This window comes from Elaeis guineensis, chromosome 8 (genome assembly GCF_000442705.2).
Source record: "Elaeis guineensis isolate ETL-2024a chromosome 8, EG11, whole genome shotgun sequence".
Lineage (NCBI taxonomy): Eukaryota > Viridiplantae > Streptophyta > Magnoliopsida > Arecales > Arecaceae > Elaeis > Elaeis guineensis.
In genome coordinates, this window is record NC_026000.2 from 124,430,308 (window position 1) to 124,500,012 (window position 69,705).

The window sequence follows — 69,705 nt, forward strand, 5'->3', positions numbered from 1 at the left end:
TATATAAGGATTTTCATGTGATTGAGCTAATATTTTAGTATTAGGAGTTTTATCATTCTCATTAAGTAACTTTTTCTTTTCTTTGATTGTTCAAATATTGTATTAATTTATTAGTATTTCTAGTGTTAATTTGTTCTTCTAAAAATCTAGCATCCCTCCTTTTAATAACACTTATAGATCCATCACCATGGTGAATGACAAAACTATAGATTTTTGAATTTTCAGGATTTCCAATAAAAGTAGCTTTAATAGTTTTACTATCTAACTTATTTCTTATATGTGAAGGAATTAAATATGGGCAGAAGAACCCCAAATTCTCAAATTGTCTAAATTTGATTTTCTTCCTATCCATAATTTATATGGGGTTCTATTATATATTTTAGTAAGAACTAAGTTTAATAAATATTATGCAGTAACAATAGCTTCATCCTAGAATTGTGAACTAAGAGAAGAATGGCTTAACATAGATCTTACTATATCAAGCAATATTCTATTTCGCATTTCAATGACCCCATTTTGTTGTAGAATATAGCTAATAGTATATTGATGTATGATAACATTTTTCTTTAAAAAAATTATTAAATAAGTCTAATATGTATTCTCAACTATGATCTGATTGTAGAATTTTAATATTTCTATCTAATTGATTTTCAATTTTTTTATATATTTTTGAAATTCGTCAAAAAAGTTTTGATTTTTGGTGCATCAAATATATATAGCCATAATGAGAATAATCATCGATAAATGTAATATAATATTCCATACCTCTATGAGTCTTAACATTCAAAGGACCACATGCAACAAAATAAATAATAGCTAAAGGTTTATTAGATCCATCCTTTAGGAAATGGAAGCCTAGTCATTTTACTAGAAATACATGGTTTACAAGCACCAAAATCTATATTTTATTTGAATTAATGTGTTCCAATCTCATATGCCAAATATAAAGATTATCAATACATAAATAAGCATCAATATAAGAAGAATCAATAGTCATCCATATGAGTAAAATGACCAACTAGTGCACTTTTATTATTAGTGGAAGAAATACTAAGACGGTATAAGTCATCAATCAGATTTCCCCATAAGAATACTACTAAGCTTTCCAATAGAAACATTTTCAGAATGAAAACGCACTTTGAATCACTTTTCATCCAAACAAGAGACTGAAAGGAGGTTGCATTTCATGATGGATGCAAAAAGTACACCAGTTAGATAGATGTTACTCTCTCTAATTTTACGATCTTCACGGTTCTAATGTCCAAAATATCATAGTAAGCAATATCACAATAAGTATTATTTCTCATGTACATATGATGATCGTCAGATTTCATCTCTTTTATTTCAACAAAACAGGTCCTCATCTTCACCACATGACGAGATGATGCAGAATCTATCCACCAAACGGCATCATCAACATCAGCCAAAAGTTGCTCTAATACCATACAAATTATATCTTTGGAGCCTTTAAAATTACTTCTGTTATCATTTTTTTTTCACAATAATTTGCTTGATAGTGACCAAATTTTTCATAATTAAAGTATTTTTCTTTTCCTCTTTTATTATTATTTTTAAAATTCTTTCCTTTTCCCTTAAAATTTTTTGAAAAAATTTCTTCTCATTTTTAGGTGGCTTAATTTTTTATGGTGCACCATCGGAATCAACTGTTATAAAAGATTTAGTTGTGATTTTCTTAGTCCTTTTCTCAGCTTCAATTCCTAATAATGTTGACAAATTTTCATTCTAATTAGTTGAGCTAAATAATTAAAAAAAATTACAACAAGCTCTCAAGAATCAGACAAACTATGCAAAATAGTGGATACTTGCATCTTATTAGAAATAAGATTTCTTAAATTAGCTAGTTCTTTTGTAATAATAGCTAATTTATTAACATGCTCAATAATATTATCAGCCTCTTTCATCTATGTTTCATTAAATTTCTCAATTAAAAGTTGAATATGAGTTACAGATGAAGAACTATATGCATCAGAAACTGTAACAAATATATTTTTAACATATTTATATTCTTCAAATAAAATTTCAATGTCAGATTTCATAAAAATCGACATGATATTTCTAGCGGTTCTATTATCCTCTCTATATTTTTTATATGATCTTTTAATACTAGAACTAGGATTTTCAGGAGGTGGAAGAGTTACATCGATGTCAATCGCATACTCAACCTTATCTTAAAAGAGTATGTGATGGATATGATGCTTCCAAACATGAAATTTAATACCATTCAATTTTTTTTTGCTTAATTCCTGACTAATAGCCCTACTAGTCATGATCAGATATATGAGAAATTAAAAGAGTTTTGTTTAGATAACTGACTAAAATAGAGAGTCTAAATATTTTATGTACCAATCACTTTAAGCTAAGATTGCAATACTTTGGCATGCTTCAATCGTTTGCATAGAAGTCAACGTCCATTGAGAAGTCATCGTCAATTCCAATTAGGGGTCAATTCCTATTAGGGCTCCTCTGGATTTTCTTTGATCACAGGACAACACATGGCAAGAGTCCAAACATGACTCATCTTTTTCTCTCACAATAATGCACAAAAGCTAAGGAGAATGGTAGACTTCAAACATACAAAAGCACTCTCCTTTCTCCTTGCTTGGATTGTGAGGATAAGGCACCAAGAGATACATCTCCTTTAAAATTAATCAAATCAATGGCTAGGATTGCAGCAATCAAGCAAAAGAAGTGGAAAAATAAAATATGAAATAGAGAACAAAAATAAAACAGAAGAGAGAGAATGTAAAATTTGTAATTGGATGGATTTGGGTTTTTTTTTCGATAGAAATTTCAGTTATGGATTCGATAAGTTTTAGAGGGTTTTAGATGGATATTTAAAACTATCTATTGTAGATACTTCATGTCTTCAGGAGTGTAACATTTAATAAAACATCCGAACGTTACTTTTTTACATCTTCACGTATCCACTCTCTCATGTCCCATAAAGCCTCAGTCACCAACATTCTTATACGTCAAGTGTAACCACTTAATGATTTATATGACCATGTTTAACCTTACAAAACCATCGTAATTAAACAAATACTTTTGATTTTATTTAACACCTTGAATAATGAAAACTTTATGCAACTAAAAAAAAAAATAAAAAAAATATATATCTTGTAAGATTATTTGACCACTGTATCAATGGCTATTTGGCCACTCAATTCCACATGGCCGACTTCTACCATCTTACTTCATGTCTTGGAAGGATGCAGCTTTCCCAAACCACGTAGTGGAGCAAGCAATCGCAAAGTTCTCATCTTCTAGCAGCAAAATCCATGGAACAAGCAACCGCAAAGTCCTTATCTTACTAGCAGCAAAATCCATCATCGATGCAATATTAGAATATTTTCAAGGATAAACAAAATCGCCAGCTTTAAATACTCATCTTGATTTCCAAGGGTGCATGGTTAGGACAGAAGCATGCAGCAAGGCACGTGCGCAACAACCCAAGATTATAAACAAGACTAGAAAAGAACTCGCAGATCTGTAAGCCCCAAAACTTGTTCAGCCAAGACATATGATGCATAGCGATGTCCCACAACAGGTTTTCTAATCACTTCATGCGTCAGATTTTATGTCCAAGTATTGTAGGTCCTTAGAAGACGCAAAGTTGAGCAGTGCCTAAAAGGTTTCGGCTTCAAAGCCGGCCACACATCATGCTTTCAAGTAGCTTAAAGTTGTGCTAGTAACAGCAGTTGTGAAGGTCATTATCACAGCGTAAAGTTTTTCCAGCAATCCTCTTGTTCTATTTTATCACTGTGGTCATGAGATCATGTTCTTGATTGTGTATTCTTTGATTTAGTGTCGTAATCAACTAAAGCATAAGACAAATATTGTAGAAATGCTAAAGTTATTGTTTCATGTATGAAGGTTCAGACTCCTTGATCATAAGTATGCATTGTTCCATCATTTAATTTAAAAGGTAATGTTTACATAAACCATGTTCTATTTAGATCTTAACATTCACAAAAAAACATCATTTATACACACCAAAAGTTTAGCAGAACATTGATTTCTTCCATTATATATCTTTTCTCTTTCATGTCTCCGTCTGGTTGAGCAGGTAAAACATTATCTTTTCTCTGCAGACAATCTTCTCCATTTCTATAGCTATATATTTCTATCCTGCTTAATTATTTAGACAGTCACCCATATTCATTAATTTATAACCAGAATAATAAATGAACCGGATTTTAAAGGCAATATTGTTGCCACTACAAGACTGGTAGACTGTCAATCATACGAGAACAGTTATAGGAGGAAAGGAGATGTCATAATCTCCAGAAGAGTTAGCTGGAACTGGAATTGCAAGGACTGTACTGAAATTGACCATACAGCAGAAAAATGATCATCATTTGTTCATTGATAACGTATAAAATAAGTCTGGTGAAAAGCTAAATCTCTAGGACGGCGATAGGACGGTGATAGGATGACATTGATCAACTATATCTTTTCTTTGCCACTCTTAACAGTTTTCATTATTATCGTCATTTCTCCAAGAAAAGTGGTCAAAGGTTATTTTCCAACAGGCTTTGCTTGACTAAAACAGAGTTCAAGGCATGTAGGCAAATGGGCAATTTGATATTCTACAGGTCACTGAACCTGAAAATCAACAGTTGCTCTCTTTTGTACATAATAGATTTTGCCATCATTATAAAAATATGTTAACATTGCACTTGTGCTTATTTTGCAATTTTTGTTACCAGTGGCTAGCAAAGGTTGCCAAGGCCACAAATACATGATGCTTTTTCACTGTAACTGTCAGCTTATTACTCAAAATCGCATTTACACCCCATAATCAGGATTGCTAAAAATTTTTATTTTTTAGTTAGGAAGGGTTTTACATGTTTATGAGCTTTTTAAGTTTGTTCTCATAGACATTAATTGCATTATCTTTAAATAATGGAAATTAACAAACAAATCCATACATAATTGTTGCCCTCTGAAATCAATCATCTTATATGGCATGGTCAAAGAACATTACCAAACAAAGTAACATCTCATAAATTGTGTAAAGGTTCTGGGACTTGTAACAGAGAATATCAGGGAACAGAAGAAATTGACATTCCTATGGAATAGATCATAACCCCAGAAGGAATATTAAGATTTTGTGGGAGATGAAAGCTTCTATGATCATCAAGGGAAAAGAAAAAGCCCTGCTAGAGAATCTGTCCCCTTGGGATTTGGATAAAGACATCTGGCAAATGTATAATTTTGCTATCATACTTGGAGTTCTTCAGTTTTCAAGGAAATGACTGAGGATGGATGAATAGAGATGAAGAAAAGATGGAATACAAAGCTTATAGTGAACATCAACTAATGAACTATCAAGGAGAAAGTGTACATGAAGAAGCCAGTTTTGATTAACCAAAAGTTGAAAATTGGAAAATTTATTCTCGAACGAATCTTTGACAAAATCTCACAGACTCTAAACAGCTGAGCAGGACTCGATAACTAGGTCATAATGTCAATTACAGGAAAACCTTCAGTGTCATGTTGGTTTCCGAGCAATCAATGCTTGCTGACAAGTCCATAAATAAAAGATCACTGATGAAAAGAAATAAAAATGAGAATATACTATTTGTTACACAAGAACCAGGATCTCAACCCTCAGCAATGATCATTCTTGGCATCATCTTTAGATAACTATGTCCAGATCAAAGCTTCTCATCTTTGAAGCTTTATATTACTTAACCATACTGTAACTTAAAATGTTTTCAAGCTGTGCCATTCATACTTGCAATGTTCAAGCCGTTACTTCTAAATGATGTTTTCTGGGTCTATATTCTTGTAATTGGTGTTCCCAGATTCACAGATAGAATTATTTTTTGATTTGTGTTCTGGCCTTGTCAATTGAGTTTCAATGTTATCTCTTACTGGGTTCTCCTCCTACCTTTTCTCAAAAACATTCTGTAGAATAACCTGTAAATAGACCCTCTTGAAAATTAACATTACCATAGAAAACTTCTTCCACTTAAACTTAGAGAATTCATGCAAGGTTCACCATATCGGTTGGTACTGTATAGGACATACCGTACCATACCAGTATTAAACTGGTATGCAGCCTCGTATCATACAAACACTTGGTCACCTTGCCATCTTGTACTGTACCGTATCCTTACACTATAATAGGATGGTACCGATATAGGGTCTGGTACCAAGACAGCGAATGTTGAATTCATGAGTACTTGGTATGCTCCACATTTACGGCAATCTCATATCCCTAGACAACTCCTTGCAAATGCTACTATAGTTAAATCAGTGTATGGTGTGCAGCATTGACGCTAGTAGACAAAATCCATAACAAGAAGTCAGGTCTAAGGTCAAGGGACCACTTTCTTTTATACAGCAAAATCAATAATTTCCTCCAAAAGCAGTTTTTTGAGATAGTTTGATATAGAGCACAACCAAATGTCTATATGAGGATGATTTAAGGAAAAGATAAACTAGATGATTTAAGGAAAAGATAAACTAGTAACTAGCATTAGCAAAGGTGACCAAAACCTTTAACTGGACTTAACTTGGGCTGGCTCATTTAACCAACCCATTCCTTACATAGGTCAAATTTCAGGTTATGAAATGCTAACCTACTAGCTGGTCAGATTCAGCTTGAGCCAATTTGGCTCCATTGGGTCAGCATACATCATCTTTATACACATAATATACAACAAAAACCCTAATGCATAATTGGACAAGCCTTTTTCCTGTTTCTTCTCTCTATTGATCTCCCCTCTCTACCTCCACTCCTCTCCTCTTCACATTTCTCTCTTCCACTTCTTCTCCCTCCTTTCCTTTCCTCCTCTCCCTCCTCCCGTCCTTACCCTCTCCCATTCCATTAACACCCGATAATCAGCCGCAGGCCCATCACCTCCATAATCCTGCCACCACTATAACCCTACCACAGTCATCTGCACTGCAGCTACAATCACTTCATGACCACCCATCACATCCCTATGCTGTAGCTATCCATTTACTGTTTCTGAGTCACTCATATCCCTACTGCAACCTAACAAACTACGTCAGGCTGCGACTTTTCATCATCCACATTCTCTTCTCTTTCCTCCTCTTCACCTCTTCTCTTCCCATCCTTGATACTGAGTCAAGTCCTATTTGTTCAACTATTCATCAGTGGGTTTAGGATAAAAGATTGTGACTGCTAGCAGATCTATCCACGTTCAGGTCAAGCCAATTATGCCTTGAAAGTATACGTTGACCCAACTCATTGCCTCCCCTACCAACAAACTAGAAGCTATGCACCATGACAGCCATATGAGTTGTGATACCTAACCCCACCCTTCACTTGGAACAAATCCTGCTTGTTAGAATAACCCTAAAATCACAAGAAGCTAAACACTTGGTGATTGGGCCAATGATGTCTAGAAGCTGTTACAATAACTTTTAAGAAATGTGCAATTATTTAATCCAAGATTCACCGTTTCGGCATCAGACCCTGTAGCGGGATTATCCTATTACAGTGTTGGTATACGATACGGTAAGAGACGGCGAGGTGTACTAAATGTCAATATAATATAAGACTGCATACCGGTTCAATATCCATACGATACAGTATGCTTGGCACCATACAATACTGATCAGTATGACAAACTTTGTTCACCACATATTGCTACATGTACCACAACCATCAGAGACAAACACCTTTTGTCACTTATTAAATTAATAAATCATTGCTTTTGTCATAACACATTATTCATACCTTTCAACTTCTCTAACAAAAATCAAATGTTCATTATCTCATGTTCTATAGCCACCTTGGGCTATAACATCAATTACTGAAAGACTACACTCATCCAATATCATGATCACATTATGTAGAACATGTACCCTTGAGGTGGCAAGTTATGATAAGACTTAAACTACAAAACCTAGGTGGTTTAAAGAGCATTCTCATTCAATATTATGATCACACTAACGTATTATGTATACACTTGAGGTGGCAAATTATGATAAGTTGTGGTGCAAAACCCAACCCGACATTTTGTCTAAGTCAACTTTTGAATGAGGTCGACGACTTGAACATTAAATAGGCTAGGACAAGATAAATCTTTAACATGAAGTGGCTCATTAGTGTATAATACTGACTCAAGTCATGTCAATTCAGATTGTATGGATCAAATATATCAATTTGAACAATGTGGAAATATGAAATAATAATCATGAACCAGCCAATAGTCTAAAGAAAATCAAATTAACCTCATAATGACAACCATCCCTCCCAACTTAAACACACAAACAACCACTTCCAGACAATGGTGGTGGGGCCACCACACCAAGATTCAAACCATAGACCTCTACCAAGTGGAGAGATTTACCAACCCACTGAGCTAAGGCTGATTGGCCACCAGAAAATAATCATAAAAATAGGATATTTTTTTCACAAAGAGATAAGGTTTGCTGGAATATAAATTAGGGTTTTGTCCAGATAAATTAGGGTTTCTTATATTTTTTTTCCCCTTCATTGCAACCTCCACTCTAAAAAGTTAGAAGTCACAATACTTCTATTTGATATTTTATATCGCATGCACTGTGAAATTAATAAAAGTAGAAATTCCACTTGAGGATGAGCAGAAGCAGCACTTTTCCATGTAATTACTATGATGAGATTGCGAATGAGTTTTTATCATATGTCATGATTTCTACTTAATTGAACATGCTTTCTAGGTATCCTTGGAAATTTAATTATTGATACGAATCTATAATAGTGAGAATAATATATGAGTTGAATGAATAATGACAACTAAATTTTACCAAGACATTAATCTTTAGGCTTCAGATTTCTAGAGACATAAGAAATAGAACACCCCTCAACTCCTAAGACTTAGCTGGTCAGGTTTGGACTTCCACAAGAGAGGAGCAGAAAAGAAAGGGAAAAATGCAACAGCCTAACATCAGACTGACCACCCTTAATGAAGATAAGGGATCATTGCTTCTCCAAAGCTGGAGAACAACCCTTCACTCTCTTAAGGAGTAGGTGGGTTGAACCTCCTAAATAGAGGAAAAGAAATTAATAATGAAAAGGCAGCAGTTTGACATCAAACTGACTATTCTTACATGGTCAATAGTATTCTTCTCATCAAGCTTTCCTAAACTATAGTAGATGGATATATAGATGGAGGAAAAATTTTGTGTGTAAAATGGAAAGAAAAGCCTAAAATGAAGAGGTGATTGATTGTTTTCAGCTATATAACATAAACATAATGCATCCAAATGAATATTCTCACTGCATCCTCTTTGAACTTGAGATTGTTCATGCCCCAATTATCTCATTAGTGTGTTACTTATATTTTCCTTCATACTATAACATCCACCACATTACCTCTCATGGGAGGGGACTATAACAAATGCTCTCTGAGTCGACAATATTATATAGCAGTTCCCTCTTCTCTAGATTTGTTTTGATCAATCACCTAAGCAAGGTTCAAAACTTGATTAAGACTTCAACCAATCCCATGAAGTTTCATTTTAGGTAGTTTTAGTCAGAGTTTCAGTCTAAGAAATTAGAAATCATTGGGTGTATGGTTTTGTGGGTTCAGATGCAAAGTGTAAAATTATAAAGAATTTTATGTTCTATCAAAAACCAGTGAAAATTCTAGAAAATAATGTTAGACATCAATTTAAAATATTATATGTTCCCCAATTGTTTAACAAATCTACTTACCTGATAAATAAGTATGTATACATCTACAAGAATAAAATCCACAAGTATAAAACTGCATATGGATATCAACTTAATATGGCATTAATGATCATATCAATACCAAGTTTTAACAATTATATTGCAATTTATGGAGTTTGAAAATAAGACTACAATTACATATGGCACACCTAATTGTAATTTGATCTCAGATGCTCCACAGGAGGGGTATGGGGAGGGGGGAGGGGGGGACCTAGATCAACTCTGTCTGACTCATTTCTCTTCTTTCTGCTGAGTGCTGACAAGGTCTCTCAACCCTAAAAAACTCTTGAACATGAAAAACATTAATTTTCACTTGAGTCCCTTGGAAGTTAACTCCTCATTGCTTCCAATATTCTCAAAAATTATTACAAATCTATGCTCAAACTTAAGAATCATTCTTGAAGGCTAGATTTATAATCACAGGTCAATAGTAGCAATTCTGGGCAACTGATTGTCTAAATCTTGAATAGAACTAAAACATTTCAATCTCATACTCAGAATTCACAAGGAAACTAATTATATGTGGAAATCATGATTTTCTTCTCTGTTCTAATTTATGATATGATATTTTTATTAATTGGTAAATAAAATTTAGTTCAGCCTTTTTTTCTCTATCTATTTATATACTTTTGAGAATCAGGAGAATGTAACTATTTTCTTATTTAAAAAATATTTATGAATATAATGGATAAACAAAAATTACCAGCAAAAGTAATGCATATAGATGAGAAATCCTAGTCAGACCCCTTCTTATAACTCAAAAATAAATGAAGAAACAATATTACCCAGAATTGACACTAATTAAAAAAATATACTTAAAGAAATAAAGAAATAATCCTAAATGGTCTTGGTGAGTTCTAGCTGAAGGATGACCAAAACTAATCAGTTTCAACTAAAACACTTTGTACCTCAGCAAGAGATTAACTAATAGAGAACATGAACTACTACAGCAAAAAATCCAACTAAGGGGAGTCCAGCTCATGTAGAAACAGTATTACCCAGAATGGACACTAATTAAACAAATATACTTAAAGAAATAAAGAAATAATCTTCAAAGGTTTCAGTGAGTTCTAGCCGAAGCATGACCAAAACTAATCAGTTTCAAGGAAAAAACTTTGTACCTAAGCAAGAGGGTAACAAATAGAGAACATGAACTACTAGAGCACAAAATCCAACTAAGGGGTATCCAGTTCATGTTGAAAGGACCTAACTATTCATTTACATGACTGTTGATTATATCATGAAATTTCCAGCATTTCCAATTCACAAACAAATTGATATTTATTTATATAGGGGAAAATTGAATAACATCGAAGAGGACTACAAACAGAATCATGACAATGGGCTATGAAAAGAATCATATTATACAACCAAAAGCATTTCAGGTTTCAGGATTTGGCAATTACCAGAACTTCAAGTTTCTGCAGGTGTCCATGATGAAGATGGTGAAGATAGCATAACCACTATATCTTAACAAAAGAAAGTGCCTAATGTTTTCACTACATAGATCATAGTTATCCAGAGATGAATTTGCTGAAAGATTTTTTTTTTCTCGACATTATGATCAAGTGCCCAGAAAGCATACTCAGAAATCAAAAGATCAATTCTGTGCACATCAAGATAGGAACTAATATAACAGAGATAAGGTCATTCATAGGCAAAGAGACCAGACTCTGGTAGTGTTGCTCAAAAAGCAGGGCATCTTCAAAGAAAAGAAGTACTCTCTTCATATCAAGCAGAGAATCTCACAAATGAATATATGAAATGCCAATATTTATTTGTCACAAAACAAGCCAATCACAAGTCCATCAATACCTAACAGCAAAAATTACCGAAGATGGCTAGAACTCTTATCTACACACCTCGAGAAAAGCAAGATATTCAGTTCCATCCAATCTATTCAGCTCCGTTAATATACACCTGCAAGTTCCAAACCCAAAACTAAAATATTACACCCCAAGGGTGGTAAAAGAGAACCAACTGAAATATTCTAACAGAAGGAAAAGTACCCGAATTTGGAGACTCGGGTGAGATCGCGGAGAAAGAAGAAGCAGGCAGACCCAATAACTCAATACACAATGCCATCAATGACTGGATCCTCTCATCTCACTTTCTCTGAATTGCTGTCGAAGTCACACACAGAAGAAAACCAACCAACCAACCGAAAAAAGAAAAAAGATCAAATTTTGCTACTCTCTTCGGCTAAAGATTGTAAATTTCTCTCTCTCGATCTCCAAGTTTTCCTTCAAAACTCTTCAACCACCCACGTATCCATCTACTGTCCGGACCCTTGCGAATCATTCTCCGCCGACCGAGCCTGCTGCTGCTGCTGCTGGTTCTGCTGCAATTGACCACTTCCAGCCCCACTCACTCCCCTCCCCTGCCCCATCTGCTGATAGAACTGACTTAAGGCCTGCTGGCTGAGCACCCCAATATGCCCGTCCTGCGACAGCCCAAGCTCCAGCCCCGGCAGCTGCTGCCCGTGCCCCCCAAGCATCGACGCGAAGCTCATCGCTCCGAGGTTCCCTCCAGGCAGCTCCAGCCCGTGCAGGCCCATCCTCTGCATGAAGCTCCCGACCGATGCGTCCCCACCGCTACCGAGATTCGAGGTGGAGGGGGCGTAGCCGGAATTGAACCCGCTGACGGGCGGCGGCCAGACTGGGTGGGAGCGGGCGAGGTTGGCCCCGAGCATGGCCCAATTAGGCCGGGGACTGGCAGCGGCGCCCTGGCCGAGGTCGTCGAGCTTCTGGTGGAGGCCGGCGGGGGCAGCGACGGTGGGGTGGGACATAGGGGCGGCGGCGGCGGCGGCGAGGGCGGAGGCGGGGATGGTGCCGCTACCGGTGGCGGCGATGATGGCGGGCTCGGCCTGCTGGAGGAGCCACTGGATGGTCTCGCCGTCGGACTTGTGACCGAGCTCGCGGGTGAGCTGGAAGATGCGGGCGGCGCAGAGGGCGGGCATGCGGATCCTGCGGCCGCGGCCGTCGACCTTGGTGTGGCGGTCCTTGTTGGAGCTCCGCTTGGGGGCAAGCTGCCGCCTTTGCTCCTCCTTCTCGGCGGCGGTCACTATCTGGAGCTCTCTCTCGGGAGCTATGCCGAGGTCTCTAACTTCGGAGCCTGTGGAGGCTGTGGTGGCGGTGGGCTCCCTCTTGTCAGACTGGGGGAGGCCCAGGGCCTGATGGAACTTGGGCACCTCTTGGGGCAGCTTGGAGGAGCCCTTGGGATCCATGGCAGAGGGAAAGGTGGGATTTTTAGTCAAGAAACAAGAAAAGGTGGGATTTTGGGGAGTTCGCGTGATGGGTGGGGCGGGGTGGAGAAGAAGGGAGTTGAAACAAAGGGCTAGGCTATCATAGGTCTTCCCTTCTCTTCACTGGGTTTGGACAAGGGGAGGGGATTGGAGTTGAAAGGGCAGAGAGAGAGAGAGAGGGAGAGAGAGATAATAAATGCGGACCAAGATACCAACTTTTTAAATTTACTGCCTGTTTTCAAGGATTTTTGACAGTCTACTGTCTTTTTCCAGCCTTTACCTGGTATTGGGATCCATGAGAGAAGGGGAGGAAAAAGGTGGGAGTTCTGGGGTCTTGGGTTCTCAAATACAAATGGAAGAGAGGAGAATGTTGGAACTTTGAAGGAATGGTAAAAAGGGCTAGAAATCCCTGAATCTTTTCTGGTTTTGAGAGTGAATGACTGGAGTTGAGAAGGGCTTGGAAGGAGAGAGGGATAAGCAAACATAAATATCTTACCAAAAAGAAAACATAACATCATCTCTTCATCATCACCATCATTATGATTATTATAATAATATTATTTACACTACAGTTGTTGAATAGACTTGCCGCAGGGTAAAAATTAAAATAAAAAGTCCAAGATATTGATGTGCACAAATTTACTGTCTGATTTGAGGTTTTTTTAACTGTCTAGTGGTTTTCATGTCCAAATTTTCCCTATTTTAAGGTGGTGGTTTCTTTTCATCCTTGGTTGGGGGGGACTGTCCTTGCCTCCTCTGGCTGTTCATCAGATCATGTAAAAGCCTTTTCCCACATTCCATGGATTGGATTCCTTTCTCTCTCTTCCTACGCCCTGTGAGCTATCATTGCTCACAGTTGCATCACTTGCAAGGAACTCAAATGCCAGGTGGCACCACAACAAGCCCACACTTGGCAGCTTATTAGTTGCTCACAGGCTTCCTTACTAACCACTGTAGACCCATTAATCAGAGGGCAGGGAGAGTTAGAGGGAGGGAGGGAGGGGGTGTCAAAAGGGAATACTGAGGCCAACAACCACATGAAAATGAGGACAAGGGGTTGTTGCAGTTAGCAAAGTGGTTTTAATAGTTTTGATTGGAGCTCTTTTTAAGAGGTGGGCCTGTTTTATTTTCCCTTGCTGGGGTGAGTGTCTTTTTAGTTGCTCTGTTTTTTTGTTTTCCATATTTCATGTGGGGCTTGGGAGTGCACTGGAAGTGGTGGATAACTGGCTTTCACGTAGGTTGGATGGAGTAGTAGAAAGATACTAACAGATGGCCAGTTTCCTGTTTGCTTTTCTGGAGCAAGCCCATGGCTCTTTTACTTAGTCCCCAAAACCAGCTTCAAGAAAATGACATCAAATCAACCCATGATAAAGATACATCATTCCCATGTGAAGCTTGGAAAATGTTTTTGTTTCTTTATTTCTTTATTTATTTATTTTTCCTTTTCTCCAGGTCTCATCAGGCATGCCCATCTCTCTAAGAAAAATTGTAAAGCATGCAAGAGTGGAAAAAGAAAATGGTCATCTAAACTTAAGTAGAGGATTTTGGTAGAGATGATAATTGCCTTATTATGCATCTACTTGGTAGGGATCGCCAAGGTAAATTGGTAAGTCTGTCATATATCCTGATTGCAAGGGGTTCATCATGGTTGTGGTTGTTTTCTCCTTTAATGATAAAGTGACAAGTCAAGGAAACTAAATTGGACGTTTTCTCTTAAATCATGGATCTGGATTTTTGTTTACATTTTATACTTATATAATATTTGATATGATCCCTTGGATATTGGATCATTGGGGTCCGAATTGTGGAAGACAAGAATTGAATCTAATTTTGTAAGATTTAGGATTCTTTCCTCAACCGGTACCGACCTTTTGGAATTATGGATCCAATCCAATCTCCGGTTCCAAATAAAACGGCACAAATCATATATTCTGATTTGGTCATTAGCCACCTTTACAAATTAACCATCCTCGAAAGAAACTTTTGTCTTATTTATTTAGGATTTACATCTAAAATAAGAAATTATATGGTGAACATGGTCCACCGTGGATGTAGAATGAAATCATCCTAAAGTGAAATGATAGGTTGATTTATTTCACCCTAAGTCCACGGACTTAATAATTTAGAGAATTTATGTACCGCAAGTCCCTAGTAACTCCTAAGAAATACCTAGTCATAATTGAGTAAATATTCGGTGATACCACGTCAAACTTGTAACAAGCGAATCAAAAGTTGGGAATCGGTGGGGCAGTGTGGGGTGTCGTCATGGGAATTGGTGAAATACACAGCAATCGATGAAATGCATGTGTTTTTATTGATTTGTTACAAGTTTAACGTGGTATCACTGTTGCAACGAATATTTACTCATCATAATTCACTGGGATTAGATAAGCATTGAATTTATGTTCCAATGAGAATGTTGGAAACATAGCTGCCTAAATGGAAGGCATGAACAGTGTACTGTTTCTAAGAAGATTTTCTGCCTCTAAACACTGCATTTATTAATGGCTCAGCCTGCTCAAAGAGTCCAGAGAAAGGTAATAAAGAGAGAGTATTGACCAAAGCTTTTGCATCTCCTTTGCCCTTTGTGACCAAGCAAGCGAGCTACAGGCATCAGTATTAATGCCTCTCTCTCTCTCTCTCTCTCTCACTGTGGAGCAGCTTTTGCTGTGGAGAAGTCCGATTTGAGACGTTTGATAATTATGGTGAGAATGGGCTACGTGTTAAAGGATACTTGGACTGGTTGGCACAAGTGCTTCCCATGGTGGAGACAAGTGAGGGTCTCCTTCTTGAGAGTCTCAAGTGTAGCTGTTGACATATCATTCGAGTTCACATGAAATCGAGGCATGAACCAAAGAATCTCACTTTATATGTTTTGGATGGCATCCCGTGGTTGGCTTTTCCATATCTATATGAATTATTTGAGTCTCCTAGCCCACCTTTCTTTTCTAAAGAGATTTGAAACAAAAGGTGGCGCCAATGAGAGCCTGTACACTATTTAAGCATTAACAACTTGAGAGCTAATTAATAAAAAAATGTAGGTGTTCTTCAGCATCACTTTTATTTTTTTATTTTTAAAAAATCAAAAGCATTTTTTAAATTTTTTTAAAATATAAAAATTTTAGGTGTAATTAATTCTTTGGAAAACATAAATATGGATTCGTTGGAAGTGTGTCACTGAAAAAAACCGAGAGATTTTCTATTTTCACTTATTAAATATTCTTTTTTATTACTTTTTGTTATGAAAAATAAAATAATAGTGAGTAATAAATAGGTTCTTTATCAGAAATTTAGAAAAAAATGAAAGTAGAATTCCTAGTTGTATTTTTTTAAAATTAAAAACTGAAAGTGACAGTGATGCTCAGCACAATCTCAAAATTCCTTAACTTTATTTTTAAAAAATAGAAAGCAAGAAATAAAAATGATGCCAAATAGTTTTCTTTTAGTTGTTTTTATTTATAATTCTTGCACTTTGAGTACTCTTACTGTTGGGATACTATAAATAAAACTTATATTGGATGACTTTTTTTTCTGGTTAATATGAGGTGGCATTGGAAAAAGTTTGTCTCACAAATATGGAACTGGAGCCAGCACTTGCCATCCATGTGCACATGCGAAGCTTTTCCCTCTCTTCTTCTTCTTGCTTTTTTTTCTTTTTCCCCCCTTTGGCCTTAAGAAATGTCATCCTAGGCTTTAGGAGTCTAGCACATGTTGGTCTATTACACTTGCTGGACTCCCAATCCTATACGTATAGAAGGCTCTGAAGTCGACCATGCATGCTTGACTCCATAATTTTCCCATTATATATATATATATATATATATATATATATATGACTAGAAGAGTAGATATTTAAAGGGATCAGTATGAAACTAACATCTCTCATATATTGGAAACAAAAGAAATCACAAAACTTGTCAACTTAAAAATGATGCCAAATAATTTCGGCAGTCTATCCCTTTAGTAATTAGTAACCAGAAATTATAGTAATTATACTAGAATTTAGTAATTATACCGCATAGCTTCCATCTATTTTTTTCTGAAAAACAAAAGACGCTAAATACTTGAAGGCCATTGAAGCTCACATTTATAAGTTTTGTTAAAACATGTTACATGTTACATGTTATCGAAGAACTTGAATCATCGATTTCATTGTGGAAAGCCATAGGCTTTAAAGCTATATGGTTTGGAAATGTAAAAATGTGAATGATTGGATTGATGCAACAACTTAGGGTCTCATCTAAATTACTTAGGGGATATTATTTAGTTTCTTGGTTATAAATAAGTAACCAAGATTTATTTAGTGCATAGTAGATATTAGACTAAATACGTATCGATACAAATTCTCACGTACTTATTTCGTTTAAGTTTTGTTATCTACGTCAAATTAAGGATCTAAATCCATTCAAATCTAATTATAAATATCACATTCAGCTCATGATTAACTCAAATATATCAATACTGTAATATCCTATAATCCATATAGGTTATGGGCCTCATCACATTATGTATAGATATATCACCGGTGTTGACATTGCATGGTAAAATAGATATTGAAAATATATCGTACAGCTCCATGATACAAAGTCAGGCGCACTTTGGAAGGTTGATGCCATGCACCACCCAAGCATGTACCAAAATATTCTCCCTCCTGAAGAGCTTACAACTGACGTGCAAGTTGCAAACAAGAGCCCTAACAGATCATTTTCTAAAACAATCCTCAGAGTGCATGCTTGTTGCCCCCGCGGTGGTTTTGTTGAAGGTCATAGGGGTTGAGGCCATGGGTTTGGCCATCTAGTACAGGGTGTTTGATTTCAACTAGATTGCATCCATCCTATCAAGATATTTGTGACAAGACAGCTCATCAAGAAACGACATGCCTCTTTTTTGGAGGGGATCATTGCAAATGGTTTCATTCACTACGATGAATTGAACCAAATTTGTCATCTTTCGTGAATAGCAAGTAAAAAATTGCAACTATTTGCTACCGACATGAACTGATTAGGATGCACTGTTTGATTGGCGTAAAGCTGATTAAACCTACATAATATGAACTATTATGAGGCAGATTATCTTATCCAATTTGTACTAAAATATTGCTACCTATCTATTAATGAGGCACCCTAATAGCCCCCCCACCTCCTCTCTTTCTTTTTTTTTTTTTTTTCCTTGATGGAGAATAATTTAGCTTTTGATAAAGGAAGAAAAGCAAATGAAGCCTATTAGCCATACTTGGGGGTTTATTTACTAGATAGGGATCATTGCTGTTGGGGCAATTAATAACTGGCATGATGTGATGGATTGGGATTCGTCCAATTCATGGCCCACACGATGATCCCAACGCACCTCCATTTCTTCTAAGATACCCCTATCTGACTTCCTCGGGTATGCATGGCTGATTAGAGGAGAAGTGTTCGACCTTGGAGGTCGATACTTTCCAGCTCAACTTAGCGACCTCAACTGTAGAGTCATGATGAAGACAGCTCTTCTGCAGGAAAAGCAGCTCGACCCTCCACCACTTAAAAGCCGCAGCCAACTCTGTCGCATTCTAGATTATTACAGCAAGTCCTAAGTTTTTCACACCGGGTCAGTAGTATGTTGTGGCATGACTCCTAGTTAGGATGCAATCCTAAAAAATTTAGGGTTACAGCTAAGGGCACAATTGAGCCAAACTACATAAAATAGCTAAAAAGTTCGAGCTTGATTAGGTTCAAAATTTTCGACTCGAAACTCGATTCGAGATTAATTAAATCTTAATATCTCAAGTTCGAATTTAGCATGATGAAAAAATATAAAACTCAAATTCTATTTAATTCAATTTGAATATCAAATGAGTCATACTTGAACTTGAATTCGAATCTTAGTTTACTATTTTATTTAATATATATATATATATATATATTAAATAAAAATAATATTATTAGAAATATATAAATTCGAATAGATTTAAGAGTTTTTGAGCCGAGCATCTTACTACTCGAGCATGATTATAGTCAAGTTGAGTCGAATTTAGACTGGAGTCGCGCTCAAATAGCTCAACTTATTTGTACTCTCAGTTACAGCCATAAATAGGTCCAAATGCCCTTGGCAAAGTTAATTTAAACTCAAGAGGAGACTGTCTTTTTTATCTCTTTTTTTTTATTTTTTTATCAAAAATTTTTTATTGACTTAAGCATCAAAAAGCTCGGTCAAGGTCAATCCAACGAGTCTTCATCCTTTGTTTGTTGTCTCACAGTTTATGGAGGCAGTCCATATCAGCATTCCAGGATCAGGTGCAAAATTGCTATCAATCTTTTCCCTTATTTAATCATAGTTATTCATGTGCTTCCCCATGCATCTTACGTACTCAATTTTATTTAGCAAAAGTAAGAGGCTTGAGGCCCTTGAAGGGAAATTTGGCTGCCATGTAACAAAACTGGCAATTTCATTCGCACCCCAAGATTTCAATAGCTATTTATTTTTTCAGGTAATTATAGCCAGTCACTGTTTAGTGCTCGGTCCCGCACGCATTTAGACGTAACTCTATGCAAAATAGATATAGCACAGAAATATGTGCAAGTATGTCAAACAAATATAAGTGTCTACAAAACACAACAAAAGCCAATATATCCAAACATTGGCCTAACTATGTCCAGCACCAAATATAAAATACGACATATATGAAATCATGGTCAACGGAAAGATTGGATGCTTGAATTCTACTTCTGAGTTAGGTTTATTGGTATGAATTTAGGTATGTTGGTAATTCTTGGACCTACATGCTATCTCAAATTGATGCTTAGCTACAAGTTTCCAGAAAAAAATCAAGTTACGTCGAATGCTTTTTGTTTGTAAAAAATAAAAAGATTTAGGAAGTCTGGTAAGACCAACAAAGGCTTGAACAATAACTGTTAGAATTGATTTCAGAAAACTTGCAATAAGAACAAAGGTATCATGTGACAAAAATAAATGGGAAATAAGAATTAAGAATTTGCAAAGCCAAAAGCTAGATTTAAGGCAAAAAGACATGATTATGGATTTCGTGATCTCAGATTTATCATTTTTCATAAATTAGATTGATTGTGATTATGGATAAATGACATGGAAGTATGTGAATGAAGTTAAAAAGAGAAAAATTTTTTTTCTCAAAAAATAGAAATAGTTGATTGTGATTATGCACCATTTCACCATCAACTAGAAGTCATGACTCATCAACTAGACCCTTATCCACATACGATTAACATTAAAAGAAGATTTAAATCCTTCTCGGACTGAGTGCTCTTTGGCAATAAGGAATCTTTCATCATCTCTTAGATTGTTTCCTCCTCTTTATGCATAATAATATATATATATATTTGTCTATATTATCTTTTTCATGAAACAAAAAACACATGCTAAAGTGCTTTCCTTGTTTTTCACCTATCCAAAGTCAACAAGCTAAATGTAAAAAAATTAGATTCCTAGCTAGAAGGCAAGTTCTAGCAATTTCAAAGAAGTCTTGGCTTACAAATACACACACACACACACACACCATCATTAATTCCATGATCCAATTAAGTTCACAAATACAAATTAGTTCACTTCTAAATGATTAGCATTAATGTTTGGGGCCTTCAACAATAACTAGCTTCTATGTTAATTCTTCTGTTAGTTATTTTGATCTGGTCAACATCCAACCGATCATTATTTTTTAAACAGAATCCTAAAAGGACTCTTTCTTTCTCTGCCTAGGGTTCAGTATTTTTTTTTCACGCCACTTCAAGAGGACGTGAAACAGTTCACATCTTTTAACTTCTCAAGCGGTGGTTCATGTCCCAGGCTCCCAGCGATTCACGATCTTGCAGCACTGTGCCTCCTTTCATATTTTTCTTTCTCTATTTTGCAAAAAGACATATATTGAGAGAAAAATTGTTGGTGTACAGGCCTCTTAAAAAATTTTTAAAAATTTTGTGAGTGCTTCTCCATTATAATCTTGATAGTGGAATTGCTCATCTTCGCTCGTGGACGTAGGCACATTGTCGAACCACATTAAATCCTGATGTGCTTTTTTCTTTCTTTTTTTTTTTACATTTTTTTCTTTTGGATCTATTTTTCGTCAATTTATTCCAACAAACTGGTATTAGAGCCATTCTATTCTTTTGACAGTTTAAGATGACGATGAAATTCGAGATCCAAAAATTTGACAGGACTAACAGCTGATGTATGCTGTACTGATGCAGCAGGGATTGCAGAAGGCACTATTGGGAAAGAAAAAGATATCTGATTCATTACTGCTAGAGCAGAAGGAGGAGATTGATGAGAAAACTCTTACAGGAATATAGTTGTGCTTATCCAATGAGGTATTGTGCGAGATCCTGGATGAAAGGAATGCTGCAGGACTATGGCTTAAGTTGAAATCTCTCTACATAACAAAGTTCCTCACCAACAAGTTGTATTTAAAGCAACATCTCTTCATGTTGCGTATGGTGGAAGGTACCTCTATTAAATTATATTTAGATGAATTTAGTTCTATTATTATAGATCTCCGCTTGATAGGTGTTAAAATCGAAGAGGAGGATGAGGCCCTTTACTATTGTGTTCTTTACCATCCTCTTATAAGAATTTTTGTGAGACCTTCTTGTTTGGATAAGATACATTATGTCTTAATGATGTTAAGTCCTCTCTATTTTCAAAAGAAAGGATTGACATGTAGATAAGCAATGAGATAGGTAGAGCTTCAGGAGAAGGTTTGATTGCTAGAGGGAGGTCTCAGAAAAAAGATTTAGGCAATAAAGGTACATCCAGGTCAAAGTCAAAGCATAGGAATCTGATTAATTTATAGTTATTGTAGGAAGAAGGGTCACATAAAAGCTGATTGTTTCAAGTTAAAAATTAAAGAACAGTGGAAGAAGAATGATGACAAGCATCAAGATCAAAAAACCAATAATACTGAGGCAGAAGCAAGTGTTGCAGTAGAAGAATCAGATGGTAGCGACATTGTTTTCACAGTTACGGATAAGATACATGGACAAGATGAGCGGCTTATGGACTCTGGATACTCCTATCATATCTGTACTCTTAGAGAGTGGTTCTCGACATACAAGCCTATTCAAAATGGAGTTATAATGATGGAAAATAATATTAGGTGTACAGTTATTGGTATTGGCACTATTCACATGAGAATGTTTGATGGAGTGGTGAGGACTTTATCGGAGGTTCGGTATGTTCCGAATGTGAAGAAAAATCTAATCTTATTAGGCACTCTTGATGCTAAGGGCTTCAGGTATTCTTCGGCTAATGGATCTATGAAGATTACTAAAAAAAATCTTATAGTAATGAAGGTCAAGTTATCTGACTCATTGTATGTTCTTCAAGGTTCCATGGTGACAGATTTAGCGACGGTGACTTCTTCCTCTATGTCAGATTCAGATAGCATCAGACTATGACATGTATGACTGAGCCATATGAGTAAGCATGATATGACAGAACTGACCAAAAGAGGTCTACTTGGTGGTCAGAATTTTGAAAAATTAGACTTCTATGAGCACTTTGTTCTTGGCAAACAAAAGAATCAATTTTAAAGCTACAATCCATCGGACAAAAGATACATTGGACTATATTCATTCAGATCTTTGAGGATCCTCTCGTACTCCTACTCTCGCTGGTGCCAGATATATATTGATTTTTATCGATGATTTTTCTCGCAAAGTATGGGTGCTCTTTCTGAAAAGTAAGAATTAGGTATTCAGTTATTTTAAGTAGTGGAAGGCTATGATTGAGAAGCAAACTGAAAAGAAGATCAAGATATTAAGAACCAATAATGATTTAAAATTCTGCTTATTAGAGTTTGAGAAATTCTATAAGAAGGGATCGTCAAACATAAGACCATTAGGCAAACTCCACAGTAGAACAGGATAGCCGAACGGATGAACATCACTCTTCTAGAAAGAGCTCGATGCATGCTCTCTAATGCTAGCTTGACATAAAGCTTTTGGGTAGAGGTGATCTCTATGGCAAGTTACCTGATAAATCGATCTCCACGTTTGGCACTTGATTACAAAACTCCAGAGAAGGTATGTTCTGGTAGTTCTTCTGATTATTCTAATTTACGACTATTTGGCTGTTCTACTTATGCTTATGTAAATGAAGGCAAGTTAGAACCCAAAACTAAAAAGTACATTTTTGTTGGTTATGCATTGAGGGATAAGGGATATAGACTGTAGTGTCTTGAATCATCTAAGTTACTTATTACTAGGGATGTCACATTTGATGAGTCTGTTATGTTATCCTAACTATATTTCTTCTGATAAGACCTCGAGTGCTAGTGAGCAAATGGAGGTAGAGACCAATGGTACAGTTTACTTGTAGAATTCTTCTCAGTTTGAATAAGTTCAGTCATTAGATGCCTCAATTAGAGAAATTTCACAAGTTGAAAAGTAAAGTATTGCTACAAATAAAATGAGAAGACAGATCAAACCACCACAGAGATATGGCTATGAGGATTTGGTTGCTGATGCTCTTTCAGTGGCACATGATACAGAAGAAGATGGTGAGCTTTTCACATACAATCAAGCTATTTCTAGTACTAGTTCTGCAAAGTGGTTGTGGCGATGAATAAAGAGATAGATTCTCTTCATAAGAATTGTCCATAGGAGTTGGTACAACCGCCTACAAGCCAGAGAATTATTGGTTGTAAGTGGGTCTTCAAGAAAAGAGACGGAATCCTCGATGTGGAAGATACAAAGTATAAAGCTCATTTAGTTGTTAAAGGCTACAGTCAGATAGAAGGTGTTGACTTTAATGATATTTTCTCATCCATCGTTAAGTATACTTCTATTCGTATTCTTTTATCATTGGTAGCCATGCATGGTCTATATCTTGAGCAGCTTGATGTTAAAATAGCTTTTCTACATGGAGAACTTAAGGAGAAAGTTTATATGAAACAGTCGGAGAGATTCATTGTTGAAGGAAAGGAGGACCATATTTGCCTGTTAAAGAAACAGTCTCCTCGGCAATGGTATAAACGGTTCGACTCTTTTGTGTCAGGTTATAGATATTCCAGAAGCAAGCGTGACAGTTGTGTATACTTTAGAAAACTTGCTAACAAATCTTTCATATATTTGTTGCTCTATGTCGATGATATGTTAATTGCTTCCAGCGACATAGTTGAGATAAATAAGTTGAAGGCATTACTAAAAGGTGAGTTTGAAATAAAAGATCTAGGTGCTGCTAAGAAGATCCTCGGAATAAAAATTAAGAGAGACAGAAAAGCAGGACTATTGTATTTGACATAGGAGAAATACATAGAAAAGATTCTTCGATGTTTTGGGATGACAGATGCAAAGCCGATGAGCACTCTCCTTGCGGTGCACTTCAGACTTTCAGCCGTGTTGTCACCACAATCTGATGATGAATTGGAATACATGTCACATGTTCCTTATTCCAGTGCTATTGAGGGCATTATGTAGGCCATGATTTATATATGATCAAACATCTCCTATGCAGTGAGTATGGTTAGCAGATATATGATCAACCCTAGCAAAACTCATTGGCAGGCTATTAAGTGGATTCTGAGATACCTACGAGGTACCACTAACACTTGTCTGGAGTTTGAGAGGTGTAAGGATGGTGTGGTTGGATATGTTGATTCGGATTTTGCAGGTGATCTGAATTTGAGGAGATCACTTTCAAGTTATGTTTTCTCCATTGGTGGATGTGCAGTTAGTTGGAAAGCTTCATTGCAACCCATTGTGGCCTTGTCTACGATCGAGACGGAGTATGTCACTATGACAGAGGATGTGAAAGGAAGCTATGTGGCTACGAGGCTTATTTGAAGAGTTTACTTCTAGTCAGGAGTCGATGGTTGTGTATTCAGATAGTCAAAGTGCTATTCATTTGTCTAAAGATCAGATGTTTTATGAAAGGACAAAGCACATCATTGTGAAGTTTCACTTCATTCGAGATGTGATTGAAAAATGCACAGTAATTGTTAAGAAAATTAGTACTGCTGATAATCCAGCTGACATAATGACAAAGCTTATTTCAGTTGCTAAGTTCAAACATTGCTGAGACTTAGTTGGTGTCTACAGCACTTGAAGATACCCTTTGAGGTATTTTGATGGAGATGAGTATTTTCTACTATTTTACACTTACGAGTATTTTACTTTGAGGAGTGCATCTGTGCTGTCTAAGTCAAAAAGTGAAGATTTGTTAGTTATTTTGACCTGGTCAACACCCAACCGATCATTACTTTTTAAACTGAGTCCTAAAATGACTTTCTTTCGCCACCTAGGGTTCATCATTTTTTTTTTTTACGCCACTTCAAGAGGACGTGAAGCGGTTCACGTCTTTTAACTTCTCAAGCATCGGTTCACGTCCCAGGCTCCCAGCAGTTCACGACCTTATAGTGTGGTGCCTTCTTTTATATTTTTTTTCTCTATTTTGCAGAAATACATATATTGAGAGAAAACTTTCTGGGTATACGGTGTTCTTGAAAAAATTTGTGAGTGCTTCTTCTTTATTATAATCTTGATAGTAGAACTGCTCGTCTTCACCGGTAGACGTAGGCACATTTTCGAACCATGTTAAATCCCAGTGTACCCTTTCCCTTTCTTTTTCTTTATATTTTTTTCTTTTGGATCTATTTTTCATCAATTTATTTCAACATCTTCTTCTCTAGATCAGTTATACAAGATAATCAGCACATATCGTTGGATGCACCACACCATGATAATAATAACAATTATTTGAAAAAAAAAATAAAAAGCCAAAAAGCTATACTAAAAACTATTATAAGTTGCCATAATTAATCTTACAAGTTGTTATTGTCAGTGCAATGATGAATTAGTATACGACGACAATTCAAATATAAGTTACATGCATTGCTATACAACAATGGTTATTATTAGTCATTACTGGTGCATATATGGTTCCAAAAATATTGTACTAGCATTTTGCAAGTACCATGCATATAAGGTCGCGATGCAACGATGGCAAGAGAAGGAGAATAGGATAGGACGCTGCAGCGTTTCCAGGGGGGGAGGAGGGGACCAAAGGGGATAGAGTCCATGGCTTTTAAGAAACACTATTCTACATATGCTAAGAAAAGAGGGAAAATAAAAGCACCATGCTGCAGGAATTATCCTTAAAGTATTAGAAATAAATAAAGTCGAATCACAAAATGAAGTCTAAATACGAGATTTCCTATTATAATAATAAGAAGACACAAACTCCAAAATAGTTAGAGACCATTAGGGAGGATCATTATTTATCCACGTTTGTCTTCATTAACATTATTTGGAGATGAAATAAAAACTTAATATCTATTACAATGACTACTACTAGCTGTAATTAAATCTTATATTACTTCAAGGGAAAAAATATCTTTTCTCGTTGGATTCTCCTTTCGCCGTTGGATTCACTTCCCATGTGATAAACTATAGAGGCCCCTATAAAATTTTTACTCCTAATAGATTATTTTCGCTTTTGGACATGGTTCGGCTTGTATCTTTCATGAAAAAAAATAATTTACTTATTTTTATAATGTCAATCGTTGGATTGTACAATGATCATTTTGAAATTCACATTAAAAAAAAAAATTCAAATTACTTTGAGACCTGTACAAGATGTGATTCAATAATTGATGTCACGAAAGATACAACCCAAACCTGCTGCATGGGACAACAGTCACGATAGCAGCTGTGGTCTGTCTCAATCTCCAAAAGCTAATAGAATCACATAGTATTTTCTTTTTCAAACATAAAAGTAAAAGAAAACAACATAGCCAAAAGAACAAGAATTGCACTGACCAATCACGGGGCTCTCAAATAAATGGCATCATCCCGGCGTGGGAGGGGATAAGAAGGACGTCGCCATTATCCTCCCTCTCATGTCACATCTCACCTTTGCTTCGCTTCTCCTCCAGCTTTTTGATCCAAAGGCTACAACTCTTTCTGCCACTAGTGATTCCATTCCATTCCTCGCCTCAAGCTTCTGTGGACGCGCGTGGATTTTGTCCTGCTCCGAGGAACCTTCTAAAGTGTTAATGAATCGGATCAGTGACATTTGTGCACGTCAAAGCTGGATAAGTTTTTTTTTTTCCTTCTTCTTTTTTAAAAAAAAGTAAGACTAGCAATGAGTTACACCTAAAACATCTTGAACTGGTTCTCATGCCAGCATGTCTAGAAGTTTAAGAATCTCGACGTACTGATTTTTCTCCTGAATTACTTTGATTCAAGGACAATTAGCTGCAGTCACCAAAAAGAAAAAAAAAAAAAAAAAAAAAAAGGAAATTTAAGCAAGAAAAAAAGCTCAATCACGTAGAACCATTCATCTCTTGCAATGTATCTGAAAGGGAGGATTAGTAAAAATAATTGATCTACCTTGACAAGAAATGTTTTGGTCTGGAATTCCCGCAACTTTTGTTCGAAAGTAACCCTCACAACATTACCTAATGCATGCCTAGCAGCCTCATCGAAAGTGTATTTTATGAAATTTGTTAGTTATTCATGTAAAATCTAAGCATTTTAAAAGATGACTTCCACTTGGATGAGTAGTTCCAGATGTAGCATGCTGCTATTCCTTTTGTTTGCGACTTGATGTTCCTGTATTGATTTTGATTACTGACGCATGTCCCTTGAAATTAAGAAGTTGGCTACTAAATTTTTCCTCGGTTATAGCACACATGTTTTGTATGGTCAAGACTGATCTGATACAAGGACAACTAGCTGCAATTTGCAAAAGGCACGTTAATTGCATAACATTCCTTTTAGTAAGAAAAATAGGGTTACCTAGTACCAAATATTCTAGTCAATAACTATTAGAACCTTTGTCCAATAAATCTCTCTCACAACTTCCACATCCAATAAGAAGCTATGGCTGTCTTGCCAACAAAGCATGTCATTTATTTCTAAATTGGTAAGTTATGGGGTATATAGCTAGCTAGAATTTATGCCACTATGATACTGGTCTTTCAAATTTTTTTCCCAAAAACCTGCAATGCCGATCAAATTTAAATATTTGCAACATTATATTATGAAGGAAAGAAATTCAGATAGTGTCAAAATGTGTTACATTGTTGGAAATGCAATTTTTAAAACTAACACTTACTATGCAATCTTTGGTGGAAGGGGCCAGCATGATGTTCTATTTCCATTATTCAGTTTATTTTCTTATTTTTGTTGTCCCTATTACTGCAAGGCTCCAAAGAGGTGCTAATGTCGTTGGAGCTGGACATCGTTCAAGATGTATAATGCCAAAGAGTATCTACAAAAGAAATCTCCACTCACTGGAGGTGTTCCAATGGAGACCCTCCAATGCTTAGGTTAGTTGAAGCTTTGGGAACAGTAGAGAGAAAAGATAGTAAGAGCCGGGAGAGTAAAGAGAGTTCTCCTTCCTCCTCTCTTTAGAGTTTGCCCCTCTCAAGTTACTTGTATTTGCTTATGTGAGGGTCTCCTTTATACCTCTTTTGTATGGAGGTTGAGCTCGTAGATTGCTAGTCGAAATTTATGAGTTTGTTAGGCCTAACTTTATAGACGGTTAGGCTATGTTTTAGTCTTTTATTGAGAGAAGAATCTTTTTCACTTCATCGAAATTAAGATTGTTAGTCGTGGATGTCAAGTGCAAGCTTCACTTGTGCGACTAGTCGAATTGGCAATCCTGGGTCTACACATGATGCGATATTACCATGTCATCTTGGGTGCACTTCAATAGAGGATTAGTCCTGGTCAGCGGATCTCTCCCACAACATATGCCCCCACTTCTGAGTTCAAAGTACTCTTTGGACTTCGAGTGGAGGGAGTAGTTGCCTTAGTAGTTTAACCACTAACTTGGTTCCCTCTTGGATGCATTCGCATTACTACTCCTGAAAAAAACTTCTGAGGATTAATGATGCATCATTCCATGACTTGCACTATTTTTATTAGGGAGAGAGCTCGAGGGGTTGCAGGATGACGCTTTTGAGAAAAAAAAATTCGAAGATTACCCCTAGACTCATCGAGACCTACCATGTAGCAAGATCTGATGATTCGATGACTGAATCCATACCATCGATGGTCTGTATAAATACGCCATCTATTTGATGGGATTTTCTGCCAGTCGCTCTTTTTGTCATTGTAGTCTTCAAAGGTATATTCTTCTTTTCTTATCTTGTAGCCGTGAAGCCATCATTGTCCTCCATAAATTTGGTAGTAAAGAAGAAAATGAGCTCCTCGAGTAGGGAGTCCTTATCCAAGAGGGTGAGGAGCACTCAACCGAAGCTTCCTGGTATCGATCCATCGCTATCCCTAGTGGGGACTAAGTCAGCTGCATCGGAGTCACTTCAGACTCTTTTTCTGTCGGGTTGGACCCCACCTCCCTTAGGAGGGTCGACAAGTCTTAGAGTGAACCTTTCTTTGCCTAAGGGCAGAGGGGGTTTCGCCAAGACGAGAGTGGAGGTTGCCACTGATGTTAGGTTTAGGTGCTTTTAGGAGTACAAATTCTTGATAGATTTTGAGAATGTACTCATCAAGGAGTCTTTAGTCATGTTCATCTAGGGTTTTGAGGATTGCAAGGTGTGTTTGTGTCAGATAGCCTGGAAGCTAGATCTAAGGTGCCTCCATCATGAGAACAGCAATGATGAGGTCTGGGAGTTTTCCTCGGATGAAGACTGGTTCTTCCTCCCCCCTCTTTTGTTGGTATTTGCTTTTGGTGTCTTTTTTTTGATGCAATTCTATAAATAAAATTTTGATTAATAAAAAACATATTTTTATTGTGTTTACCTTTCATATGAAGCCCTTTGCTTCTTTGTGATATTTGTGTTGGTTGGCTCCTTGCCTCGATCATCTTCCACAATATCATAGTGGTGCTGCCTTATCCAATATTGAAGGATCGTCAGTGCTCTTGTCCATCTTGGGAGATATCTTTTTCCTTCGATTACTCACAAGATGCTTCTAGAGAATGTTTCAGTAAGTATCCCGCTTTAGTATGGGAGGTGTTGGAAAGTCCTACTGCTTCGATCATAGGACCATAGTAGCAGCCATCTGGGGGTTTCTAATGCATTATCCTCCATAGAAAAGTCTTAGGCCTTTCTAAAGAACTTGTCTCTTGTCTCCCTTAGTGTAACCTTTTAGCCCTCTTTGAAGGAATATCCAGGAGGTGGATGGATTTTCACAAAAAAAATAGTCATTCCTTCCCCAATATCTTTTTGTAGAGATCGGTGCCTGTCGCAAAATGGGAAGTTTTGTGCTCTCCATCAAGGGTTGCACCAGCTAGGGCTCAGCTTATGCTCTGACACGCCAACCGAGCCTGAGCTTTATGCTCTTTTGTTGTAATGAGTCTCGCTCGACTGAAACTAACTTATAATGAATTTCTTTAGAATACATGAGCCTTTTGAATGAAGTGCTATTTTTATTGAAGTTTTCTTTGATGCATCGTCTGATGCTTCTTCTTCTTTCTTCAGGTGGAGTCTTTGGATGTGTTACCCCTTCTTCCATCATCATCGCCAGCTTTTGCTAATAGTATGGGGTCCATGGAGGGTTAGCTCACATTGGTCTTCAATTGGCCATGCAGCTTCAGTGGGCCTTGTGGCTTCAATGGGTCAGGTTGGCTTTAGTGGGCCACGTCAAATAGTGGGTCATGACTAGTTTCAGTTGGTTAGGTTGGCTTTAATAGACCATATCAACTATAGTGGACCGAGGCTAGTTTCAATGGGCTATGTTGGTCATAATGGATCATGGTTGGCTTCAATGGATCAGGTTGGCTATAGTGGATCTGACTGCCTTTAATGGGCTATGTCAGCTATAGTAGGTCATGTCAACTATAGTAGACTGTGGTTGACTTCAATGGGTCGTGTCGGCAATAGTGGGCTGTGTCGGCTATAGTAGACCGTAGCTGGCTTCAGTAGGCTGTGTTGGCTATAGTGGACTGTGACTGGCCATAGCTGACTTTAGTAGGCCATGTCGACTATAGTGGACCATGGTTGGCTTTAGTGGGTCAGATTGGCCATGACCGGCTTCAATGGGCTATATCAGCTACAGTGAGCTATGTTTGGCTTCAATGGACCATGTCAGCTATAATAAGCCATGTCGGCTATAGTGGGCTATTGCCGGCTTTAGTGGGCCAAGTTTGCTTCAGTGGGCCAAATCAGTTACAGTGGGCTATGGCTGACTTCAATGGGCTGTGTTGGCTGCAATAGATCGTGTGGGGCCTTCAGAGAATTAGTCCCTACATCTCTATTATCGTGGCCTTCACTTCGACCCATCTATACGCAAAGAGCACCACGTTGCCTGACGGGATAAGATGTCGGCTCAGTTGTGCTCGGATCTTCATGCTAGTAGAACCTCCATGTTTTAGGAAGCCCTAAAGAACTTTTCACTGTTTCTCAAATATCCAGCCACCTTCAGCCCTTGAGCCTCGGAGAATTTGAGGTCTCACCCACATGGAGGATCTAGTAGGGGACCTAGTTCCCTTGATTGGGTCATTATGAGCCTTATGAGCTTTTTAAGGTTGTCCCGAAGATATTGTCATTTGGATCGAGCCTCGTTCAATATAGCCTCGGCTCTGTCCTCGCCTCCTTTAGGTCGGCTGGCAATTGTATCCTTCAAAGAGCATTATGAAACAAAATGTCAGTTAAATTTTTATTATAAATTGAAATTGTATTTACACTATGGTTAGCTATCATTAGTAGTGCGATGATGACACCATTGACTTCCCTCAAAAATTAGGAAGAAAAATGATGCCCCCCAAATGTCGTCTCTTTTTCTTTCTTAGTTTGGTCTCCTACCCCCCACGCTACTAGCTGGGGTGGAGATGATGTTGATAATGTCAGCCATCAATCGGTTGTCATTGTTCTTCTCATTGGTCGCTTGATTTCATTAATCCCAAACATACTTATCGAAGTAGCCCCTCTAGATCAAAGCCTTAGTTTTATTCTTGAGATGGTGGCATTCCTCGATATCGTGATCGTGATTGCGGTGGAAATGGCAATACTTTTTTTTTGCTTCTCTTGTTCGAAGAAAACTTCATCGGCTCAAATTGCCGCAGATACCTTTGACCCTCGATCTCCATCAAGATCTGCAATTGAGAAGCGGACAGAGAAGTGTAGCTATCGAACCATTGGGGCAAACTCCTAGGTCGATATCTCTTTTGTGGTAGGAAAGATTCTCTTTCAGCCTGGGTTGCTCGAGGATCTTTCAGATCTTCTTTTTTGTCGGAGATCTTCTTTCCTTCCATCTGCTTGTATAACTTCTAGGCTTCTTTTGCTTGAGTATACTTTCGAGCTTGGCCAAGTAGGTCAGCATAGTCCCTTAGGAATATTTTATCTAGAGAGAAGGTGCAGTGCTCATTCCACAGCCCTCACTTGAGCGCTAACATTGCCACTGATCCATCAAAGCTTTGCACCTTAAGTAGGCGGCATTGAAATACACAATGTAGTCACGTAGTGACTTATCCTCTTCTTGTTGGAAGAAAAAGAGGCTATTAGAGTTCCTTGGTTGAGATCACCAACTGCTAAAGTGAGTAATGAATAGTCTATCGAGCTACTCGAATGAATGAATGGATCCTAATTGGAGTCCTAAATACCATATTTGTACCGACTTTCTGAGGGTGGACAAGAAGATGAGGCAAAAGAGGGCATCTGAGGCATTCTGCAGTATCATGAGGGTTCTATAACCCTACATGTGATCAAGGGGATCTGTGGAACCATTATACAACTTCAGCTGGAATACCTTGAATCAATTTGGGATCGATTCATCTAGGATGGCCTGTGAGAATGGCGGTTGAGAATTGAAGTCAAGACCATCATTGCTTTAGTGAGGCCCATTCTGGACTTCATCAAGGCGATGTTCGATGTCTTGAACTTTACTTTTAAGTTCCTCCTCCCATTGAGATCTTTTGAGCCTAGAGAAGCAGGAAAGGACCAAATCATCAGTGGAGGAAAAGCTTCTCGAGCGTGCCTCCTCTCTCAAACTCTGATGGGAGGAGAAATGAGCTGTAATTATGGGGGAGTGACGGAAGTGTCATTAGGAAGCGGATCTCAAACTTTGGGAGTGAGATTGCCAACTAAGATGGGAAGGAACCACTTGGGGGTTCGGCCCCACATGCTGTTATTACCGCTTCATCATTTGTTAGAGTTGCTGCATAGTGTCAGTCAATATCTAGATCTGGTGAGCTAGAATATCGAGTGGTAGCGGATCTATTGTGATCAGAGGTTGCACTGCAATGGACCCATGGATATTACTGCTCTGACTGCGACAGATAGATTATTGGTGGGAGGTGGTGGTGTTTTGCGCTCTCATCGACACTATACTTTTCTTTTTTTAAAGGGGACTAGGTCATTCTTCTAGTACTAATCTATTGCCATAAGGCTTTGGAGAGGTGCCGATGTGGCTGGAGTTGGACGCTGTTTGAGATTCATAATGTTAAAGAGTACCTGCAAAGGAAGTCTACACTCATCAGGGAGTATTTCAATGGAGGATCCTTCGATACTTAAGTTAGTCAGAGCTTTGAAAATAGTAGAGAGAAAAGATAGCGAGAGCTGAAAGAACTGAGAGAGTTCTCCTTCCTCCTCCCCTTAGGGCTTGTCGTTCTCTCGAGTTGCTTGTGCTTGCTTATATGAGGGTCACCTTCGTATCTTTTTGTTATGGAGGTTGAGCTTGTAGACTGCTAGTCAGAATCTGTGAGTTTGTTAGACCAAGCTCTACAGGCTATTAAGTTATGTTCTGACCTTTTATTGAGGGAGGAATCTTTTTCATTTCCTCTGAATCGAGGTTATTAGTCATGAATGTCAAGCGTACGCTTTATCCGTACGGTTGGTGAAATTGGCGATCCTGAGTTCGCACTTGGTGCAACCTCACTATGTCATCTTAAGCGCGCCTCAATGGATGATTGGTCCCGATCAGTGGATCTCTTCCATAACAATCCTCATGATAGGTTTGTTGATTGCTGAGACATGGAATCTTAAAAGGAATTCTCAAGGGTGGTTTAGGATATGGTAAACAGATTTCTTTTGAGAGAAAATCAGAATTCAAAGATCGTTCATTAAGAATAACTGCCTCAACTTTTTCCACATACTTACTTGAAACAAGGTAATTAGCATGGGCAACAGCCCACGACCATCTGTCATTTTGTAAGACTCATCTTTCGATCATCCAAAGACTCATCATGTAGCCACCTAATGTTTTCAATCTTTTCTCTCTCACACAAGCCCTCTTATTTATTTATTACTTGTTATAGCCCAAAATCAACCCAACCTAGCCCAAGCCCAAGCCTAATCTCAGCCCACCAAAATGGAAAAAAAAAAAAAAAAAAGAACAGGGTAAAAACCAGGAAGAAGACTCCCGGTAGAAGTCTTCTTCTCCGACGAGACCCATGCGCATTAGGAGTCCTAGGATCTCTCGGAATCCTAGGACCCTCTATAAGAAGGTCTTCCCTCTCTTTAGAATCGATCCATAGGTCTCCTCCCTCTCTCCTTCTCTCCGATTTTTTCGAATTAGAGCAGCGGACACCGTCCGATTTCTCGCCGTAATTGCTCGCCGGCGAGGTCTCCGAAGGCTGAGGTAAGTTTCTCTCTTCCTCCCCTCTTTCTTCTCCTTCCTCCCCGTGCATTGTGCGCGCTGCCGGCAACGAGAGTCATCGATTTTCGGTCGGGGAAAGAGACTTCTGTTTTGGTCTCTTTCCCGTGGATTTTTCCGGCACCGGCGATCGAAATCGATCGCCGGCCACGCTTCTCCTTGATCAGGGGAGTGGCCCCCGTCGGCCGCCGGCCTCCGCCGCAGCGGCCATAGTCTGAACGGCCCAGCCAAGGATGGGCCACACCGTCCCCTGTTCCGACACGGGAAGAACCAAGAAAAGAAGAAAAAGAAGAAAAAAAGAAAAAGAAGAAAAAGAAAAGAGAAAGAAGGAAAAAGAGAAAAAGAAAAGGAAAAAAAAAAGAAGAAGAAAAAAAAAGAAAAGAAGAAAAAGAAAAGAAAAGAAAAGAAAATAAAATAATAAAAATAATAATAAAAATATATATATATATATATATTTATATATATATGAACAAATAAGTAAGTAAATAAATAAATAAATAAAAATTAAAATTGATGAGAGAGAGAGTTTCTCTCTCTTCTTTCAGTCTGAACCCTGACTTTCTCTCTCTGGAATTGGACTTTCTCTCTCTACTTTCTCTCTCTAGCTTGTTTTTCTCTCTCTTGATGGATTTCTCTCTCTAAAGTTATCCTTCTAAGATTAGCATAGGGGAAGGCTTCATCTGATGATTCTGATCGAGTTTAGAGACGAGTCTGATTTTAAGCGAGATTTTAATTTTGGGATTTGTTAGATTTAATTTTGAATTAAATTAATGTAAAAATATAATTTTGGATAATAGGCGTGGAAGAATCTACTAGAAGTTAGTCGATCCATTCGTTCAGTGCTCGTGAAAGATAAGTAATGATTCATCTTATCAAGATATTCTATATTTATTCTAAAAATAAATAATTATTCTCTGAAATTATGCATGATTTATGAAATTATGTTTTGAAAGAAAAGTATTTTTGAAATGTTATGGTATATCGATTTATGCACATATTTAGTGAAAAATTATGACATATTATGGTACAGTATTTTGATATAGATCGGATTTATGCTCTCAGCCTAACTATGTTTCAGTGGCCCTGCCAATGGGGATTATACGTTGGTACTCAGTGGACCCTGCCAGTGGGGGTTGTGCGCTGGTATTTGTGGACCCTGCCAGTGGGGGTTGTGCGCTGGTATTTTTGGACCCTGCCAGTGGGGGTTGTGCGCTGGTATTCTGTGGACTCCGCCAATGGGGGTTAAACGTTGGTCATAGTCGAGGCTGTTGAGTTACGAGTGTTTTGAAATCGAATCGGATTTATGATTATATTATATGTGAATATTTAAAATTATTGAATTTGCATTAAATCAGCATGAAATATATTTTTATGTTTATTTACAGCATTATTCTTGAAAATTATATAATATCTGAAATATCTGGTTGAGATATTTGTTACTTACTGGGCTGTCTAGCTCATTACCTTTCCTTCTATTTTTCAGATTCAGATAATTAATTTCGAGCGTGGGACGAAATATTGGGACAGAGCTTTTAGAAGCGAGATTAGCATTGTCAACTTCATTGAACTTAGATTTATTTTTTAGCAAAAATTTTATTGGATGTAAGACATTTGATTTAATTACTTGAATTACAGTTGAATAATAATTATTTGAATTTATTCCGCTGCGATGCATTGATATCGTGATGAGATGCCTTGCATGCTTATGGAGAGAGTTCTTTATGAGTATATGGCGGTTGCCGCGACCCTCGATTCACAATCTCGGGTCGGGGGCGTGACAATTAATATGGTATCAGAGTATAAGTGGATAAATTATGACACATAGAATTTGACATAGTATGAGTGTAGGTGGGTAAACATTAGGAATATTGGGACGTTAGAGTATGAACACCATAAAAAAAAACCCATCCTAACAAATAGATAAATGAATCTAATAAGGTTTTACTACTACAAGGTTACCATGCCTCCCCGTAGAATGACAAGAACTACTCAAGGAATTGCAAGAGAGACATCACAACCACAGGATGGTAGCACTCCCCATCTGACCAGTGGCACCCTTCAGGAGGAGGGAGTCATAGATCCTAATGGGAGTGCTTCGAGAGCACGTCAAGAACCAGATATGGCTCAGTTAATGCAGACCCTAATCAGGATGGTACAAGCGCAACAACAAATACAGCAGCAAATGTTTGAACAACAGCAGATACAACGAGATACACAACAACATCAGCATCCACCACCACAACATGGAGAGCAACCAGTACAACGGAATAACATTTCAGAATTTAAAAAGCTTGCCCCTCCAGCTTTCAAGGGGACTATTGAACCTTTGGAGGCTGATAACTGGATAATGGAGATGGAGAAGTTTTCGCTGTTCAAGAGTGTCTTGATGAAGAAAAGATTCGATATGCAGCCTATTTACTACAAGGAGAAGCATACAACTGGTGTCAGCGACTACAGCGCAAGCATGAACAAGACGGCGAAATACTTACCTAGGAAAGATTTCGGATTGCATTCTATGATCAGTATTTTTCTCGGAGTATAAGGATCCAGAAAGAGCAAGAGTTTATTTATTTGAAGCAAAAGGGTATGAGTGTTATTGAATATGAAGCAAAATTTACAGAGTTAGCAAAATTTGCTCCGAGATTAGTGGATGGTGAGCAGGAACGTGTTCACAAGTTCGAGATGGGACTGAGAACTGAAATTCGAAAACAAGTAGTTCCATATGAATTGACAACTTATGCAGATGTGGTAAACAAAGCACTGATAATTGAAAGAGAAGTCAATGAAGAACGCATGGAAAGGGAAAGAAAGCAAAGAAAGAGAGCACAATCAAATGATATACAAGGGCAGAATAATAAAAACATCAAAAGATCAGCTAAGAGAGCAGTAGACAATAAGACTCAACAGATTGATGATGAGCCGTGCTCCAGATGTGGCAAAAATCATGCAGACAAGGATTGCTATTGGAATACCGGTGCTTGTTTCAAATGTGGTCAGATGGATCATAAAATTGCTAGCTGCCCGCTAAATACTGAAAATCAAGCTGGCAAAAGAACTCATGAAGGACAACATAAGGGTGGCGGACAGATTTCAAAAATCCAAGGAAGAGTTTATGCGCTTACTCAATAGAATCCACAGGCTTCCAATACAATGGTGACAGGTATGAAAAATTTCGAGGACGAAATTTCTTTTTAGGGGTGAAGAATGTTATAGCCCAAAATCAGCCCAACCTAGCCCAAGCCCAAGCCTAATCTCAGCCCACCAAAACGAAAAAAAAAAAAAAAACAGGGTAAAAATCGGGAAGAAGACTCCCGGTAGGAGTCTTCTTCTCCGGCGAGACCCATGCGCATTAGGAGTCCTAGGATCTCTCGGAATCCTAGGACCCTCTATAAGAAGGTCTTCCCTCTCTTTAGAATCGATCCATAGGTCTCCTCCCTCTCTCCTTCTCTCCGATTTCCTCGAATTAGAGCCGCGGACACCGTCCGATTTCTCGCCGTAATTGCTCGCCGGCGAGGTCTCCGGAGGCTGAGGTAAATTTCCCTCTTCCTCCCCTCTTTCTTCTCCTTCCTCCCCGTGCATTGTGCGCACTGCCGGCGACGAGAGTCGTCAATTTTCGGTCGGGGAAAGAGACTTCTGTTTTGGTCTCTTTCCCGTGGATTTTTCCGGCACCGACGATCGAAATCGATCGCCGGCCACGCTTCTCCTTGATCAGGGGAGTAGCCCCCGTCGGCCGCCGGCCTCCGCCGCGCGGCCGTGGCCTGAACGGCCCGGCCAAGGATGGGCCACACCGTCCCCTGTTCCGGCACGGGAAGAACCAAGAAAAGAAGAAAAAAAGAAAAAGAAGAAAAAGAAAAGAAAAGAAAAGAAATAATAATAATAAAAATAATAATAAAATATATATATATATATATTTATATATATATATGAACAAATAAGTAAGTAAATAAATAAATAAATAAAAATTAAAATTGATGAGAGAGAGAGTTTCTCTCTCTTCTCTCTCTTCTTTCAGTCTGAACCCTGACTTTCTCTCTCTGAAATTGAACTTTCTCTCTCTACTTTCTCTCTCTAACTTGTTTTTCTCTCTCTTGATGGATTTCTCTTCTAAAGTTATCCTTCTAAGATTAGCATAGGGGAAGGCTTCATCTGATGATTCTGATCGAGTTTAGAGACGAGTCTGATTTTAAGCGAGATTTTAATTTTGAGATTTGTTAGATTTAATTTTGAATTAAATTAATGTAAAAATATAATTTTGGATAATAGGCGCGGAAGAATCTACTAGAAGTTAGTCGATCTATTCGTTCAGTGCTCCGTGAAAGGTAAGTAATGATTCATCTTATCAAGATATTCCATATTTATTCTGAAAATAAATAATTATTCTCTAAAATTATGCATGATTTATGAAATTATGTTTTGAAAGAAAAGTATTTTTGAAATGTTATGGTATATCGATTTATGCACATATTTAGTGAAAAATTATGACATATTATGGTACAGTGTTTTGATATAGATCGGATTTATGCTCTCAGCCTAACTATGTTTCAGTGGGCCCTGCCAATGGGGATTATACGTTGGTACTCAGTGGACCCTGCCAGTGGGGGTTGTGCGCTGGTATTTGTGGACCCTGCCAGTGGGGGTTGTGCGCTGGTATTTCTGGACCCTGCCAGTGGAGGTTGTGCGCTGGTATTCTGTGGACCCCGCCAATGGGGGTTAAACGTTGGTCATAGTCGAGGCTGTTGAGTTACGAGTGTTTTGAAATCGAATCGGATTTATGATTATATTATATGTGAATATTTGAAATTATTGAATTTGCATTAAATCAGCATGAAATATATTTTTATGTTTATTTGCAGCATTATTCTTGAAAATTATATAATATCTAAAATATCTGGTTGAGATATTTGTTACTTGCTGGGCTGTCTAGCTCATTACCTTTCCTTCTATTTTTCAGATTCAGATAATTAATTTCGAGCGTGGGACGAAATATTGGGACAGAGCTTTTAGAAGCGAGATTAGCATTGTCAACTTCATTGAACTTAGATTTATTTTTTAGCAAAAATTTTATTGGATGTAAGACATTTGATTTAATTACTTGAATTACAGTTGAATAATAATTATTTGAATTTATTCCGCTGCGATGCATTGATATCGTGATGAGATGCCTTGCATGCTTATGGAGAGAGTTCTTCATGAGTATGTGGCGGTTGCCGCGACTCTCGATTCACGATCTCGGGTCGGGGGCGTGACATTACTAGGGCTGCAATGATAGCAGTGATGCTGTGATGATAGTGACAGTGGCAGTGAAGGTGGCAATAGTGATGACAATGATGGCTGCAATAATGGTGGCGACTAAGGTGGGTGGTGCATGGGTTAGAAATGGTACAGATGGTGATAAAAAAATATAAGTTTTATGTTTTTGAAAATAATCAAAGTAGTTTTTATTTTTTCGGAGACAATGAAAGTGACTTCTGAAAATAAAATAAAAATAATAATGCTAAACATATTTTTATCTCGATTTCTATAATTTTATTTTTGTAAAAAAATAATGTCATTTAACAAGTTGAAAGGAATTATTAAAAGGGCTGATTGACAGCTGTTTTCTAATGCAAGCTAAACAAATATATGGGTCATGTACCCATCCTGGAGTTAGGTCAAGGTCCAAGACTTGTACTCGCACATGCCCGAATAATCCGCTAACTAACTAAATCAATCGTTTGCTATAATAAATAAATAATATAAACCTAGACCAAGTGGCAGGCATTGTGTGAGCTAGCAAAGAACAAGAATATCCACATTCAAATTAAGGTGAAATAACCCACGTAGTTCTGCTATAACGTGCATAAGATTCACTCTGTTGTCATCATGCAATGCCTGGGTGTCTTCGTCCTTTGGATGATTGAAAAGATTGGGCTCAAGACAACAACTCTTACAAGTATCATTTTGAAATCCTGGAGCACCTTGAAAGATCTCAAAAGAAAGTACGGAAAAATCGATGTCTCGGTGTCACATTTATGTTTCTTCCCAAGGCTTTATGTAATTATGCTTACGTGGCTTCCACCAATTGGACAAATATGGTGTATGGGTGGGCTTGGCATAAATATGAACTAATTTTTTTAACGGGAAAAATTAGTAGCTATTCTTATTCTTATTTTTATTTTTCCTTAGGCAAGGCGAAAATCATGGAGACAACCATCATAATCTCAAAGTCATGAGCTCCAAGGAATCATGAGGACCATTGCCCCGCTCTATCTGCCTTGATACCCGGAGTCATTTGAGCACCTTCCCCTCACCCCCCTACCCCACTCCCACACTCCCAAAAAAAAAAAAAAACATATCCTTCTTCCATGCCATATCTCTTATTTTCTAATGTTTGATTCCTAGTACCCACTATTGGTCCCACATTCATGATCCCTGATCTCCATTGACCCAGTGGACCTAGTTGTCCACCAGCCTTGGACCAGGCATGAGCTTTTCACCAATGGGCATGCACTGCACCTGCTTCAAAAATTTGTCTAAATCTTTTCTGTCAGTTATTTATAATATTAACGTATGGACAAAAATCATTTAGTATGATATAGTACTTTCAAAATATTGTAATTTTGATAATACAAGTCATCACACTGCTTTATAACAACTACTTGCACTTCAAAACAACTAGACAATTAGGATAGGTTCCAAAACTAGGTTACATAGAATGGATTGACAATGCTTCTGATATTATTATGATTACTCCTAATGGTTTTTGTTGGAAACATGTGTTTCTATACAATCTGCCCATGATGGGCTTGTTAAAATAAAAAAAATAAAAAAAAGATTTAACTATTTGGATAACTCCCTCGTATTTGAATAAGAATAAGAAGTTATTCTTTATCCCATGGTAACTATAAAAATAATTATCTTCTGTAGAGATACAAAATAGAATATCTTTTTTACGTTTGACTACGAATATATTGGTTGATTTGTGATTCACTCCATATAATTTTTTGAGATAATTTTTTTTTTTTTGTATTTGAATATCTGGAATATATAAATTTTGAGTATTATGATTAAAATTTTTTATTTTAAATTATTTTAATTATCTAAAAGGGCAAATTACAACCAATTGATTCCTTATCGATCACCAACATGAATCTCTAATATTCATGAAGCAAGTTTTTACTATCTTTTCTGAATAATAGCAGATGTGCTAGTGATTTAGATATAGAACTGATAAAAAAAAAAAAAGCTCCAACTATGACCTTCAGACCAAGATAGCTTGGCCTTTGCTATGCCCCTATTATTCAGGCTAAACTGCACATATAGTGTCAATTATAATTTTTGTTTGCTGCAAAGTTGGTATGGTCATCATATAGCTGAAATCTTAGACATGTTAGAGAGATTATGCAAACAGTATTGTTAGTAGATGCACAGAAAATTAATCGTGTTCTTCCACAAATCTCAAATGCTCTACTATTTTGTTCAATGATTAGTCGAGACTATTTTTGTCAATTCCATAGGTGGGCCTAATTTATTTGACTCTCCTACTCTCTCCTCTTTTATTTCTAGGACTAAGCTTTTACTTGTCCTTTTACTGAACACTGGATGAACTCTGTATTTCACCTATATTTAACCTGTATGAAAATCGAACACTGTTTGTCTCTCCCCACTGACGATCTGAACTGGATGCGAAAGTTGACAGCTTCTCATCCCGTTAGATTGCAATATACCTAAGATACTTCTTGGGTTAGGTCTTCCCTAACTCATTTACATCAAAAAAAAAAAAAATGTGCATAAATGTCTGTTTTTCTATGGAGAAAATGCTAGTTTATTGATCAAGAGAATCTGTCACATCTCTTGACAAAATCCCTGCAGCGAAGTCTAGACAGATCTCTGTACTGAAAGAACAAAAAGGTGTGGACAGATCTTTAATCCTAGTTTGAGAATCTTCAAAAGCTAGTATGCTTTCCCAATTCATGCTCTGCTAATTTTAGCTCAAATATGACAAGTTTCTTCGATAGTAATTTTTAAGATCTTTATTTTTTTTTTTTTTTATGGTTAAAGTGTGACAAATGCATCGCATAAGAGAGGTGTACTGATTTTTTCATCCCCTTATCATTCATATAATTTGACAAAAAGCCTTCTAATTTTGCAGATGTTCACTTTTCTTGTTTCACATCTTTAAAAAAAAAAAAAAAAAAGAGTAAAATATATTATTTAAATGAGAGGAATTATTATTGGTGGAGATGGATGACCATAATTTTCAGAGCTAGATGGGTTAAGAGAACTTGGGAGTTTGTGTTTAATCTAAGAAACATATGAAATATGTTCATAAAAGTTTTAGTTAATTGCAGCGCAGTAAATGGCTATAAATAGGAAGTTGCTATGTCCCATGGTTTCCTCTCCAATCTATGCCTGCTCATGTGATATTATGCATGACAAGGAAGAAGCTTGTGGTTGAAATGAAGTCCTCCATAACATAAGAAGCAAGGAGGCCCCATCAAACTTATAAAAGCAAATCACTGTTGCAAACTGTACACTTGTAGCAACCGGCGCAAAAAGAGGTGATTGGTATTGTTCAACTGACTGTGACACAGTCCTTGTGTTGCGGAGAAATTCCTTCACATAGAAGACATCTAATAATTCCAAAGTTGGTTCTTGCAAAACTTTCTAATGATGATAGCCTTTAACTTTAATCCCTTGACACATATACGTAGATCTTTGATCGGCAAACAGCCTGAGACAGTCCCTGTGATGTGGAGAAATCCCTTCACATAGAAGACATCAAAAGATTTTAAAGTTGGTTCTCACAATATTTCTAATAATATATATATCAATGTTGAATCATTATGATGAGGAGATCCCATATTATGTATTTCTATATCATTGCTATGATGGTTTAATTCCTCATGATATACCTAAATGTTTGATCCTTATGTTTAATAAAAGCCCATCTAGATAAAGGACTTTCCACCTTTAGGTCATCTTCATGTTCCACATGGGACTAATCACAATATAGGGTATTGGAATTCTCCCCAATAAAACCAATCTCTTTTGACATCAACTTTGTTCCTTCATACACGCAAAAAAGGTTAAAAGACATCTTCAGATTCACCCATCGTCAAATACAATTATGCATGGAACAATAGTACCTTCAACCCTAGCTACATGGACTTCAATCAGTGCACCAAATTTCAAAATTTCACTACCAACTTCAAACACCAACCTCCTCCACCTAAGGTCCTTTTTGATGTGTCATAGGAGGTGGCTTTTGCATGTTTTTTGATCAGGGACGTCCTATAACCAATCACCAAAAAAAAATAATACCGTTCAATCACTTGTCAATAACAAGCTTGACAAAGTCCTTGTTTACAGCAGTGCATAGGAGCTTGCCCAATGAATTGATCTTTAGAAAACCTACCTGAGAAAATGGCATGGTCTTATCCACAGAATGCTCAACACCAGAAAGCAAAACCACAATTAAGTATGCAGGAAGGCTGGGTGACAAAGTTGATGATTTGGCACAACTAAAAGCTACTCTGAAAGGAATATATTGACCGTTCATTACATCATAGAATTCAATGACGCTTCCTTTCTACATGCTACTCTGCCCGTCTAGAGCTTGATCTTGTTCATAATATGGCAAGCTGCCACCAAAACAAGGGCGAAAGCTCTGGTACTGAATTTTTAAGAAAATCATACTAAAATGAGTGAATGGAAGACTGGTTGCAGGAAGGTAATAAACATACCTTACTGTTTATAAGGTAACATAAACATGAGTGAACAAATTACGAGAAGCTTCATAAAGTGCTTTCTTAGGAGTTAAACTTTCATTCGTCCATATTTCTAAAAAAATTTCTCTTATTTTTCATTCCCATTCTCATAAAATGAATACTATGATTCGCATTTCGAACAGGCATGGATGACTCTGATTATCAAATGATTGAACAACCGAGATCAATTTACTTACGATACTTAGTTGATATTCATAAAAAGTATCTAATGAATTATGAGTTCAATAGATCTGTTTAGCAGAAAAACTAGATATTCATAATTATCACTGCAAATAAGAATCATGACTCCAACATTGTAATTAGTATTGACATAATATAAGTAAGTGGATCGATCTCAGAAATCTCTCCAATGCTCCTGCTAAAAATCATTGTAGAAACTCAAATGATTCACTCATGGTCCAACATTACCCTATGATACCACGTTACCCCTTTGAAACCCAAAGCCATGTCCCAAGCAGAAGGTCCATTTTATGAAGGCCTTGCATCGACTTAAATGGTTCAAACTTCATCATCAACAGTTTAATAAGATCAAGTCCGACGAATATTCAGTCCAAGCAAATGCAGTGCATTCCCCAAGACCCCATCATGTGAAGATCTAGTACAACACCAACCATACATCGAACATGATTAGGAGCGATGTGGAGGAGCACAAGTACAATCAATGGTGTTATTATTTAAAAAACAGGCACGCACTGCTGAAGATATTAACAAACACTAGTCACCCAGATGACCCGATTGTGTTTGACTAACTTATCCCAGTCACCAGCACATCTCTAGGGCAGGTCACCAGTTCTCCGAAAGCACCCAAACCGTCGAATCAAGCCATTTTTTGTTTCAGTATAAACTACATCCGCTTGGACCACCAATGAGCAAATGATGCTACCAGAAGGCTGAAATGGGGCATGCTGGTCTCGGCCACACTTTTTCCACGGTTTAACAGAGTAGAGCTAACATGGATGGCACGCGTGGCGGCTTGAAAGACCAATAACAGCCTACATTTTGGAGATAAGGATGCACTTCGTGATCTTGCTCATATCGTCAAACAATGATTGCTTTTGCTTCCACATAAGAATAAGCTGCATGATAGATGGCTAAAATATGAAATGCATTTGCTTGAACTACAATGCCTAAGCCATTTCTGGTGTCTCTTTTACCGTCCCAAATGAATGCAAGAACCTTCTGAAATGAATGCAGAACTTTGATATTCTATTTCACCTGGCTTTTCACAAGGCTTGCAGATCGGTCAAAAATATTTCAACTTGATAAGCAGACCAGGATGATCAGTGACATGATTAACTCTTTTATAAGAACTAATGGTCTGTTAACTACATGCTTCAGGGATAAAAAAAAAAACTGTTTCTATACCTGTGCTCATAACAAGGAACTTTTTTCTGACTGTTAGGAAACTTGCTCTAGCACACTAAACAAATTTTCAGATTTCGATCCACAAATAAAGTGAAGGATTGAACCCTTCTAGAATGCTACAAGAAACAACTGAAAGATACAACTTAATTGGACTGAAGCATTAAACCCTCGAGGTGCCAAGCTTTCGCTCGAAGAGGCGACGCAAGAGATAGACTTGCAGCACGCTAGCTCCAATCAGTGCTGCAGATTCAAAGAGTGCTTTGTGAATAGCCCTCCGGCTCATGCCTTCATTCACTGCAGCCAAAGCCGATAGATTATGTCATATTACTTAGGTTGCCTTGGTTATGTTTCTGGAGAAAAAGCTCATGCAAGATAATTATGATTTGCATTGTCCAATTAAATGGGGTTGTGACTAATTATTTTGACCATCTTTTGTTACAAGTTACTAACTTATCATCATCATGCAATCCTTTTCCCATCAAAATATGGGATCCGCTACAAAATACAACTCTTAAGTTGTGAAAGCTCCAAGGAATGATTAAGAAGATCTTATGAGTAATCATCAAGCTGGTGCCAACCCTACAGAAATTGGTATTAGTTCCAGTCTAAAGAAAATATAGGCAAAAAAAAGCCTGCATAAATTCAATCTCATGCAAATGAAGAAGCAACCCTCCAAACTTCTCTATATTTGGATCTAGAAGAGGAAAGAGAGCTTTTGATATTGGAATAAGGCACAATTAAGCCAAAGGTTAAAAAGAAACACATTCCCATTTTTAAACTTTATGAAATATTTTTTGACCTGCAAGTTCATAAAACAAATACATTCAATGTATGGATAATTAAATATAGAGGCCATCCAAGTATGGCACTAAATTCTCTAAGAATCCAAACAAGCAAACCCCAACATGTTCCAAAAATTGAAGAGAGCAAACATGTACATAATATGCATTATCATGCATCCACGGATTACCATCCTGTGCATCAAAAGAATGGTAAAATGAGCTGCTCCTACTCTGAAATCTCAAATACAGTGACAAAGGCAAGTATTTATGTTCAAAGAAGGGAGAAATGATTGTGTTCTAATCAGGTATCACCCTTACTACAAATGGTATATAAATTGGATCAGGGCATACCTAGTGCTTGGCGGTCTGTCTGAGCCTCCAACCAGTGCTGCTCAAACTGTATGTTGTAAAGAGCTTCCTCTAGTTTTCCAATTTGTTCAAGTAAAGGGGCGAAATGCTCTGTATACATGTATAAGAAGAATAAGAATAATGGTCTGCATCCTCAGAAAGAAAATGCCAATGCACACTGCTTACCATCTTTTGCATGTTCATCAAAGTATGAAAAATGCTTGACATGTACGTCAAAGTCTATGGTTTCATGATAGGGGGACTTGTTGGTAAAGCAAAAGCGATAAAGACCCTTCTTCTGACTAATAAATTCAAACTTTTCACTTATCTTGTTGCGGAAATCATGAATTTGAGCTCCATGAGGATCGTTTACCTGGTACAGTCAACCAATCATGCAGTCAAACTGATAGAACATGAAAAGAATTAGACATCTACAAACACAATAATTATATGGCATGTTTTCCAAAACATTACTCTGATTTATGGATCTGGAACCAAAATATTCCAAGTTGACTCAAGATTGTTAATTTTTTCCTCACAAGCCCCCCAATACACAAACAGACAAAAAAAAAAAGTCAACAGTGTAAAGTATCCAACTTGGATGGCCCAACATTGTTTTTTAAATCATCAAAGCATTTATCAAAGATTTAACATTCAATGGGTAGACCTACTTGTGTGTAGGTAAATGTGCACAAAAGCAGGCAGGTAGACGTGCACTCACTTGTGTAGGTGCATGCATGTATGGGTGAAAATGACACCACATGCAGGGAATTCTACTTACCAAAAACTGGTTATTTATCACTGATATCAATGTTACCTAAATACATAAACAAATGCAAAATCATCTTTATTTCAATCATTTTTAATTCCTCTTGCCAAAATATTTCCTCATAACTTTGTATTACATTTTATTGGAGTTCATTATATGTTGATGAAGTCCAAAAAATAAAAAAGCTAATGCCTAGTTTAGTGGGTTCTTTTTTTTTTTTCAAAAATACTAATATCTGCCATATAAAAGTTTCCTCTTCTTTTCCAGCAAAATTCTGACTTCCTTCAAACTAGAAATCAGACTTCCACACTTGAGCCTTAGAAACAAAAAGAAAAGACAACAGAAATTTTCAGGGAAGGCGGGATATACCACTGAAATTCATTGACAATAAAATCAGCCTTATGATGGGCAAGGGAAGGTGGGATATACCACTGAAATTCATTGATAATAAAATCAGTCTTATGAAGGGCAAGGAAGGCAAGCACCTGAAGGAAAGCTACAGTTTTCTTTCTTTCTTTCTCTCTCTCCCTTTTTTTTTTTTTTTTTTTTTTTTTTTTGCGGGGATGGGGGTGTGTGTATGGGTGGTGTGGCAAGCAAACACAGCTTTACTTCTCGCATGAAAGGAAGACAAGGTCATGAATCAGCACAGAAGAAGTGTGCAACTTTCTGCCAAACTCTGCCTCACAAACCAGTGGAACCTAATATGTTTTAAAACTAGGAAGAGGACTAAGTAAACCATGTTGATCCAGGACCAGCCTTTCTTTCAAAAGGTTATTGTATTTCGTCCATCATTCTGAACAAGCAGTAAAAAAATGGAGATTAGTTACAAGCAAATTAGGGTTCACTTGATTATAACATTTTTGCACGAAAAATATGTACGAGGTCTTCCGTCCATCATTAACATTTCTTCTGCATATGCTACAGAGCATTACTTGTTTAACAAATTATTAGAATGGCAAGTGTCTGGCACCTCAATCGTCTTGCAAAGAAAATCAAATTTTGCTACTTGGATAATTATAAGGGCCAAGATGGGTTTAGAGGCTCTTTGATTGCCTGTAACTCCACTTGCTTGCAACAGGATTTGCAGCTACAAGTAGAAATGCTGAACTTGTATTTTCAATTGTCTATTTGGTTTGCCTGCAAATGCAGTTACAGAAATAATTGTTTTCAGTTTCAATACCTGCAACTAACTGCTGCAAATCAAGCTGTTGTTTTCAATTGCTTGATGATGAGAGAACCAAGGTCACCCTGCAACCAACTTGGTAAATTCTTATTACCTTTCCTGAGATAGTGAACTGCTTGTTTATTTGAGCAACTACTGGCCATCATTTAACCACATGACAACTGTTTTGACTTCTTAACCAATACACGGACTCAAACCATGAAACTGTAAACTGTTTGCTTATTAGTAATATCTTTAAGCAACAGTTGGCCACTGGTTTACGATGTGGGAACTGATTTGACTCTTTGACCATATATGACCAGATCATTGACATAGCGCGCTGTTTGCTTGTGTTAATGTACTTGAGCAACAATTAGACATCAATAGATGTGGTTTCAAGTTTCAGACAAAAACAACCCATTCCAGATGAAATAGATTGGTTTCGGTCGATATTGAACCAAAATTGACTCCTAATTTCGGATTGTGGCCGGTTTCAGTGGTTTTGATCAATTTCAGCCGAAATTGGCCAGTTTTGCTTGGAACTAGCTATACATGCTTATGCCAAATATTATTTTGGTGTTGATAATCATGTTATGGGCATTTCTTTATTTTTAGTATACAGTCTAATATAATATTAATTTACAATACCCTTTCATTCTTTTTCTTAAGTTAGAAGAATAGATAAGCAATGAATATAAACCTTTACAGGCCAAGGCCTTCCAAAAGGCCCTTATTAAAGCAGATCATAAGAATTAAAAGTGAACAAATATGAGATATCTCAAAGAAATAGCATCTGTTTTATATAAAAATGATAATGTACAACTGCATGCATTTTAGTAAATAGCTATTTAACTTTAAAAAAATGAGATCGAATATATGTTCGACTTCTACCAGAATGATGAATAATTGATTGCACTCAACACTAAAAAGCTTGAAAATTGCTAACAGAATTAAAGAACTTATATCACACAAATACTCTAAAATCTTGTCCAATAACTTTTCTTGGTTTCTTCTATGTTTAAGTTCTTGTTTTAATTTTTTATTTGATCTGTTTGACTGAGATTCCAAAAATCAGATCTAAACTTCTAATATCCCAAAATTTTCAAAACTAAAACTCTATGGACTCAGTCGAGACCAGAACAAAGCTTTTAAACCTAAAGCTGATATCAGAGTCATTGTCTTCATCAAACCCTTGAAATTATAAACTATTTGCTTGTTTTAAACGTAGTTAAGCAATAGGTGAACATCAGTTGCTCATATGGAAATTATTTTGACTCCTTGCTCTGTGTCTTGACTGAAACAGTGGAACAGTGAATTATATGCTTATTTTAATGTATTTGAGCAAGAATTCTAGATCACATAACATGGAATATAAACTAACAGTAGCAATTTACCAGCAAGTTGTCATGCACATCCCTATTGTAACTAATAAGCTGGAAGGAAAACTAATGCTGGAAATGGGTAATATTCAACATTTGGATAATAATGTACTTAACCGGATATACTTTAGTCAAAGATGTATAAGATTGCGCTAATAAATGTTTCCATTCCTAATAATTTAATCAATTAGGCAACACTTTAACCAAACATGCAATACTTTGATCAAGGCCATGAATTCCCAATTGATTAGATTACTATATATTTTAATCTTAAAACATAGTATAAACTAGAGAGGGCTGCAACCATCACAACAAACTCTATCCCTTGACCCTATAACCTTGGCTTATGCCCCTTCTTCCTTGGCGAAGACAACAAATTCATATATACTTCTTCTTTTTCTCATTATGATAATTGAAGGGCCATTAAGATCTCTTAATTGTTTCTCTTGTTCTGAAATCTAGGTTTTAGGGACAATTTTACTATTCCAATTTGGTGTTTCTTTGGAATTTTGAAAGCCTAGCTATGTTCCATTTTGATTAGTTATTATTTAATGATTTATTCAGGAACCCACAAGTACTTGCAAGGTTTGCCATCTCTATATCGAACCTTATACTAGTACCCTCCTATTATTGTGTTAGTATGCCTGATATGAGAGCCGATTCAGTGTACCAACATATACACGCCCTGTACCGATACTCAATACATGCCTCATACTGCATACTAGTTCAGTACCGATACAGTATGGTATGGTTGGTATATAGTGGTACCGATACAGTATGGCAAACCATGAGTACTTGTAAATACTCATAATTTTTTTATTCTTCTTTTAGTTCATCTTTTTTTATTTTGCATATATGAAACCTAAAACTTACCAATATACAAGTATCTAACTCCTATTTAAGCTTTGTTATTCTTAATGGTGTGATTAATGTCTTAGATACGAATCATAGCAATTGATAGACATGATAAAAATATCATAGCTTATATGCTTTCATGGCTCACACCATGTATGCTTTAGGATGGGAGTGATTAGTGGAGGGGAGCAGCACTGCATTAAACTGTGAAGGATGTAGGAGAGAGGAAGGGAGTGGGAGTGTGATCTCTTGTTCCAAAATCTAGGTTTTAGGAGCAATTTTACTATTCCAATTTGGTGTTTCTTTGGAATTTTCAAAGCCTAGTATGTTCCATTTTGATTAGTTATTATTTAATGATTTATTCAGGAACCCACAAATACTTACAAGGTCCGCCATCTTTATATCGGACCTTGTACCAGTATCCTCCTATTATTGTGTTAGTATGCCTGATATGAGAGCTGATTTAGTGTGCAAACACTCGATACACCCCTTGTACCGATACTCAGTACATGCTTCGTACTGCATATTGGTTCGGTACCGATACAGTATGGTATGGTTGGTTCATAGTGATACCAACTAGTATGGCAAAGTCAAACCATGAGTACTTGTAAATACTCATAATTCTTTTGTTCTTCTTTTAGTTCCTTTTTTTTTTTTATTTTGCAGATATGAAAGCTAAAACTTACTAATATATAAGTATCTAACTCCTATTTCAGCTTCATTATTCTTAATGGTGTGATTAATGTCTTAGATATGAATCATAGCAATAGCTAGACATGATAAAAGTATCAAAGCTTATATGCTTTTATGGCTCATACCATGTATGCTTTAGGATGGGAGTGATTAGTGGAGGGGAGCAGCACTACATTAAAATGTGGAGGATGTAGGAGAGAGGAAGGGAGTGGGAGTGAGCACAATGTGGAAGGGAGGTCAGTGATAGAGGAGGGGAGGCATCTATGGCCGGCAAACAAATGAGCTACTCATGAGCCAATTTGTGTTTAATTCAGCTCAAGCTCTACTCACTTGATAGGTAAATGAACCGACCTCCAACCGGTTTTTTGAGCTCAGAATTTAAATGAACCAAGCTCGAGCTAGGCTCAATCACTTGTTTCTAGCTCACGAAACAGCTCATTTTATATAGCATATATTATACATAATGTACTATATTTATTACATGTTATATAATTCTATCCTATATTCATGGATTTATATGTAACAATCAACTAGCCATTGGAATAAAATCCAACAACTCTAATGGAATTAAGATTAGATGATGTCCTAGCCTGAACCACCCTCCTTTCTCTCATAGACACTAGCTACATCACCACGATCACATTCCATTTCCCCTCTCTCCCATCATAGCATCCCACTGAGCCTTTCTTCCATGACGTCCACCTACTTGCCATCACCAACCACCCACAAGAACCCTAGATATTTTTTGTTCTCTCTCTTCTTCCACACCCCCCCTCGGTGCAATGGAAGGCTCTTTGAGGATTCTTGGTTAAGGGAAAGTGGGCAACCATAGGGTGCAACTTCCCTTTGAGGTCCTCTACAGACAAGAGCAAGGTTCCTATGGTGCTGAAGGTCTACAATCTCATGTCGTTGAGTAACTACATGTATTGGTTTCAGCTAGGGATCCTCCATTCCAGGATCAAAGGTGAGTTGATCCAACTTGATGGTGGATTTCATTTTTCTAATATTTATAACCTTCTTCAGATTTTTGGTTGAGGTCATATTGAGGTTTTTAGTGGTTTCTGTAAAACGGTTTCTTGATTTGGGGTTTTTACTAGGTTGAGGTCTTTTTCCTGATTGATGCACTTCGTGTGTTTCTTGATTAAGCTGGTGAAGTTGAAGTCTGAGAAAGTATAGACTAGATTTTGATGTTAAGCTTCAAATTTCACTATTTTTATCTGTAAAGGATGATTTTTTCCCCTTTTTTGCTTTTTTTTTTGTAAGGTTTCTTTTTTTTTATTGTTTTTAATTTGAACCTATTTTCGAATCGAACCTAGAACCAAATCAAGTTTGACATGAGCCAAGCTCGAGCTTGGCTCAATTTAGTTTTGAAACTTAAGTAAGCCGAGCTAGAGCTAGCTCGACTATATAAAGCCGAGTTGGAGTTGGGGTCTTTTAGGTTGACGAGCTTAAGTTGAGCTATTTTAATTCCAAGCCAAATTTGAGCAGAGCACAATTAGCTCATCTTTAGCTTGTTTCCACCCCTAGTGTTACGAAGTAACTGGAGGAGAAAGGGATTGTTTGGGGGGGGGGGACACAGAGACACACAGAGAGAGAGAGAGAAAGGATAAAGGGAGAGGGAGCAAGTAGAGAGAACAGGATTGAAGACAAGGGAGGTGGCCACCAATGTAGTAGGTGGAGAGGGAGGCTGCAAGAGAGAGGGGAAGTTAGGAGAGACAAAGAGGTCACCAAAGCAGCTAGTGGGCAGGAATAGGGATTGCAGGAGATAAAGGGAGAGGGTGTTACAGAAAGTGGAAGGTGACATAGAGGGGGAGGGGGAGCTAAAGCAATTGGTGGAGAGGAAGGGGCTATAGAGGGAGTTAGCTAAAAGGGAGGGAGCAAGGGAGATGAAGGGGAGTCACTATATCCAACTAGATATGGCTAAGTCTACAACAATCTAATGAGAAAGATGAAAAAAAGAAAAAGGGGAAGAAAAGGAGAGAGAAGGGAGGAGAGAGAGAGGAGGGTCACCATGTCTCATAGGAGGCAAGTTCTGTTGCCAGAACATAGGTCATCTCAATTCGCAAGTCACTCATAGACTTTGAGGCTACCCAATTGTAAGCAATGAAACAACCCCTCACATAAAATGAAATGCTATGCACTTGATAAGGCATCTTCAATCAATATGAAGTATAGATAATTCTAGCCATACTAGATTGCCCCTATTAGGATGACCCACCCTTGTCAACTAAACTATCAACCTAGCCAAAGACTTCCTTTGGTTTATAGAGAACAACAAAAGGTATAATGCATATTGTAATGGGGTTGACCATCCTAGTACCTGGAAAGGCTAGAAATTCGGTATTTAGTGGAAGATAAATTTGGCCAAATTATTTGCAGCAATCAAGTATCATAGTCACGATCTGTGCTTGGACATTTCTCAAGCTAAATCAATTTCCATCTATGTAATAATCACAAATCCAGCAATACTAATTACAAATGTCCAACCAGTCATCCACATCAACCCAAGCAAAAAGATTTTAAGTCTTTCAATTTTTTTCTTCTTTTAATCTAGAAGCATGATGCTGTCAGACAACAATAGGGAACCCAAATATGCAATGTCATGCACAAACAATAAAACATGAACTCTATAATGATGCAAAACCTAAACTAAATATGATATGATGGCAAACTAATATTCTGAAAAATAAAATATGAAATTAGTGTACTTTGAAAAATGAATTGGGAGTAATCCTAAATGCAGAATCAATCCATGCAATTGATGGAAAATGAAAAGTTTGTTGCAAATAATGTTAGCTGACAACTTATATGCAAATCAAAACAACAAAAATTCGACCAGCAAAGTTTTGGTGTTTAGCATGGAAAATTAAGGGTTCATGATGATGGTACTTTGTTCGTGCAATGTACTTAATTGCATTGTACTTTGATACAAAGCTACTGAATCCCTTCTTGGTCGCTTACATTCAACTGCTCACAAAGTAATACCTCCTCATACCGATGTTAGAGAATGCAGCACATTATACAGCCTCTATAAATTGGTTTCTACTCTGTGATATAAGAAATAGAATCATCAATCTCAGATCCATCAGAGCTGGCAAATCTGAATTTCAGGAATTCAAGGAGATCAAACATATTAGAGATCAAACATATCACAATGTGTTAGACTAGGGTTTGCTTATGTGGCTGAATTTCTAGGAGTTTTAACAGCTCAAAGAAGAGACTGCTATGATTCCCGAAAAAATAAAAGTGGTTCAATAGATTAAAAAACCAGACTGGCCCTTTAGGTGGTTGTTTACAGCCGAAATCGTTATTTATCGATGCCAGTTCTTTGTCCGCTACCGCTACTTTGCTTAGACAGAAATGACAGCTAAGGTGTTGTATATGCCGTTGTAGGGTGGATAACACAGAGAAGAGGAAGCAAGGAAATGAAAAATAAAAGAACAAAATAGGATAATGAAAACCTACCAGTCTCATGCTAGTAAATTGGGAATCACTCCCTAGGCCTCACATCCATATTCAGACATCATCAAAAAACTATCATATAATAGCATTATAGAAAATCCCAAAAGGCAGTCCTTAAATAGTAGGGTACTGTATCATTACTGCTATTTTGTTATAGTGCCATGAACAGGTAACCAACCCATTTTGAATGCCTAAAGTATCCTTTTGCTTCATAATTCAACACTTGACTAAATTAATCACTTAACTTCCAACTCTTTTCACAAAAAGCTAAACAAAACAAGGACTAAAAATAAAACTAAAATAAAACTAAGTAATAATAAATAGTCAATCAATCAAAGACTTGATGGCTTCGTCTAGGCTCCAAATAGGCTCCTCCAATGGTGCTTGTGAAGCTCCTGTCATGATGCAAGGTTGTCAATATCAATCCAGACTCTTGAAAGTCTCTTTGACCTTTTCTTGTGAATGCAAATTCCATCTCAAATTCTCCATCCCTATCAACTTTTGCACTTCTGCATCTTGACACAATTTTGTTTATGCACACCCACAGCCTTCCATCCAACATCATCCACCATAGAGAAAAAAGAAATTTGATGAGATTCAGGACATCATCAACAAGCAGATAGTTTATACTGGCACTCGTGGATATCAAAAGTATTTGGTTAAGCGGAAAGGACACCCACCTTTAGATAGCATATGGAGTATAGATCATTGCCAACGAATTACAAAAGCTTAATATGGAGTTGCTAGAGAGATACCATTGGCTTTGTTTGCCAGAGGTGAATACTTTCAAGCTGAGAGAGCTGATGTGGTTTGAGATGCTATGTGGGATATGCAATTGCAAGGAGATGTAAGAAAATAAACAGAGAAAAGGAGATGAAAATATAGCAACCATAGCAGATCTTCAAACTAGGCATGATAGAGGATGGATCTGGCTGCAAACAGCCACCACATGGGTCAATCAAGTTTTCTAATCTGCTGAACCACTTTTCCTTTTCTAAAACCATAGTAGTCCCTTCTCTCAGTTGTCAAATTCTAGAAATTCAGCCATATAAACAAACCGTAATCCACCAATTTGTGACCTAATTAATCTCGAGTTTGCCAAATTTCAGATTCGCTATCCATGATATAATGAGATTGAACCTTCAATATCCTTTATAAAACACCATTGAAACTGATTTCTAGAGGGCATCCTAGAATGTTGCATTATATAACATCAACATGGGGAAGTTGTAATTCCTTGATGGTTCCATACGAACCATCAATGCTGGATGCAGTAGCTCTGCATCGGAAGCAAAATGCAGTTGTACACTGCACAAATCCTTTGGTGAACTCCAACAATTTGCTTGCAAAATTTTGTTGCTTTGATTTGCATAAACTGTTAACTAACATTATTTTCAACAAACTTTTCATCTTCCATCCACTGCATGCATAGTCTCCACATTTAGGATACTTCCCAATTCATTTTTTATTTTTTAAGGACACTAATTTCAGATTTAAATTTTGAGAATATTAGTTTGCCATTATACCATATTGGGTTTAGGTTTTGCATCACTATAGAGTTCACACTCTCATTGTTTGTGCATGCATTGCATATTTAAGTTCCCTAGGGTTAGTCCAAACATCACATCATATGATCATAATGGCAAGGAAATTGATGACGCTTGTCATAATGGAGAGTGGACAAGCATAAAAGGAAAAGAGATTGTTGAATGTCCTGTTGATACAAAATATTCCCTCACACAAGCAGCTTCATCTAGTCAATAAAACATGGTTTATTTCAGCAATGAGATGCACAACCATCTAGTTTTGTATTCATGGAAGTCATAGATGATGGAAAATTCAAGCTCAACTATCTTTTTTCAGGAATTTTAGTAGATAGATATTCATCATCAATTAGCCATTAGATTGACAACCAATACAGCTTTGACTTAAAAGAACTCGAGGCAAATCAAGGCATAACCGAAGAAAATTGAAGATCCAAGATAATGTCAAGATGCATCCTTGGGGATCTTTATCACATTTTATCTTAGGTGTCAATTTGCTGAAATTTCTTTTTATTTCTGGTTATTTTTAGTTTTAGTGGGTGAGCCAAAGGTTAAGACTAAAGATATTAGATTATGTTTAATACCTCAATAAGTCTAATTATTACAGCACTACTGTTCATGGTATTATTTACGTATAGAAATCATGAACTGTAATCGTGTTATTGAGGTACTTTCCAGATTTTGGAAAAAGTTGAGTCATGATTTTCTATTTATACTCTTAAGTAGTGAACGGACATTGTGTTTTGATGATTGAAGAAAGATGGTTTTTGGAGAAAAAATGCCATTGACGTTGATCCCCAACATGAGGCACGGATCCGATGTGAGACCAGCCCTTAGGTGCAATCCATGGACCCCTCAAGTGACCCTGGTTCAATCATCCCTGTCCATTGAGTTTCTTGCAGTCTTTGAATTTTCTTCTTAATTTCTTTTCTTTTCTAGATCAGATTTTGTTCTTTTGTTCCTTGTGAAGCAATAAATCCCAATTCCATTTCTATTTCCTTAACAAGTTTTCATTGAACGTTAATTTCTATTGCACAAATCTGCTATAAAGTAGTCATTCTAATCCCTAATTGTGTCCTCTTAGGCAGCAATTTATCTCTAAAACCTAAATCCCAGAACTTTAGGCTGGGTTCTTTTCAATGAATTCCTTTTTCTTTAAGAAATCTAACATCGTTAATTTAGTTGATAGGAAAAACCAGATCCATTCTGAATGGACAGCAAGCCATTAGATTCAGTCCTAATCAACACCAAAATCCTTTCTTTCCCTTATTAAACCCTAGATCTAAATTATTTAAGTTCAACATCATATCAACCATCAACTTTGCATTGAAATTTCGACCTTTGTAGTTCAATTTTGACCGAAAATCAGGTCCGAACCCAATTTACCAGCAAATATATGTCTCAATTCTATCCTAAACTCTCAACCTTGCATCCCTCCACCCTATAGATCCCCTGTTTTGGAAGGCTATCCTACACTTGCAAAACATAATGTTTTAACTCTGCAATATAGATACAAGACTATAGGTTTTGTATGCCATGCACAGCTAGTTTATGGAGCATAAGATGTTATAACAACTGAAATATTTGTCTTGGCCATAACATAGATTTGGTCTAAGATCAGGGAACATGAAATAAGCTAGAAATTATTGTTCAAGTTTATTCTTATCGAGTTTAAGACAAAAGAAAAGGAAATGGAGTATTATGAACGGCATGCTTTGAGATATTGTCAGAAAAAGGGGAAGTTGTTACATAATTATTGCTACAAGAAAATTCAATCAAAAGTAAACTTTGAAACTGTATTATGACAGATGAAAAGCCATACTTAGATGATGTATGATAGACTCAAGTTCTTCATGCATTCATTTCCTCCAATAGCTCAATTGATATAGATAAAATAATTTAAAAACGAATTAAAAAAAAAATTTCTTCAAATCAACCTATCCCTACTATAACAATAACTACATGCATCACACAGAAAGTCTAGAAATAGTACAAATCCTGCACATCCATCCATGCACAAATTACAATATAACCAAAAATACATATATATAGAAACATCATATTCACATCTAAAAAATGGTCTGAACATACCACAAGATCCACTCCATCATCACTATAATGCCATGGAGTGTCATATTTAATCACGACAAAGGATGCATGAACTGTATCCCCTTCATACTGAACTGAATGAGTAAAGCATTCTTCCCTATCTATCACAAACCTAATCCCGAGAGTTGGTTGAGAAAGCAGCAGAAGGCCCGAGACTACACAAATCACGAGTCTCAATGAGAACCCCTCCATCTGTATACGAGAACAAGCAAAACCATGAAACAGATAATCCAAACACACATGTTGCCAAATCAAGAAATCAGCAAAAACAAGAGAAATGAAACCCTAAACCCATTTGAAGCCCTTCATGCAAGGAAGAAATCTTTCTCATACATGATAAACAAGAGAAAGTTAATGTCTATATATGGATCCATAAACACAGGCATGTTTTCATCATTTACTAAATCCATAAATACCATGATGCAATCATTACTGTGGAGATGAGGGTATAAGAAGAGGGAGAAAGAGAACTAGGGAGCAAAAAATCCAAATTATGTTGATCGGATGTTAATGGAGAATTGCATGTGTGTCAGGTGATTCAAATATTGATAAATTTCCAGACCGACCAAAAGGAATTCCATGAAATTAGAGGTCGGACAAAACTAATCTACAAAAAGGCTAAACGGAATGCTTCACAGCTAGCAAAAAAACGACAGAAAAGAAAACAGCGAATCATGAAACTCGATTTTGTGAGCTAAAGTTTTGCACATTAAAATGATCAATCTGAAACCATACATACTAAAAACATGAATTCTCTTATCCATCCCACTTCTAAAAAGGATTGAGACCGAGCACGAAAACACATAAGGGGAATCATAAAGAACATGTCAGCTTTCAGATATTAAAATATGAAAAAAAAAAAAAAACACATACACATGAATCCTAATTCTAATTCATGTATTTTAGATTACAGACAGCAAGGGCGTCAACCATAATTTCATCAAGAAGAGATGGGAAATTTTCCGATCGCTTCACCAAAATCAAATCGACAAGAACAGGAATGGAAAAGGGGAAAAATTAATAGGACTTTGGGCACGACCGAGAGAGGGGGACGGAGCGGCCTTGCCTCGTGATAGGTTGCGTCGAATTGGCGATGATGATTCGATCCCTAGCTCCCTCGTCCTAAAAAACAACGAAGAAGAGGAGAGAGTGATGAGAATATGGGCGTCGGGGGGCGCTGGTGGTAGGCGGGGCAAATCAGACTCGTCCAAGGACTGGTTTCTCTCAGCGCCCAGGTCCTGTCTAACATTTGTAGTGCGATTGAGGTTTTAGATATCGGACCCATCCATGCTGATATCGTTGCTGGCCGGAAAAGTGATGATCACCTCTCTGCCGCTTTCAACCGTAGATGAAACTCGGTGATTGGCTGGATGACCAAAGCCCGGTTAGATGCCTTGGTCCCGTTGCCATGCCCAATTCAAGATGCTGTTTGATATATTATCGATGATATAATTATTAAAATAATTTAATTATTAAAATAATATAAATATTGAAATAATATACAAATATTTGGATGATATGTAATCATTATATTTGATATATCACTAAAATATTATTGAAAATAAAATTTTATTGTGTTTGATATATCATCAAATAGTGATAGTGATAGTGTAAAAATATTATAAATAATTTTATATATTAGTACATAATAATTACTTTATAACTTGATTAAACATTCTTCATTCACAACCCCTCATAAAAACATAAAGCTGTAGTAATAATATTATTTATTTATTTATTTATTTATTATTATTATTATTATAAATATTTATTTTGATGAAGTTATTAAGATGATATTGTGATAATATTATTTATAATCATACTTGACTAGGCTCGATCAATTTTGACCATCAATATCAAGACTGTCCATTAGAAATGATTTAGCCCACCAAAATAGATATCTAATAAATAAATAAAAGATATCTACGTTATTTAACTAAATTTATCAATAAAAATAAAATTGACATCTAGTAAATAGGCATCTATAAAAAGGACGATAAGCATTTTTATTTTCTCTCTAATTTACTGACTAGATATATTTTTTCCCAAAATAATTTCAACACGTCACCAGTATCCGGTGATGTGCTATCACTAGGGATATGTGTGGTAATAACATCACTGCATTGTCCAGTGATGCTATCATTGATAAATGCAGTGATGCTATCACTAAATTTATCATCTAATCTTCTTCTTCATTGGATGCAATTTTGTAACATCAAATAAGGTGGTTACATCATTTAGCTCACATCACTGGGGTGATATAAAATATCATCCCCTATCAAACAGCCCCTGAGGGACAGGCATTAGAGAAAAAAATGAAGCAGACTTCCTATTATTATCATATTTCTCTTAGTACTCATTTTAAAGAAGAAATTTAAAAATTAGATAATTCTTCAATTAATAGAGTTATCACTCTCGTGATTAAAAAAAAAAAAATCAAAGAAGAAATCATGGAATAATCCTCTCTTTTTTTTCTCATCAAGTCTCTCCATGTATCATCTTTCTCATAAAGCCATCTCTCCAATCCATAAGGTCATCCTTACGCTAGATTTATGGTTTCAAAAATTGATTTTAAACTTGTTGGATTTATGATTTCAAAATAGATTTTGAACTAAATTTGTCATCTAATTTTATATTATATTTTAGAATATGTCAATAACTATGGAAATTAAACCATGTGACAAATAAAAATGAATTCAATGTATGAATTCGATGCAAGGAATTTATGGTCCGTGAGTAAATCTTGTGTAGGAGATAGAAAGATATGTCCTATAAGATATTCTCTTATAATTCATAATCTTCATTTATAAGGTGTTACATATGATTTATGAAATTCATAAAGAGAAAATATTAGATATCTATAAATATCTCATTTACTCCTATAAGTGTTAAGAGATCTAACTTGACTGAAAAAGCAAGCCAATTATTTATAGATATCTTTTATTGCTATCCAATGAGATTTTTTTTTTACTGCTATTCATAGAATGATCTTTTTTACTATTATCCAAAGAAAGACCTCTTTTACTGCTATTTAAAAGGAGATTTCTTTTATTACTATTCAAAGGATTTGGAGTTGAAATTCTTATAGAATCATGTCTACAAGTGGAATGAATTTTTATAAAATTCATCATGAAAATATCATAAAATTAGATATTTGTCTAACAAAAACAAGTGATCGCTGCTCTCCTATTATGAATTGTATAATAATTTTATGTCAAGACTTTAAACTTAAGTTGAATTTTTCATATAGAAAAACTAAATTGTTTTTGTAAGGATTAGATAGCTTAATTTCTTCAATATCTTGTAAGATATATTTTTAATTATATAATTGATCTTTGTTACTATTTTATTTGAATATGATGTATCATAATTACGTTTATTCATCAAAGATTAAAAGGCAAACTTTATTGTCTACTGCATCAAATTTATAAGGCATGCTATGTGGTCATTTTTTAAAGGATGTTTTATGACCATATATGATTATTTTTGTCTATAGCATCAGATTGAACATAACCGATAATAGTAGGAGATGGTTGACTTAATATAGAAAGATACAAAATCCCAACAAGTAATGCACATTTCTATTTAAAAAATTTGTTGATTTGATAATTTGCAAAATTCTCAATACATAATATATTTGCTAAGTTATACCTTTGTGTGGATGATTATACCATTTTTGAAATCCCCAAAGAGTAATGCAAATTGTACTTTATATATGATTGATAAATCTTAGATAATTAATCATGTTCTTATATTTTTCAAGTCTTTTTCATGAATTCCCAATGAGTAACTAAATTGTTTTTTGGACATATCATAGGATGTATAAGTTTAAAATTTTATATATTTATAGATATTAGAAATTTCTTTACTTGCACCTAATGGTGGATCTACATTTGGTGATATCCTAAAATCTAAAATCTTAGATGGCACCAATTATTTAGACCGAAAGCAAAGGGTTGATATGCTTTTAGGATTTTATGGCTACCAAGATATTATCTTTGTTGATCAACCTCCTATCAAACTAAATCTAGTTTTTGATCAAACCGGGATAGCCAAATATGAAGAGGGATTGAACACTTATAATAATTGGAAGCTAGTTAATGATATCTCTAAATCTTATGTCCTTAGTAGCCTGAGCACAACTCCTCAATGACTTATTTTCATATCGAGATCACTAAAGAAATATTAGATAAATTAGAGACAAAGTTTAGAAAGAAACCTGATTCTCATTTGAAAAACTTGTGAAAAAGGTTTTCTAGAGCTAACTATGAAGAAGGGGTTGATGTAAGGAAGCACATCAATGATAGGATTGCTATGGTAGATGAATTGGTGTATCATGCCAAAACCCTTGATGAGAAAACTATTGTGTCTATCATTATTAACTCTTGGCCAGAGTCCTATAATTATATTGAGGATTTCTATATTTTAGCCAGGATGAAATGGAAGATTAAGAATCTTATCAATATGATCGATCATCAAGAAGATAAAAGATCAGTGAAAATATTTGAGAATGTTAGTAAGTCAAACCCTTCTACAAGCAATTTGGAGTTGAAGCCAAGATCTAAATAAACTTCAAGACAAAGGAGAAGAAGCCTCAATTCCATGGCTGTAAGTTAAAGACTTACAATTAGAAAGTTGAAGTGAGAATTCAACAAAGGCTATGTTCCAATGGACTTGCTCATTTGAAGAAGGATTATAAGGCTTTTAAAATTCATAAAGTCAGAAGCAAACTAAGCCAAGTCTTTACTCCTTGAATCTTATGTATCTTACATTAAACCTTTTAGTTGGTGAGCTAATTCAAGTGCAGCTATTCACGTGTCTAATGATTACAAGAGTTTAAGGAACTCAAGAAAATTTAAGAAGGAAAGAGCTTTATTTACATAGGAAATGATGATAAAGCTCCAGTAAAAGAAGTTAAGACTCATCAATTGAAGTTATTAGATAAAAAAAATTTTGATCTAGATGATTGTCTTTATATGCCCTCTATGAGGGAGAAACCTATTACTATACCTTGTTTGAAAAAAAATTGGATTTTGATTTTATTTTGAAAATGAGAAGTTTACCATGTGTTAAGATGGTAAAATAATTTTGAAAGGTTTCAAAATTCTGATATGTATCAAGTTTAATCATGGGGCAGTGGGTATATGAAGTAGCTAATTCTTCTGCATCCATTCTAATGATTTGTTTCTTTGGCATTTTTGTCCTGATCATATTGGCAAAGATAGAATTAATAAGTTGGTGAAAAATGGTTTATTTGATTTTATTGACTTGAAAAAATTTTCTACTTATAAAGTTGCTTATATGAGAAAAACACTAAACTGTCTCTTCCTTTTAAAGCTCAAAGAAGTAAAAATATTCTTGATATAATTCATTCTGATGTTTGTGGGCTGATGAATGTGCATACATAGAATGCCATCTTTACTTTATTACATTCATAAATGATTATTTGAGATTTGGAAGGGTGTATTTATTGCTTAAGAAAAGTAATACCCTAGAAATTTTTTAGAATTTTAACTTAGAAGCAGAGAATGCGATTGAGAGGAGTATCAAAACCTTCCACACGGATCATGATGGTGAATATTAGCTTGTGTTATTCCTTAAATTTTGCAAAGATAATGATATTGTGTGCTTGTTAAGCCTTCCACACCCTCCAGAACAAAATGGGATTGCTGAAAGATACAATAGGACTTGACATAGGTAGATCAATGTGGCTTGCTAATTTATCCACAAGTTTTTTGACTGAATTTTTTCTCATTGCAGTTCATATGTTGAATCGAGGATCTTCAAAATCAGTTGCAAAACTCCCGATGAACTCTAGTGTAGAAAGATGCCTAAGCTGAATTAAATGATAGTTTGGGGATGTATTGTTTATGTTCTCATTCTTGATACTGGTAGAGATAAATTGCAATCTAGAACTAAAAGATGTTTGTTTGTTGGTTATCCCAAATTTTTCCAAGGGTATAGATTATTTGATCCAATAGATAAAACAACTATAGAAAGCAGGCCTATGAGATTCCTTGAACATAGATTTGATTATAATAAATATCTTAGTGAAAAGTCTTATCTTTGGAGAACTCAATAAGTACATTCCACCAAAATTTCTTCGGATCTGGTTAATATATATGAGACAACATCTTTAAAAGAAAGGATTATGTTGAGCTAACAAGAAAAGGAAGTAGAGTAAGAAGGCCACGCTTAACACTTTCCTCATCCAATTTTTATACACTTGCTGATGAAGTTTTTGAACACATAAGATTGAATGAAGATATTTCAAATCTAAAGAATTATGAGAAAGTTGTTATTGATGAGGATGCTAACTAGTGGAAGTTAGCTATGGAAGAAGAAATAAAATCAATGTATACGAATAAAGTGTGGATACTTATTGATGCACCTGAATCAGTTAAGCCCTTGAAATGCAAGTGAATTTTTACTAGAAAGAAAATTTCGAAGGTAAGTTAAAAGATTCAAGGCTAGCTTGGTAATGAAAAGTTTTACTCAGCAATATGGGGTGAATTATGATGAAATCTTTTCTTCAATTGCTTGGATCCAATCCATTAGAATAATTTTAGCTTTGATTGCTTATTAGGACTATGAACTATTTCAAATGGATGTGAAGACCACTTTAATGGAAGTCTTCATGAAGATATTCATATGGAGCAACCCAAGGGTTTCATTGAAGCTAAAAACAAGGATAAAGTGTGTAAGGTGGAGAAATCAATTTATGGCTTGAAATAGGCATCCAGGTAGTGGAATATTATATTTCACAAAGAAGTTCAAGAGTATAGGTTTGTTCAAAATCCAAAAGATCATCATGTTTATGTTAAAATAGTGGGAGTCAACATTATTTTTCTTACTTTATATATCGATGATATTCTCCTAAATGGCAATAACATAGTTTTTTTTGACAGAGATTAAAGATTACCTATTCCATACCTTTGAGATGAATGATTTTGGTGAAGCTTCATATATTCTTGGCATCTAGATCATCCGAGACAGATTATAGAGAAAACTTTGTTTGTCTTAACAAAAATATTTTAATACTCTCTTACATTGATTAAAATGGATTATTGCTTAAAGGGTTCAATTTCCTATAATGGAACAATGAGATTGTCTAAGAAGGATTGTGTAGGCTGCGGAGAGTCTCATGTATGCTTTAATGTGTGCTGTGCTCGATCTTACTTATATAGTTGGCTTCCAAAGTAGATTCCAATTTAACTCTATGAAAAAGTCATTGGGAAGAAGTTAAAAGATTATTTTGCTATTTAAAGTGGAATAATTCATATACTTTGACATATCAAGCTAATGAGTTACAATTGATTGGCTAATTTGGTTCCGACTTTCAAGACTGTGTGGATACTAGAAAATCCATATTTAATTTTATTTTTACATTTGGTGGAGATGTAATTCTTAGAAGAGTAAGAAACAAGATTGTGTGGCACAGCCTACTATCAAAATTGAATATGTGGCTATTAACTTAGCTACAAAGGAAGCTGTGTATGTTAGAAAACTTTTAAGAAGTCTTTAAGTGGTACCTTATATGGAGCAGCCTATAGTGATTATTTATGATAATACTTCTGCAATTGCTATCACCAAATATCTTAAGTGTCATTCCAAAGCAAAGAATATTGAAGGACAATACTACTACATCAGAGATGCGATGAAAAAGCAAAAAGTTCTATTGGAAAGATGTCTTCTATCTTATATTTGGTTGGAGTCATGAGAGAATCGATAGATATAATTAGAAGGATGAACGGCCTCCATCCATCATTTAGTTCAAAAAGTTATAGAGAGAATGGATAAAAAAGAGGGATTGTCCATCCATCCTGATCCACCAATTTAGAAGGAAGCAAAGAAGAAGGATGGAGTATATGAATAGATTTCTACACTGATAAAATTATTCATCAATTATTTTGATAAGACTATAACACTTCTTTATTTTTTCATTCATCTTATATATATATATATATATTTATTACATATATTATTAATCATATACTATTAAATTTTATTACTAATTACTTTAATTTTAGTATATAATTTTTATAATTATAATTAACTATTTAAATTAAGTTATAAATTAATTAATTATTTATATAATTAATTTATAAAATTATTTATTAAATTAAATTAAATTAAATTATTCATATAATTTTATATAATAAATTATAAAATTATAAAGTTACATATTGTTTACTTTTTTAGTATAAATAAGCATTATAAATCGATAATAATAAAATTTTTATCAAAAGATAGTTTGATAAAAATATTATACAAATATCATCCATCATTTCTTTCATTCTTTTCATACAAATAGAGAAAAAAATTATTTTCATCCATCCTTTCATGTTGCACCAAATATATGAGAGGATGGATGGAAGATTTCATTCTTTTCTATTCATCCTTTTCATCATCCATCCTTCCTCCTCTATCTATTTTTTCTTTAATCCATTCTTTGTACCAAATAGAGGGCAAAGATAACCTAGCAGATCCATTCATGACTAAATATCTTGCCATAACTATATCTAATATTCATATTCAAAAATATGGGTTTAATGCTCTATTGATGTATTCTAAATTTTGATTTGAAATGAACATTTTAAGCATTAATAATAATTCTAGAAATAGATATTTTGTGATACCTCTTATTTTGACTATTATGACTAGTCACTAAATTAGTATTAGTGAGTGCTCACGATTATACCCTGAGGTTCAGTTTTTTTGTTAGGTTGCACTTGTAGGTGTATACATGATGGTCTTAACAGGGAGTAATAGTTGAATCTCAAAGTATTAAGACTTATGGAGTGTTTAGGGCATATCTACTTAGTAGCTAATACTTAAACTGAAATGAAACTTTATCCAAGTTTTTAAGTTCTAAGTATGATATGAATAGTGGACCACTTAATTTTGATTTGTATGGATTTTATTCTCAATCTCTAATCCAAAAGCATATATGTTGTGTAGGCCTAGATTAACTACACAAGTATATACTAGAAGATTTGAGATAATGTCAACTATTTTGGCCTCTATTTTACTAAGTAATGGTAAATATAAATTTTGAAACCAAGTGGGAGCTTGTTGGATTTATGGTTTCAAAAATTGATTTTAAAATATTGGATTTATGGTTTCAAAAATGAATTTTAGACTAAATTTGTCATCTAATTTCATATTTAATTTTGGAACATGTCAGGCCATGGTTTTAGGTGTGGAATTAAATCATGTGTACAAATAAGAATGAACTCAATATATCGAACTTGTGGCCAATAAGTTAACCTTGTGTGGGAGGTAAAAAGTTATGTCCCTTGAGATGTTGTCTTTTAAAATTTATAACCTTCATTTATCACCTTTATTGAAGTGTTAAATATAATTTATGAAATTCATAAAGAGAAAGTCTTTTGATATGACATTGACAGGCTCGTTGAGAAATTTAGCCTGATTGAAAGCTAATCTCTTATAGATATCTTTTATTGTTATTCAAAGGAGGATTTTTTTTATTGCTATTTAAAGAAAGATTCTTTTACTATTATTCAAAAGAAGATCTCTTTTACTGCTATTCAAAGGAAGATCTCTTTTACTATTATTTAAAGAAGGATTTGGAGTTGAAATTCTTATGGCATTATATCCAACATCTGAAATAAATTTTTATAAAGTTTATCATGAAAATGTTATGAAATTAGATATTTTGTCTAACACCTTCTTTTCAAGTCTCTTGCTCTTCCACCAAATGCCGCTTTCTTTTGCAAAATCTTTGCACCTAAGAGTTTATGGAATTTAAGGAATGATATGTATATGATTTCTTATATTAGACAAAGCTAGGAAACTATATATTCTATACTAGTACTCATGAAACTATAAATTGATTTATCTAAAGATGTTTATTGGCTTGCCAGATTACTTATTTGCTTGGTATGTATCATTTGACTATAGTGTGCATTAGCAAAAAACATATTTTGAAAACTAAATATTGATTTATGTGGAGGTGTGTATTGGATCATTATTGGATATATATTAAAGAAGCTTATGGTATATATTAGAAAGTTAAAAAATATGTATCACTTGGTCATGTAACGTGTACTAGTAAATATAATATTTTAAAAATTATGTACTAATTTGTTTAGAGATATGTATTAGATTGCTAGATAACTAATTTACTAAGTATGTGTCATCCAACCGAAACTATATATATACTAGTAAACACCATATTTTAGAAACTATATATTGATTTATCTAAAAATATATAGTGATTTATTAAATGACTAATTTTCTTCATATGTATTACATGGCAATATAATGTGCACTGGTAAAGGGCATATTTTGAAAATAAAGAAGTAAAATAATGCTGCATGTGATATCTTTTTCTTTTTTATTTTTTTTAATTACAAGATTGATAACCCAGTTAGTAGGTTTGGATTTCTTCTTTAAAATGGGCACTAGAGGAAACATGGAAAAATAAGAAGCATGCCCTCTCCCATATGATTTTTGTTCAATCCAATAGGACCACCCATATTTTCAAACCCATCTCGCAATTGAGAACCATATACACATACAAGCTTGTACCACCTTAAGTTGAGGCAAGACAAACCATGTTGGAGTAGGTTGGGATGAGTTGGATAGGTAAAGCTGTAAAAATTAATTTTTATTAGCATACAAATTAAATAAATAAATAAAATATATAGAAATAAATTTTAGTACTACTTGATATAATGTTAAACAAAATAAGATCGAAGATATAGAATATTACAAATTAAGTTTTCAATAATAATGGAAACAACAAATAAAAATATTATTCTTTTAAAATTCAGATATCTTTTTAAAAGAAATATAAAAATAAAAATAAATAACTATATATATGTATCTTGTAGCTTTTCGTATGATTAATCATTTTCATGATTGATCATAATACTTTCTTCTCCATTATCATTATAATCATCAAGATTTATATATAATGAGGTTTTCTCTGTGCTTGCTAGTTGGTAGATGTGATGCAACCTTCAGACGTTTC

The 69,705-nt window shown here is 35.8% G+C and overlaps 2 protein-coding genes across 3 annotated transcripts; both read right to left on the reverse strand.

Annotated features, from left to right (window-relative positions):
- Nucleotides 1-11,476: 11,476 nt before the first annotated feature.
- Nucleotides 11,477-13,110, reverse strand: LOC105049715 (transcription factor TCP20). Its single transcript, XM_010929451.4, has 2 exons — nucleotides 11,728-13,110; nucleotides 11,477-11,638 (listed from the first exon to the last, which is right to left on the reverse strand). Exon 1 carries the CDS (start codon nucleotides 12,942-12,944, stop codon nucleotides 11,994-11,996), a length of 951 nt encoding a protein of 316 aa, XP_010927753.1. The 5' UTR covers nucleotides 12,945-13,110; the 3' UTR covers nucleotides 11,477-11,638; nucleotides 11,728-11,993.
- Nucleotides 13,111-45,515: 32,405 nt separating this feature from the next.
- LOC105049716 (transmembrane emp24 domain-containing protein p24beta2) lies at nucleotides 45,516-59,928 on the reverse strand. 2 transcript variants are annotated; one of them, XM_010929452.3, is made up of 5 exons: nucleotides 59,773-59,928; nucleotides 58,689-58,898; nucleotides 46,920-47,106; nucleotides 46,737-46,844; nucleotides 45,516-45,897 (listed from the first exon to the last, which is right to left on the reverse strand). In XM_010929452.3, exons 2-5 carry the CDS (start codon nucleotides 58,896-58,898, stop codon nucleotides 45,764-45,766), a joined length of 639 nt encoding a protein of 212 aa, XP_010927754.1. In that variant the 5' UTR covers nucleotides 59,773-59,928; the 3' UTR covers nucleotides 45,516-45,763. The 2 variants fall into 2 exon arrangements, with proteins under 2 accessions (XP_010927754.1, XP_010927755.1); XM_010929453.4 differs by having other exon boundaries at nucleotides 59,746-59,885.
- Between the last annotated feature and the right edge of the window lie 9,777 nt (nucleotides 59,929-69,705).

Coding starts and splice junctions, on each gene's coding strand:
- LOC105049715 (XM_010929451.4), bottom strand. CDS start 12,944: ATGGATCCCAAGGGCTCCTCCAAGCTGCCCCAAGAGGTGCCCAAGTTC.
- LOC105049716 (XM_010929452.3), bottom strand. CDS start 58,898: ATGGAGGGGTTCTCATTGAGACTCGTGATTTGTGTAGTCTCGGGCCTT. Junction 46,845..46,919: donor TGATGAACATGCAAAAGATG/GTAAGCAGTGTG, acceptor ACATGTATACAG/AGCATTTCGCCCCTTTACTT. Junction 45,898..46,736: donor GACAGACCGCCAAGCACTAG/GTATGCCCTGAT, acceptor CTTTGGCTGCAG/TGAATGAAGGCATGAGCCGG.